We start from the raw sequence: 72,089 nt of genomic DNA, 5'->3' as shown, positions 1-72,089 counted from the left end.
TCCAATGAATATTTATATATTGGGGCAATAGGCAGAGGGATGTATCAATAATACTTTATTTAGTAGCCTGACACTCAAGGCCCTTGAGCAAAGGAGGTATCTGTAGGTCCAAGAATATTGGAGCGAACAGTGTCACCACACACTCCAATAAGATTGCTTATTTTTCATCATGCAGAAAACGTGAATGAATTGAGCATGACAAGATCCTTTTCAGCCAGATCAAATGGAGAGAGTGAAAATATCCAAAGATAATCTGTATAAAAGGCCAGGTTTATAAAATAGTCCACATTTAAATGAGGAAAGCACCTTTAGAATGGTTCTCAGTGCTATAATGCCATTTTTTACTTATTTTGCAAATGCATCTCAATTTTAAACATTTTATTACTTGGTGTACACTTTTGTATAAAGGCAAATTTATAATTCCATAATTTGAATTGAATTATCTAATTCAAAGCAGTCAATATTCTTTTAACAGGTGGGAATATCCAGAATCTTGAAATTGTCTCAAATGTATAGATATCTGTTTAGGAACTAATCTATGGGTTTCTCTGTATGATACCATTTTTTTGTTTGTAGCTCATAAACATTCAGTACATTATTCAAAATATTTTATATGTGGAAAATCTTTTCCAGAAGAATACATAAACTACACATGATTATGGACTTGAAAAATTAGGATACAGAAAGGTATCACTCACTATCACATATGCAGAAAGCAAAAGGATAATAATTACATAAAACCTGACATTTACTAGGGCTTGATTCAATTTTTAGAACATATATTAAATATAATTAATCTTCATTTAAATGTTATTCAGAATTTCTTAAATAAAATGAAAACTTTCCTTGGGAACTCAAAATATCTGTGAAACATTCTGCCTAGTGCTGTGTTAATTTCTCTGTTCCGCAAGCTATACAATGATGGGGTTTATGAATGGGGGAACCATGGTGTAGAACATGGCTATGAGAAGATTACTAAAAGATGCTCCATTTGCAATGGGACCAAAGGCTGCCATCATCAAGGAAATTACAAATAAAATGAGAGTTGCTAACTGTGGGGTACATGTGGATAAGGCTTTGTTACGGGCTTCTACAGAATTCGTCTTAAGCACCGTTGAAAATATATCAATATATGACTTAAACAAAAAGGCAGAACATACTAACACAATACAAATGCTTATAGTTAAGGCCATAAACTCAGGAAACTGAACATTTGAAGATGAGAGTCTCAAAATTTGAGGTATATCACAGAAATATTGGTGGGTCATATTATATTTTGTGAATGGAAGCCTGAACATGATACCTGTATGGATAGAAGAATAAACCAAACCACTTCCCCATGAGCCACCAGCTGTCTGTGTGCACATATGTGGGGTGATGATGAGCCCATAGTGCAGAGGGTGGCAAATGGCAACATAGCGATAATATGACATCACCACCAGGAAGGCTAGTTCTGTGGATACCAAGAAGATAAACAGGAAAATCTGAGAGGCACAGGCTAGGAGAGAAATTGATTTATTGCCTGTCAGAGAATTCACAATCATGTTGGGAAGAGCAACTGAAGTGCAGCAAAGATATATAAGGGACACATTGCCAATAAAGAAATATATTGGTGAGTGTAGATGCGGGTTGATTACAATGGCAGTAAGAGTTAAAACATTACCACTCAGGGCCCCTAGATACAATGTTAAGAATATCAGACCTTGCAGGACTTTGAGCTCTCGGGAGGTTGAGATATCCATAAGGAGAAATTCTGTGAATATTGTGAGATTTTCCATGTCTTCTAAAATATTATATTAACCCAGTAATTAAAGTATAGTATGATAAAATAAACTAAAATTTAAATAGAGACAATACACATTATTCACAGACAAAATGTCCTGTTTGTATCAATATAGGACTAAAAAATCATCAGAAATTCATCATAAAGGAATTGGATAAAATATTTTGAAAGTAATGAATGGTTATGTATCCATTTTCATTTTCTTTCCTGATGTTAATTTTAGTATTAACATTAATAATGTTCATTTTAGTATTTACTGGTTCAGAAAATCTGTTTATTAAATGATTTAAAATTAAATCAATACCTATGAACAGTTCAGGTATTGAATAACTTTTACTACATTTCATTAAAATTATTTTAACACACTGCCTGGACATGTCATGTGATATAGCCTCATATTCTTCCTTAGTGAATGATCATCCCAGACATGTTCTAAAAGAGATCCTCTGCACTCATTCATTTTTTTTTGCATAATATACAGCTGTTTTTTTATGCTTTTTTATGTAATGGCTTACTAAGATGTTTCCTCATATTTCTTGTTCTTTGGCTGTCTGTCTTAGAATTTGATCCTCTAACAAATTTTATGAATATTCTGAGGCACTTCTTAGAATGATTAATCCAAAGGAGACGAGATAGATGCTGAATGACAATGCAAAATGCTCAAATATATGTATTATAGGTATTCCAGAAGGAGAAGAGAAGGGAAAGGGGTCAGAAGGCATGTTGCAGGAAATAATGGCTGAAAACTTCCCAAATCTACTGAAAGACACAGATGTACATATCCAAGAAGCACAGCGCACTCCACTGGTCATAAACCCCAACAGGCCCACCCCAAGACATATACTTGTCAAATTATCCAATGCTCAACACAAAGAGAAAATCCTAAAAGCAGCAAGAGAAAAGAAAACCATCACATACAAGGGAAGCTCCATAAGATTAAGTGCTGATTCTCATCTGAAACCATGGAGGCAAGGAGGCAGTGGTATGATATAGTCAAGGTATTAAAGGAAAAAAAATTCCAACCAAGAATACTCTATCCAGCTAAACTAACATTCAAACATGATGGAGAGTTCAAAATATTCACAGATGAACAGAAACTGAAAGAGTATACCAACAAGAAACCTCCCCTTCAAGAAGGTCTAAAGGGAGTTCTGCAGGAATAAAGGAAAAAACAGGACAGGCAGAGTTGGAGGAGAGTATAAGAGCAACAAAAAAAGACAAACTAGAAGGGAAAAAAAATACAAACAAAATATGACAAACACAAATCCAATCAAAATATGGCTAACACAAATAATTCCTTGAAAGTAATAACACTGAATGTCAATGGATTAAACTCACCTATCAAAAGATTCAGACTGGGACATTGGATAAGGAAATATGACCCATCTGTATGCTGTCTACAAGAGACACATCTTAGACCCAGAGATGCATGGAGATTGAAAGTGAATGGCTGGAAAACAATCATACAAGCAAACAATAACCAAAAAAAGGCAAGAGTAGCTATATTAATATCAGACAAAATAGACTTTAAATGTGAAACAATTGTGAGAAACAAAGAAGGATACTACATTTTAGTGAAAGGGAAAATCTGTCAAGAAGATCGAACAATCATAAATATTTATGCTCCTAACAAGGGTGCCTCTAAGTACGTGAGACAAACACTGGAAAAACTAAGTGAAACAATAGATGCATCTACAATCATAGTGGGGGATTTTAATACACCACTATCTACCTTGGACAGAACATCTCAAAAGAGAATCACTAAAGAAACAAAACATTTGAACAGTATATTAGAGGAGCTGGATCTAATAGACATATATAGATCATTACACCCAAACACAGCAGGATATACATTCTTCTCAATTGCACATGGATCATTCTCCAAGATAGACCATATGCTAGGCCACAAAGAAAGGCTGAATGAATTCAGAAAGATTGAAATCATACAAAACAATATCTCTGACCACAGTGGAGTCAAGCTGGAAATTTGCAAGGGACAGAGGCCCAGGTTCCACACCACGATTTGGAAATTAAACAGCACACTCTTAGAAAAACAGTGGGCCAAAGAGGAAATCTCAAAAGAAATCAATGACTACCTTGAAACAAATGATAATGATAACACAACATACCAAAATTTATGGGATACAGCAAAAGCAGTACTGAAAGGGAAATTTATAGCCATAAATTCATATATCAAAAAAGAAGAAAGACCAAAAATTGAAGAATTAACTGCACATTTGAAGGAATTAGAAAAACAACAACAAAGTGACCCAACAGGAAGAAAAAGGAAGGAAATAACAAAGATAAGAGCAGAACTAAATGAAATAGAAAATAAGAAAGCACTTGAAAAGATAAACAAGACCAAGAGCTGCTTTTTTGAGAAGATCAACAAAATTGACAAACCTTTAGCGAGACTAACAAAGAAAAAAAGAGAGAAGATGCAAATACACAAAATAAGAAATGAGAAAGGTGATATCACCACTGACCCCACAGAAATAAAGACTATCATAAGAGGATACTTTGAAAAAATATATTCCAACAAAAATGACGATTTAGAGGAAATGGACAAATTCTTAGAAACACATAAGCAACCCATATTGACCAAAGAAGAAATTGATGATCTTAACAAATCAATCACAAGCAGAGAGACAGAATCAGTCATTAAAAATCTCCCAACTAAGAAGAGCCCAGGGCCAGACGGCTTCACAGGTGAATTCTACAAAACATTCCAGAAAGAACTAACACGAATCCTGTTGAAACTATTCCAAAAAATCGAAACAGAAGGAACATTGCTGAACTCCTTCTATGATGCCAACATTACCCTAGTACCAAAGCCAAAGACACCACAAAATAGGAAAATTACAGACCAATTTCTCTAATGAACCTAGATGCAAAAATACTTAACAAAAGACTTGCTAATCATATTCAACAACACATTAAACGAATTATACACCACAACCAAGTGGGATTTATTCCAGGTATGCAAGGATGGTTCAACATAAGAAAATCAATCAACGTAATACACCATATAAACAGATTGAAGGAAAAAAATCACATGATTATATCTCGTCACTCTTTTATTTCAGTTTAATATAAGGCATAAATGTGGACTCCTTCCTTCCTCCTCTGTCCCACAATCTATAAAATATTTTATTTGTTTCAGATGATAATTTATTTCATTTTCTGTTGCCTTATGTACTAGAGTTCCCTTGCTATCTCTCTACTTTACCATTTCACTGGCACGTGGTCTCTAATAAAAGGATCCCACCTGATATTATTCATCCTCAAATAACCCTTCTTACAATTGACATGAATTCTAATATTTGATGAATGACTCATTCCTGTCCATATATTTTGACTCTATGCTTACCTAGATTTTTCTGGAACCTCCTTAATCAAATTAGCTATTGTTATTGTATCTATCTTATTTGTGCTTAACTTGGAACATTCCAAATCATAAATAAGTTCTTTTTCTGTTTTAATTATGCTTTCAACTCTAAAACACTATCTTCAAGGATATAATTGCAGAATTATTTAAATTTTTTGGTTTGGAAACAGAATAGAGGGTTAAAACTATAAAAATGCTAGAATTTACATTCTTATTAATATTTATTTATAATTATATGTAATTGAAAAACTAGTACACAATTTGGATAACATTATATATGTATAGTAATAGTAATACTAATTTTCATTTACTTTCATTGATCATATGCATGAATTTGTAGTAGTTTGCAAAATATTTTATGAAAATTTTTATATCTTTCATTTATGAATTTTTTCTATCAAATTTATTTCATGAAGAAAAACATTTTAAATGAAGTATTTTATTAAATAGCATATCAAACTCTATGATAGTTCTAACCTAAGGGTAGGTTATTGGACCTATCCAAAATTCCAGTTGATTTTCTTCTATCAAAATCATGCATGGCTTTTAATCATTAGAGAGCTCATTCCTCTCACAGATTGCATCTTTCTCCTCAGTCTGTACAAATTCTCATTCCCCTACCTAAATTTCCATATATCTGCCACTTCACAGTCCACTGTGCACTGGCTAAATTTCCATACATCTGCTACTTCACAGTGCACAGTGCACTGTGATGATTAAATGCATACTCTTAGGTGTATGAGAAAGTTCACACTTTTCTCCCTGCTCTTTATTACAAGAATATTTAGAAATTATTTACTTCACAGTATTATAATGTGGAAAAACCAAAATGAATGGTAAAAGTATTCCTCATGAAATTTTAAAGGCATAAAATATTTTAGTATATTTAAAACCTAGTTAGAGCATTATCTAGTCCTAATATCCAGGCAATAAATATAAGAAACTGTTTCCAGTAAAAACTTCACTGGATATCTCAACAAATCCATCTGATATTTAAAGAAAAATTATTGCTTACATGGATTTATTCCTATGAAATGCATTGGTAACTTATCGCTGCCCTTAAAGGTCTTAACTATCCTTTATTAACCAGTTGAGTTTCATTCTTAGTTCTTGTGCTAGTTTAATTTCTTGATAATTTCTGTAATATTATATTTTCCATATTTTGAGTTATTCTATATATCACATACATTTCATCAGGTACCATTTTTAAAACCTATTGTAAAAACAGAAAAATGACATTCAGACTAATTTAGAGCAGAAATAAAGTATGCTAAACAGATAGAGACATATAACTGCTATGTATCTAAAGTTGTCATTAGGCATTTAAAGAAATATGTGAATTAAAAATATATATATATATACCTGATAAATGATGAATTACATTTATCATCTATAACTTGAATATTTCCCTTGCACCTTATAGACACTTTACAAAATCTGTGATCCTACCACTTTTTAATGATTAAAATCCACAGAGTTACTTATCAGAGAAGTCTACATTTAACTTTAGTGATATGAACAATTCTACTTTTAGTTTCTTTGTACAACATGTTTCTACATTATGAAGTAGACCTATGGGTCATCCGTCTCAGGAGACCTGAAGGAATGGTGACATCACCTTCCAGAGAGGCCAGTTCTGCCTCACCTCCTGATTGGTAAGAATTCCTTGGTTATACATTTGAGATTAAACTCATAATAGTGTTTATTATCAATAAACTTAGCATAAATTTTTTTGTTAAAGTTAACAAAAGACATGTATTCGGAAGCCTTTCACAAGTCACTGGTGATTCAATATATTTTCAATTTTAAGTCATATCATAAATACAATTTGTTGATATTATAATGTATCCACAATGAAAACTCTAGGAAAATATCTTTTATAGAACTTTTAACTAACATTATGTCATGAAACAAAACCACATACTGTTTAAAATTATCAACAACAACAAAAAATTTTCCAGTAGCTGGTAAATTAAAGAAAAATAGGATATATATTAGAATGAATTTTAAAAGAAAGCAAGTAAAATGATTGTGGCACATTTTTATCAAAATTGCATTGAAGAGATCCTCATACATGGTATATCACAATAATGAAGGGATACATCTCAGATTATCAGTTACTAGGAACAAAAGTAGATTTAAGGAACATAGATTATTGAGAATTTTCTGAAAATTCTTTTTAATAGATGTCAATCAGAAGTGTATTGATATGGGGGAGGTTAAGCAACTTCCAGGAAAGTTTCTGATATGTATGCTCAAAAATAGAAGTGTCCATATCCACTGCCAGTAATTAATACAGTTACAAAATCTTCAGGGAAGTATAGTGACTAGACAAATGAAAAAAAAATCAACTGGAATGGATTTTGCCTGCAAATCTTTGCAAATAGTGTTCATCTGGAAAATATTTGTTTGAAGAGTAATGCGTATCTTCAAATATGACATATTTCATTTACTATACCAAAAATACACATTTATCAATATCACCATTAAACCTCTCAAAAAGAATATCAAGTGTCAGTAAGCAAAGACATTAATTTGGGCATCACAACTTTTTCTGAAATTTTAATTTTCACTTGAAACTAATTTTTTCATTGCAGAGTGATTTTGGTAGTTCTTTGCATTATATTCATTTTTTAAATTAAGTAGTTGTAATTTTATGGAAAATCATGCAGGAAATACAGAGTTCTTATATACACCACCACACACTGTTATCTACTACTAACATATTCTAATAATGTGTTTTTTTATTACAACTGATGCAACCATATTGTTATAATTATACTGTGAACTATAGTCCTTAGCTGACCTAAGGATTCAAAGATTGAATTGCACACTTCTAAGGATCTTTTAAAAATTTTTATATTGGTAGAATATATATATGACCTAAAATTTTTCATTGAAATTCAAGTGTGCAATTCAGTGGTATTAATTATATTCAAAATATTGTGCTACCATCACTACTAACTATTACCAATTTTTTCCAGTACCAAAAACAGAAGCTATCCCTATACCAAGTAAGCATTATATCCTTATTCCCTACCTATGTACTGGACATTGGTAACATATATTCTAGTTTCTGAATTTATGAGTTTGCATATTCACATTACTTCATTTTAATGAGCTCGTACAATATCTGTACTTTTGTACCTGGCTTATTTCAGAAAACATATTGTCTTCAGAGTTAACCCATATAGGAGCACATCTCAGAATTTCATTTTTATATACTCAATGTTTACACCACATTTTGTTTACTCATTCATCAGTTAATGAACATATAGATAGTTTCCATGTTTTGTCAAATTGTCTATAATGTTGCTATTAAATTTTTTTGACAAATAGATGTTCAGATCCCTACTTTCAATTCATCTATGTTAATATCTAGAAGTAAGATTTAGGTTATGTAGTAAATCTTTGGTTAACTTTTTGATGAAATGCCCAACTCTTTTCCACAGTTTTACTTTCTTACCATAATGAACTAATGCCCCTATTTTTCCATACCAACTCCAAAATTTATTTTCATTTGTTTAATAAGAACAATTCTAGTAAGTGTGAAATGAGAGGTATTGATTTTCCTTTACTTGTACCAAATGCTTAATGATGTTGAGCTTATTTTCAGGTGTTTATTCTTCATTTGTATATTTCTTTGGATAAATGCCTATTCATATATTTTACCTAATTTTTAAATTGGATTGCTTGTCTTTTTGTTGTTGAGTTGTAGATTATTTGATATATTCTGGAAATTAAGCCTCAAAAAGATATGTTATTTCCAAACATTTTCTTCGTTTATTCTGCTATCCTTCAAATTTCATAAGGACATATATTGACACACAATTTTAAAACATATATTGATAAAATCACAATTAATATATTTTCTTCCTATGGCTTCTGCTTTTGGGGTATATCCTTAGAAACTACTGCCTTAACCTGAGGTTCTGAAGGTATTTCCTTAGGTTTCCTGCCAGGAGGGTCGAAGGATTATTTCTTATATTTAGGACATTGATGTACTTTGAGTGCAATATTTTTTTATGGTGTGAGAGAGGGGTCTCTATTATTTTGCAGACAACAACCCACTTCTCCTAAATCAATTTGTTGAAGAGATTTTCTTTCCCAATTAAGTGGACTTGGCTGTCAAAGATAATTGCCCATAGTTGTGAGGGTTTATAACTGCACTCTAAATTCTATTTCATTGTTATATATGTCTGCCCTTGAGCAAGTATCATACAGTTTTAATTTCCATAGCTTTGGAATAAGTTTTAACATGGGAAAATATGAGTCCTTCAAATTTAATTTTTTCAAGTTTTTTTTTTGTCTATTTAGGGCTTTTTGCCATTCCATAAAAATTTCAGGCTACAGTTTACCATTTCTGCCAAGAAGGTTGTTAAATTTGAATGTTACTACATAGAAATTATAAATTTGTTTGGGTAAAACTGAAATCTGAAAAATATTTAGTCTTCCATGAATGTGGACTATCCTACCATTTACTAATGTCTCTATTTCTTCTAGCATTTTTGATCCTTGAATAGATACATTCCTATGCACTTCATACTTTTAGTTGTTATTGTAAATGAAATGTTTTTCTTAATTTCAACTTCAGATTATTTGCACTTGAAAATAGAAACACCATTGAATTTTTGGATGTTAAACTTTTACTTTGCAACTTTTTTGAACTTACTTAATAGCTCTAATAGTACTGCTGAGGATTTTTCAGTGTAGTCTACATATCAGATCTTATCATAAGCAAATGTGCAATATTTGTTTTTGCTTTCCAGGTTTTATGTATTTTATTTCTTTCACTTGCCTAATCAGTCTGGGTAGAAATTCTAGATATTGAATTACAGTAGTGAAAACTTTCAGTACTTCAAGATTGAGTTATTTGTAGCTTTATATTTTCTAAATATGTCCTTTATCTTGTTGAGATAGCTTTCTTGTAGTCCATTTTTTCTGTGTTTTTTCATCAAGGACAGGTGCTGGATTTTCTCAAATGTCTTTTCAGTATCAATTGAGATGTTCATGATTTAAAAGTATTATTATTTTTACTAATATGGTGAATTATATTAATTGATTTTCTTATGTTGAACTCTGTCCTTGCACACTTGGGATATATCCAATTTGATAATGGTGTAGAATTTTTCTGATGTGTAATTGTATTCAGTTTACTTGCATTTTATTGAGAGTATTAGAGTCTGTCTTAATACGGTGTGGTAGTTTGTGTACCACCAGAAAATATGTTCTTAAAACTTGTCCATTCTGTGGACATGAACCTATTGTGGGTGGAACCTTTTCATTAGGTCATTTCACTAAAGGATCATTAGAATAGCCTACCTCAAATAAGGAATGGCCCAGGATAGTTCATAATCCTTTTACTGCACTCCTATATAATCAAGTTGATTATGTAGGAAAAGACAGAGAGAAAGCCACAGAATTAGAAAAAAAGCCATGGAAGCCAGAAGCTGAAAGCATGATACCTGGAAGGGAAGGGAGAGATCATATGCCTTGCCATGTAACAGAAGAATACAGGATTGTCAGTTCTAATATAAAATTATTGTGACTCTAGCAACGGAAGAACCTTTACCATTGCTGTTGAGACAGTGGCCATAGAAGTTCCTGAGGGCACGGAGAGGGAAGAAAAGGTGTGATATGGGACATTTTTGGGGCTTAGAATTGTCCTAAATGATATTCAGGGACAGATAAGGGACATTATATATCCTACCATTACCCACTGAATGGACTGAGAGAGTGTGTGAACTATAATCCGTGCTTTATAGCAGTGTTTCAAAATGTATTCATCAAATGCAATCAAAGTGCCACACTGATGAAAGAGGTTGTAGATGTGGGAGGAGTTGGGGGTGGGGAGTGGGGGTATATGGAAACCTCTTATATTTTTTAATGTAAAATTTTGTGCAATCTATGTATCTTTAAAAAAGGATAATAAAAAAGTGAAAAAAGAAGAAAACATTGACTGATGATGTGTGCATTTCGACATTTTCAAGAAATCAGAACTCTCAGCTTTAAATCTAATAAATCCCCATTTTAAAAGGCAACTCATTTTTGTTATATTGGTATTGCAGCCTAACAGACTAAAAAATATGGGATATTTGTATTTCATTTACTTTAACTGTGATATGTTTACATTCATTTAGTACTAGGGTTAAGATTACCTCAAAGAATGAAATAAGAATTGCTACTTCACTTTATTTTTTGGAAGTTTTGAATAGTATTTGTATTAAATCTTTTTGGAATATTTGTTAAATTGATCAATGAAGCCACCTGGTCCTGCTTTACTTTTTAGGGAGGTATGTGATTATTGATTCAATCTCTTTATTTATTTGCCCATGGATATCTTTTCCTTCTGAGTCAGTTTAAGCAGTTTGTGTGTTTCTAGAATTTTGGTTATCTAATTTGTTTCCTTTCACAAAGGTTATCTAATTTGTTGGCATAGTTTTTCATCCTATCACCTTATAAACCTTATTTTGAACATACTTTAATTTCTGATTTTAATTATTTGCATACTCTTTTTTCCTTTGACAGTTTAGCTAAAATTTTGAGGATTTTGATCAAAGAATCAAATTTTGCTTTTGTTAGTACTATTTTTTGCACTACATTATTATTATTATTATATTATTATTATTATTGGTTCTACATTCTCTTTTTTTTAAATGTTACATTCAAAATATATAAGAGGTTCCCATATACCCCAACCGCCCTCACCCAACTCCTCCCACATCAACAAACACTTTCATGATTGTCGCACATTCATTGCATGTGGTGAATACATTTTGGAGCACTGCTGCTCCACATGGATTATAGTTTACATTGTATTTTACACTCTCTCCCAGTACATTCAGTGGGCTATGGCAGGTTATAAAGTGTCTAGCATCTTTCCCTGCAATATCATTTAGGACAATTCCAAGTCCCAAAATTGCCCCCACATCACATCTCTTCTTTCCTGTCCCTCAGCAACTACTGTGGCCACTTTCTCCATATCAATGCTACAATTTCTTCCATTACTAGTCACAGTATTTCCACAGTAGAATATCAGTAAGTCCACTCTAATTCATATTTTCTCCCTCCATCTTGTGGACCCTGGGATGGTGATGTCCATTCCACCTCTATATCAAGAGGGGGCTTAGATTCCACATGGATGATGGATGCAATTCCCCTGCTTGCAGTTGTAGGTACTCTCAGTTCCCTGGTGAGGTGGTTGACCATCTTAACCTCCCTATTAGCAGACCTGGGTAAGTCCAACGAACCAGACGGTTGGAGTTGCAACTCTGCTAAGATTCAGGGCCCAGCTGGCACATGGACAGTCCAGAGATTCAAGTCTCCTGAATATACACCAACCCTAGAGTCCACCACAGGTTGTGTAAAAGTGACAGAAGAGGCATGTATAGAAAGATGACATCTGAGCCCAACTTCATCATACTCAGGAACACAAATTCCAAAGTAGGGTCTGCTGACATGGCACTGAATTCCAGAGTCATCTGACATTACCATAGAACCTGTGGGTCTCTGTAGTCCTCAGGAGATCCAGTACCTGGGGTTGTATCTATGGTGGCTGTCTCTGGAGTTCTGCTGAGGTGTGCATAAGCATGACCGCTCTGATGACCTCCCAACTCTTTTTTGAACACTCTGAGTCATAAAAACTCATTTGTTTTTGCCATTTCCCCCTCTTATTCAAGGTCAAAAAGCAGTTTTTAACATATGATTCTACATGCAGGGTGAGATATTCTACTGGTCTGAGTTGACCCTTTTATTCAAAGTCTTTTTCTATTTACATCACCAACTGGTGTTTGATAGTAATCCCTTGGTGCAAGGGAGGCTCCTCTCCAGGGATCATGTCCCATGTTGGGGGGAAGGTAATGCGTTTACATGCTGAATTTTGCTTAGAGAGTGGCCACATTTGAACAATATGGAGGTTCTCAGGAGGTAACTCTTAGGCACCCTGCAGCTCTAGGCATAGTTCATATTTTAGGAAGACAGGCTCATAATCATTATCATCAGTATCAATGGCTCATTGTTGGACTATTCTTTTTTGTTGGTCTTTGCCATTGCACTTGGGGGATTGTTGCTTTTCCATTGGGGAATGTGATAGAGCTCCCCTGGCTAGGGAATCAGCACTCCCTCAGTTGTCATTTGTAACTGTAACTACTATGAAAATACCCAACATATATCCAAACATTTTTATGTACCCTCTATACATACCCTGGATAACTCCCTCCCAATCATGTGCCCCTATCAATAATACCCACACCAGTGTGCCTCCTCTGCCATAGTTGAATCTCTCTGTGGTTCAATACTTCTTCAAAAATGAAGCCTAATATATTGCCAAATTCAATTAATAGCAAAATAGCAAAATGATATGTTTAAAGATTAGAGATAAGTGGCAGACTTGGCCCAGTGGTTAGGGCATCTGTCTACTACATGGAAAGTCCGCAGTTCGAACCGTGGGCCTCCTTGACCCATGTGGATCTGGCCTATGCATAGTGCTGAAGCACACAAGGAGTGCCCTGCCACACAGGGGTTTCCCCTGTGTAGGGGAGCCCTACATGCAAGGAGTGCACCACATAAGGAGAGCTGCCCAGCATGAAAGTGCAGCCTGCCCAGGAATGGTGCTGCACACATGGAGGACTGACACAACAAGATGAATCAACTGAAAAAGAAACACAGATTCCCTTGCCGCTGACAACAACAGAAGGGGACAAAGAAGATGCAGCAAATAGGCACAGAGTACAGACAACTGGGGTAGGGGGCAGGGGAGAGAAATAAACAAATAGATCTTTAAAAATAAATAAATAAATAAAGATTAGAGATAGAACACATACTAATTTAGAAAAACTAAAATATAGTAAAAATAAATTGGGATATTAAAAAATGAAAAACAATATAAAGCTTTGTTATTTTTGTTTTTTTCTCTATTTTTAAAAAATGTTACATTAAATATGAGGTTCCCATATACCCCCATCCCCTTGCCCCACTCCTCCCACATCAACAACCTCTTTCATCATCATGGGACATTCATTGCATTTTGTGAATACATTGAACACATTTTGGAACCCTACTGCACCATCTGGACAGTGGTTTACATTGTAGTTTACACTCTCCCCCAGTCCACCCAGTGGGCCATGGTCTTATTTTTGACAATTTCCCTTTCATCACTGCAATAGGTGTTGCCCCATATGTACAGTGGCAAGGAAATTTCTTTCATTGCTTCCTTAGTGTCTACATCCTTTCATTTTTTTTTCTAATTTTTAATTTTGTCTTCACAAAAGTTTTAGATCACAGTATTTCACATATACAATATAGGGGACTCCCATATCAAACACTTTACCCCTTCCTCAGCAATGGTCTTTTTAAGAATCAAAGTTCAGTGTCAGCAATTTCTCTAGTAGTAGCTGACCTAAGGAGAACTTTTCAGGGATAATTGAGTTTCTTTCACAAATTTATTTCTCTCAATCCTGGTGAAAAGTGTGTCTTCTGGGCATTCCTTTATTGAGTGAACATGTCTTACATGATAAGTCCACTCTAACCATCCAATTTCTCTAAGCATTTGGATTCTCTCGTGTTCTGTAACAGGACAGTTCTTGCATTTCTACATCAGGCAATGTCACCCACCTTTGGTTCATGTTTCAGCCAAGTGCCAGAACAAACTGTTAGATCTCTTTCTAACTAACTGATTTAAAATATTTTATACAGAATATGTTAAGTGGGTCATATCAATAAATTCAGCTTTATAGAACTTTATGTTCTTTACACTATTAACCCAAACTCTTAATATCTTTTTCTCATAGCTTTTCTCCTTGTTTAATGTAAACTAGAAAAATCATGCAGCTCTTTTAAACTGTAGACACTTCTTCCCAGGTTACAGTTCATACATCACCATTTGAGGATGATTGTGACTTCAGTTTAGTCATAGGTCTAAATGAAAAAAAGGGGTGATCAGGTAATTCATGAGAAGAATTGCACTTCACAAACCAAAATTTGCATTTTCATCTGGTGAAACAGGATTTCTCTCTTCATACAGAGGTTTTAGGGACTTTTTCTGGGGAGGCAGTTACAGGTTTACCAGCCACTGTATGTTTAGTATCTCCATGTGGATGTTGGATGTCTGATTTCTCAGGGTTGACTAGAGATGCATTGGTGAATTCTCCAAGGGATGCATTTATGAACTTATCTGGCAAAGAATACTTAGCAGAATCCATGGTTTCAATATCCCCACTGTTACCATTTCTAGGTATATGTCCCTACTCCAATTTTTGGGATCTCATTCCTTTTTTTTTTTTTTATTGACTTTGTAATAATATTACATTAAAAATATATATGTGAGGTCCCATTCAACCCCATCCCCCCACCCCCCCTCTCCCCCCCCAACAACACTCATTCCCATCATCATGACACATCCATTGGATTTTGTAAGTACATCTTTGGGCACCTCTGCACCTCATATACATTGGTTCACATCATAGCCCATACTCTCCTCCATTCCATCCAGTGGGCCCTGTGAGGATTTACAATGTCCGGTGATTGCCTCTGAAGTACCATCCAGGGCAGCTCCATGTCCCAAAGACGCCTCCACCTCTCATCTCTTCCTGCCTTTCCCCATTCCTTTTGAATCAGCACCCCCTCATTATCAGCAGACACCTAACAATGTTAACAATTCAATTTATATTGTAAATCAGCCACTGGCACAATAAGACTCTGAGTCTGGTTTAATGAATTTCAAGTCTGTGTCTATAAGAAGAGTTTCTCTAAGGGCACACTTAGAAACTTTCTTAAACTCATTTAACTTAAACTCATTAAAACTTAAACATTGCTTAAACTCAGAGTTTGGAGCTTTGAGTTCATCCCTGTTTTTAAAATCTCTGTCTGGCATATTAGGAACAATCTGTAACATCATTATACATTTAACTCTACAAAACTCTATTAAACAATCAAATACAAAGTCATTGAGAACCATTCTTCTTAATAGTATTTGAGTAGCAGTATCTAATGATGGTATTTTCCATATCTCTATTGCTAATTCATGCCATGGTCTATCAGTGGCATCTTGATTATTGGGGGTATTGTCATTAATAATTCTGAATCCAATCAGTTACAAGAGAAATTCCCAAAACCTCATAATCAATTTAAAAATCTCTTACTGAAAATTCAATTTTTCAAGAAACACCTCCAGTAGGAAATTTTTATTAGGCAACTTCTCCAAGGAAATGCAGTGTACAGGATAATTTACAAATATGCATATTTTACAAAAATAGCATGTTTGTGTGTCTGTGATTATAGGAATTTGTAATGTCTGCATTCCATTTGTTCTAACATTTGAAATAATAGAAAATCATTCAGGTTAATAGTGGAGAAAAAAGCCTTAAATGTATGACAATAAAACCCCACAAGTATGTTTGGGACACTCACTATCTTTTCAGATAGAGTTATTGAAATGACTCTATAGGTGGATAATGACTCAGTGGACTAGTCTATTAGAAGACAAGTCTTCTTTCCTCCATGTTGGTATCAGGGAGGTTTTCCAAATCAAATTATGACCAGCAATTATCCTAAAGAAATTGAAAAGGAAATGTAATTTTAAAAAGGTGTCCCTGTGTGGTTATTTATGATTCTTTCTCATTTGGAATTTATGATTCTTAACCTCAGGTCAATTCTATCAGTTCACAAATTCCACATGGAATGTTGAGCCAGAAAATAACTCTAAATATCACTAGTCATAGGAAGCCCATAATCATACAGAGTACAGTTGCTTCTGACATAATATGAGACTGTTTGTGTTCACTAGGTTTAATAATATACCTACATAAATATAAATATATATGCACATCTGCACAAAACAATGATACAATTTTAATGGAAATAAAAAATATCAAAAGTTCATTTCAATAAATTCATATAAATATGGAGAAAAGTGTACAATGAGAAAAGAATAATGAGACAATAATAAATTTCTCAGACTACAAATTTGATAATGATATAAATGAAATGAAGCACAGGAACTTATTGTGCAGATAATGTAAAGAAATAAATATAAAAAGAGATAACTATTTGAAAAATAGAAGCCAGAAACTTGCCAATGAGTACAGAACAAGAAATGGCCACTTTCACCAGATTTAAAAGCCAAAATGAATTCACCAAATGCAATGAATGTGCCACATTGATGAAAGAGGTTGTTGAGTGGGAGGAATGGGGTGGGATGTGTGTAGAGTATATGGGAACCTCTCATGTTTTTTAATGTAATATTTTTTGTCATCTATATATCTTCCAAAAATACAATAAAAAATGATGGGGGTGAGGGGGTGGGAGTGGGGTATATGGGAACCTCTTATGTTTTTTAATGTAACACTTTATGTAATCTATTTACTTTAAAAAGATAAAGCATAAAATGAAATTTTAAAAAATTTTAAAAAATAAAGAACAAATAAAATCACATCACTGTCCTACCAATAAAACTTCAGTCCCTCCCAAATAAAGCAGCATATGAGGCAAGAAAATGAAATCATAATATACAGTAATTTGAAAAGAAGAAACAGTATTTGTATTAACTACAGATTTAATGTGAAAGTGAAGGATAAATAAAAATCTACACAACTTTTATTGAATTATTATTTTTAAATGGTTAAGAAGACAATTGGAGCGGATCAGCAGAATATCCATGTCTACATAAAATACCATGACTTTAAAATGCTGTTTGACCTAAAGTAAGGGGGAAATGGAAAGGAGAAATGAGTTTATATGGCTACGAGTTTCTAAAAAAGAGTCTGGAGGCTGGCAGAAGGTTTGCCCTCACGCACAACTGAGCAGAGTCAGAGAGACAGATAAAGCAGATACAACCCCCAGATATTGGTTCCTTTGAGGGCTAAAGAGACCCATGGGAGTTATGGTCATGGCCGATGGGGTTAACTACCAGGGCAGATGGCCCCTCTTTGGAAATGGTGTTTATGTGTGATGAATCTGGACTCAGATGGGATCTCCCTTCATAAGACTTTCATGCTAATGTGCTGGAGGTGCAGTCAATGTTGGGGTTTAAGATATATTTAGGGGATTTGAATCTCTGGACTGACAATGTGATAGCCAGATCCTGAGCCTCAACAGACTCCAGCACCTACAATCTGATTTATTGGACTTACCACACTCAGCTAAGATGGAGGTGAAGAAGGACAACCACCACACCATGGAGCCTAGAGTGATTACAACTGAAAATGGGAGGATTGCATCCAGCATCCAGGTGGAATCTGACCCTCCTCTTGACATAAAGGTGCAATGGACACAACCAATCCAGTGTCCACATAGAAGAGGTGGCATTGGATTGGGAAAAGTGGACATAATGGACAAAGGGTATGGGGAAAGGCAGGAAGAGATGAGAGGTGGAGGCGTCTTCGGGACATGGAGCTGCCCTGGATGGTGCTTCAGAGGTAATCACCGGACATTGCAAATCCTCACAGGGCCTACATGATGGAATAGAGGAGAGTATGGGCCATGATGTGGACCATTGTCTATGAGGTGCAGAGGTGCCCAAAGATGTACTTACCAAATCCAATGGATGTGTCATGATGATGGGAACGAGTGTTGTTGGGGGGGGGGGAGAGGGGGGGTGGGGGGGTGGGGTTGAATGGGACCTCACATATATATTTTTAATGTAATATTATTACAAAGTCAATAAAAAATTAAAAAATTAAAAAAAAAATAAAGAAAATTTATACAGCTTAAAAAAAAAAAAAAAAGAAGACAATTGGATGCAAAATGTCAATAATGTAATATTAAATATCTATAGACTAGTAAAGAAAATATAACATGGAATTTAAATGAGACAATTTAAAATAGCATGAAATATTTATAGCAGATATGTAGCAAAGATTTCAGGTATTAAGGAAAAATTTAAAATTTTTCATAGAGAGATATTAAAAAAATAAACTGAAGGAGTGATTGATCAAAATTTATAGATTTGCAGATGATATTATAAATATTTCACTTATTAATATAAAATGACATGAGAATAAAAATCCAAGCAAATATTTTTCTTTAGAATTTGACAATTTGATCCTAAAATTCATAGGAATCTCAAATATAAAATGTATTTAAAAGTAAGAAGTAATATATGTATATTTATATATTTTTTTTATATACACAATTACAGATTCGGCACTATTCTATGTGGAGATGGTACATACATTTTTAGTAAAAGGATCCAGGAATTTGAGTAAAAGTATTTGAAAAATAAGATTATATTCATTTTTATTAACATACACAAACCAAATGCAAGTGGATTAAAAATAAAATATTGTAAACAATATCTTAATATTTGGAAAAACGTCTTCAGAACTATAAAGAAAGAAATAATTATGTTAGAAGAAGGAGGAGAAGGATGAGAAAAATATACAAATTACAAAAAAGGGTAACAAGTTTGTGCATTCAATTTCAATAAGATAATTTTTTGTCTCTATTCACAATGCAAGAGTACAGGAATGCAAATTACAAAGAAAGAGGAAATTAACTCATAATGCTTAAAAAAGGAATTTCAGAAAAGGAGAAACATACACATCTCATTTATTCATGATGGTGTGTTCTGAACCATTAGTAGTAGTGAAGGAAAATAAACAGTATGACTAAAATGAGGTAATGCCACAAACTTAGTAGATTGTAAAAAATAAATCTGGAAGCATGAATCTTCAGTGATGATGTAGAGCAAAGGAAATACTTTCATACATCTGGTGTGTGAATAACTTTGTACAGTTGCTTTGGAAAACTGATTTTGTGTCAGTCAGCTATGGCTCCATTTTAATGTAGTAGCAAGAAATTCTTGTCTGTGCTGAGAGCAACAAACTTTATTTTCAACTTGTGACACATGTCCCTTGTGTGTTGGCTATGACTTTGTTCCACATCTTCCATATTATATGCCCCATCTATTGTAAATTCCTTAGTTTCATAAGCTACATAAATTCTCTTGATATAATGAAAGGATATTGTAGTGATGTAAACATATGTTAACTCTGAAGTCCCCACTCTACTTTTGTTTTCATTTATTGACAAAAGCATACCCTGTGGCTGTACTGGTCATAACAAATTGGGATACCATTTTGAATTGTTCTTTAAACAAGTCTCTAATTATTAATTTGACAAAGCACATATTATGAACATGCATTTAGAAACAAATTATCTGCAGAGTGGAAAAAATCATGAATATATAAAGGAACACAGAAAACTTCTAGGATTTGTGGTATTTAAATTAAGAATATTTTATAAGTATGTGTTTAAATGTGTTTTGGAATATAATGTATTCCTCCTTTCCAGTTAGCAATGTATATCCATACTGCTGTCCTCAATACAGATGACATTTAGAGTATTAAAATTTATTCCAGTCATCTCATATAAATTAATATTTATCATTTTGTTGAGGCTACTGTCATAAAATTGAATTATATTTATAATTTATAAACATAATGCCATTTTGGAGGAGAAGACATGTATATCTCTCAGAGTACCAACAAGAAGTACAAGCATAAGCTGCAGGACATTCTGAAGGGATGCTAGCAGATTACTAACAAGAGATTCAGGATTGACAGGACACTTCACCAATAGTGTGCTAGTGGAATCTTCTGGGCATTTTTGAGGGCTGTTAGTAGATGCCATGGGGACAGATATCCAGCTATGTCAATGAGTCTGGAGGGTAGTTTGGCAAAAGCTGAGAGACATTTTTAGAGAATGCTAGTGGATGGTGAGTCAGATTAATTACCCAACAGAGGGGTTCAAGAATGACTGAAAGAGTAGGTTCCTAGTCACTGTGCAAAGCTCTATAACAATGGGACCACTTAAGGTGAAGATCAGGAATTCATGAGCCCAGTAACTCTTAGCAGGTCCCTGACTCAGGAAGTTCTTGAAACTTCAGGAAAAAATGCAGAGCTCTTCAGGGACCTTTCTGTCATAACTCCAAGTGAATTTTAGAGACCAGGTTTGCCTCTAGGAAACAGGGATAATCATGAAGAAGTTAGTAAGGTACAGTATTACCTTGAAAAGGACAACATATATTTTCTCATCCCTTTAGATTTCTCTGACCCCAGATATTACTAAGATAAAACTGAAGAGACTAGAGAGGTTCAGGTGTGGTTAGTACCCAGGTTGTCCAACAGAGAAAGGACTCATGCTGTGTTTACTTGTGCATTGGCCATAGCAGAGGTGGCTGCAGCAACAGAGGAAGATGATAATTATCATCAGGTTATCTCCACCTGGAGCAATGGGCTCTATGGCAGAGCAATATTTTGACCCCTTTCCTGTGTGCATCTAGGGCTACCATGCCTCCCACTCTTCAAGACTGAAGTGACTGAAGTTCACAGAGAAAGAAAGACAGATAGAGTGGCCTAAGGTGACAAATCCCCTTCCTCCACCAAGTTGCTTCCCAGCATAGGAAGGATGTCTGCTCTGCGTGGCTGAAGATTTAGGTGCACTCTGTCTTCCCTCCAGGTAAGCCTGAGCTCTACCCAAAGTAAGGTGTTTTGTCCTGCACTACTCTTGTAGTTTTAGTTGGAAAAGCTGTTCTTCCAGTTTCTCTATGCCCTCTGCTCCCAAATGCCCAAAACAATCCTCCCCACCCCCACCCCCCCGGGGTATGCACCTTGCTGTCTGTGACTGACACTAGTGCTGTTCTCTCTGCTTTCTTTATGAAATTTCTGTTAAGTTGGAAGCCCCCTTGTCTAATTATCTGGACCTCAGCAATAAGACCCAATTGTGTCCTGTGGGAGTGAAAGTAGTATGCGAAGGTTAGAGTTCAATAGAGAAGTGGAGGTGGGGTGGGAAATATTATTAGGCATTTTAGATACTGTTCACAGTTATTGGTGATCCCTACTACTACGGGCAGCATGAAATAAGGAAAAATGATGTTATCAGTTTGTATCAGAGTCCAAAGCCACTGAAGCTAAAAATAAAAATGGTGGGTCCTTTTTTAACCTCTATAAGCCTCCATTGAATGGCTGTCTTAAATCAACATATTTCCTTAGCTGAAGACCTTGCATGTATTTTCACAATTAAAACATTGAAGTTTCACTTTTTACTTCCACCTTTGCTTTGACTCTCTTAATTAGCTACCTTTGATGCCTAGCAACCTCAAATGTGCAAATACACCTCAGTTTTTAAAAATCATACAAAACAGTTATTCTTTTAATTTATCTTTTCAGACAATACCCATTTTTCAAGAAAAATATTTCACTTGCTACATAGTACTTTCATTATCTTAATGCTAGTTAATAAATTAGTACTACTCAATAGTTCATGAATACATCACATTGTTCCCAAACATATCTCCTTGAAGAATCGTATTCCATTTTTTAAAGAATAAAATCCATTTTAAAACTTCACATCCTAAACTGAGCCATTTCCATATACTTTCTCTGAAGCATTGCAAGGAAGAAAATACATTTTTAAATTGTAAACATAATTTTCCCAAATAGAAGTTATGTTATATTCATTTTAATTTTTATGGTGTAAGTACAAAAATAAACAAAGAAACATTGCAACAGACTATCGAGTACAACCACACACAAGCTAAAATGCAATTGCTTAATATATGACAAAGGTAATGTTTGCTAATACAATAACAATGCTATATACTTTTCTTCAACTGGTGCTTGTACCATTAGAAAAAAGGATTTTAACAATACATAAATGATGTAAATGAAAGGGATAAATTATTAAAGTCAAAACTATTATTATTTTAAAGAATAAAAGGGAGATCATCTGCTGTATATCAGTGTAATTAAAAAGGTCTTATACAAGAGAAACAGATGCTGAAAAAGTTAATCATATTATTATTGAAAATTGCTCTTTCTAAGAGGATATAGAAGAGTACAAAATTCAATGTAGGGGAATAGATGTAGTTTACTGGTTGAGTGCCTGCTTCCCATGTATGGTTTCCTGAGTTCAATTGCTGGTACCTCCAAAAGAAAAGGAAAAAAATTCTGTATAACAAATTGAATAATCTGGCACTCATGATATGGACAGGAATTTAACAGAGGAGGATTTCAATATTAACATTAAAATACATTAAAATTTAAAATCAAACAAGTATATATATACACACAGCACACAAGAAATATTTTAAATATCTGAAAATAAATTGCATTCATAAGTAATTTAAGCAAACAGAAAACTAACATTTTACTGATATAAGTATTAATTTGTACAATCAGTTTGAAAATTAGTATTACAGGGTGCCTAGGAGCTACCTCCTGAGGCCTTCCTTTTTACTCAAATGTGGCCTTTCTATAAGTCAAAGTCACCATGTAAATGCATTACCTTCCCCTCAGCATGGGACATAACTCCCAGGGATGAGCCACTCTGGCACTGAGGGATTACTACCAAGTACCAACAGGCAAAACAACTGGTAAAATACCTTGACCAAATGGAGGAAAGGGTAAATCTTGGAAACTGAGGCACAGTGGTCTCACAAGGAGAGACGTGCTGTTTCCATGGCTATGCTTGCAACCTAAGCAATGCAGTAATTAAAAGTTTCTGGCAAACAGGATGAAGCTGTAAAAGGCTGAAAGAAAAGATGAGCACATACCTTTTGTAGTACATAGAACACTTAGACTTTGTACCTTGATATAAGATTTTTTTTGAGTTCCTTAGTAATGTTACTAGTTAACTGCATGTTGCTGTTTGTTGTCACATAGACTGGGTATATAGAGAGCCCTTTATAAACAATAAAGTTGTCTGATGAGTCTCTACTCACAGACTCCCTGATCCCAGTGCTGTCATTCTTTCTTTCTTTTTCTCTCTTTCTTTCTCTTTATTTCACTCTCCTTTTTCTCTTTCTTTCATTCCCGATATCCTTTGGGTCCAAATCTCCAACAACTGGTACCCAATGTGGAGTCCGAAGAAATGAGTCTTCCAAATCAGTATTGGGAACCATGGAAAAGACCTCATCTAGGGTCAAGTGAGATGTCCAAAGCAGAGTGACTCGAGTCTTCAAGATTAAGTAAGTAACATTTCCGCAAAGTCATTCGGGTAATGGGTAATCAAATGGGATATATGGAAGCATATTCGCAAGTGTTAAAAACTTTACTGAAAGTTAATGGGGTGCCCATAAAAAGCTATGAATTACTAGAATTGTTTGCTTTTATACAAAAACATTGTTGCTGGCTTCAGCCTCAGGGGCATGTTTTAAATTTGAAACAGTGGCGACGCGAAATGAAAGCCTTATGAAAATCATATCAAAAAGGGAATTCAATCCATTATCAATATGGGCCTTAGACCACCAGATAGTGGCAACTTTAGATCCTTTACAGTCTGAAGGAGAGAACGATGAAATTACTACATTTTTTAAGCCCGTAAGTAAATTTGAAATGAAAGAAAGTAAATTGGAACAAGAACAGGAGCTTGAGGCAAATAGGGAACCATCACATTTTTCCCCCTCATCCTGATATTAACCCTTTCATCAACAAAAGCTCAGTGAAGTGTCCTAATGAAATGTCTTCTCTGTATCCAGTACAACCCTCTCTAAATTAGAAATGTTTTCAGATGTTCCCGATGCTTTGCCTTATGTTAAACAATTATCTGCTTTCCCAGTAACATTACATGCGATACCACCAGATACAAATAATCCGCAAGGGGGTGTCGAGTTTCATCCTGAGCCAATACCTTTTAAACTATTGAAAGATTTAAAATAGGCAAAAAATACTAAATAAAGTCCTTGTTAGTGAAATCAGGCTTGTAAGAAAACTCTCCGTTAAAGTGTTAACTAAGATAAGGAAACTATTCTGGAAGCAACTCTGGAAACCCCCTGTTGTCTACATGACAATGTAGCTGTGGTCTAGTGGGGGTTAATAGAGTTAAGCCACTGGAAAAAGAGAAAAACATGGCAACATTAGTGTTCTGTTTTGTTTCCATGCTAATTCTAATTGGGCCTATTTAACCAAGATAATAAAATTAGTACAAAATTTTTATCAAGGTGTTAAAAGGAATTTTCAGTTTTAAATCAATAGCTTACTCCTGAACTTCAAGTCTCAGTATAGTCTTACAGAGTAGTAATCCAAAGATGTGTGTTAACCATCTGTCTAAACTGCTAAATAAGAGCTTAGCTACATTTAGGCTGCTCAAGTTATCTTAACTGATTGCTGATAACTAATAAAAATGTTTCCAAGAACAAGCTTGCATGTTACAAGCAACATGAGTTCCAGAAGAAATCTTAGAAAGTAAAGTCTAACAGCCAATCCAAGGTCCACAGAGAAAAGGTGGCTTTGGAGTGGGAAAAGTGGACATGGTGGCTGAGGGGTGTGGGGAGTGGCAGGAGGAGATGAGATGTGGGGGCGCCTTTGGGACTTGGGGTTGCCCTGGATGGTGCTTCAGGGGCAATCACCGGACGTTGTGAGTCCTCCCAGGGCCCACTGGATGGAGTGGGGGAGAGTGTGGGACTTGATGTGGACCATTGACCATGGGGTGCAGAGATGTCCAGAGATGTACTTACCAGGAGCAATGGATGTGTCATGATGATGGGAGTGAGTGTTGCTGGGGGGCGGAGTGGTGGGGTGGGGGTGGTGGGGTTGAATGGGACCTCATATTTTTTTTAATGTAATATTATTACAAAATCAATTAAAAAAATAAAAAAGTAAAGTCTAAGATATGATACAATGAGAACTTAAAAACAGCTATACCAAGAAAATAAAAATTATAAGTCAATTGTAAACTGTGTGTTTCTGTTAATGTGTTGTAATTGTTTTGTGTTTGTTTGTTCAATGTCAGTGTATATATTGATGCCTCCAGATGCTAATATAAATTAATAAATAAATGTTGGCCTATCTCCTCAAACAGCTGTCCTGGAGGCTTGGATAGCGGACTCCCGCCGGATCGCTTCCCCCCATCTTTCCCCCCCCCGCCCCTAGCCTCTCCACCTGCCCTCTGCCTAGCAACCACCTATCGGAAGGCAGTACCCACCTGCACCAATCCCCGTCCCTATAGACCTAATACCTGCCCCCATCCCTAGTAACTGCTTATGGCAGCCAACCACAAGTCCGCCCATGCTTCTGCCAATCCCCTGCCACACGTCTCCCCCCGCCCTCCTCATTCTCTATATAACCCACTGTACTTCCTTAATAAAACGGACTTGCGCACAGACCTGGTCTCCGCGGCTTCTTCCTTCTTCCCTGCCATGCGTCCTCCACACCTGAGAGCCCCCAAGGCCGTCTGCTGCGACCTCGAACCCCGCTGAAGTGCGGCTCTCCTGACCCCTCCAGCCGCCCCCGTCAGGAAGAGATCCCCCCGCAGAGATAGCCGCAAAATCTCTGCACACAATGCTTAGTTCCCTAAAGTAAAGCACATGTGCCATTCTCTTTCAAATGGGTTTAAAGAGTTAGCTGCTATACCCCCATTTATGCTTTCATATATAGTATATGCTAGTTTTAGAGATAGACATGTTAGAACAAAAACTGAAGGAAAGGAGATAGCTGCAAAATCTCTGCAAACAATGCTTAGTTCCCAGAAGTAAAATATATGTACCATATTCTTTCATTTAGGTTTAAAGAGTTAGCTGCTATACCCCCGTTTATCCTTTCCTATATAGTATATGCTAGTTTTAGAGATAGACATGTTAGCACAAAAACTGAAGGAAAGGAGATAGCTGCAAAACCTCTGCAAACAATGCTCAGTTCCCAGAATTAAATCATATGTTCCATGTTCTTTCATTTAGGTTTAAAGAGTTAGCTGCTATATCCCCGGTTATGATTTCCTATATAGTAAATGCTAGTTTTAGACATAGGAATGTTAGCACAAAAACTGAAGGAAAGGAGATAGCTGCAAAATCTCTGCACACAATGCTTAGTTCCCATAAGTAAATATTATGTGCCATGTTCTTTCATTTAGGTGTAAAGAGTTAGCTGCTATACCCTCGGTTATGCTTTCCTATACAGTAAATGCTAGTTTTAGAGATAGTAATGTTAGCACAAAAACTGAAGGAAAGGAGATAGCTGCAAAATCTCTGCACACAATGCTTAGTTCTGAGAAGTAAATCATATGTACCATGCTTTTTCAGGTAGGTTTAAAGAGTTAGCTGCTATACCCCCGGTTATGATTTCCTAAGGTGTAAATGCTAGTTTTAGAGATAGGAATGTTAGCACAAAAACTGAAGGAAAGGAGATAGCTGTAAAATCTCTGCACACAATGCTTAGTTCTCAGAAGTAAATCATATGTACCATGCTTTTTCAGGTAGGTTTAAAGAGTTAGCTGCTATACCCCTGGTTATGATTTCCTATATAGTAAATGCTAGTTGTAGAGATAGGAATGTTAGTACAAAAACTGAAGGAAAGGAGATAGCTGCAAAATCTCTGCACACAATGCTTAGTTCTCAGAAGTAAATCATATGTACCATTCTGTTTCATTTAGGTTTAAAGAGTTCGCTACTATACTCTCGGTTATGCTTTCCTATATAGTAAATGCTAGTTTTAGAGATAGGAATGTTAGCACAAAAACTGAAGGAAAGGAGAGAGCTGCAAAATCTCTGCACACAATGCTTAGTTCTGAGAAGTAAATCATATGTACCATGCTTTTTCAGGTAGGTTTAAAGAGTTAGCTGCTATACCCCTGGTTATGATTTCCTATATAGTAAATGCTGGTTTTTGAGATAGGAATGTTAGCCCAAAACCTGAAGGAAAGGAGATAGCTGCAAAATCTCTGCACACAATGCTTAGTTCTCAGAAGTAAATCATATGTACCATGCTTTTTCAGGTAGGTTTAAAGCGTTAGCTGCTATACCCCTGGGGATGCTTTCCTATATTGTAAATGCTAGTTTTAGAGATAGGAATGTTAGCACAAAAACTGAAGGAAAGGAGATAGCTGCAAAATCTCTGCAAACAATGCTTAGTTCTCAGAAGTAAATCATATGTACCATGCTTTTTCAGGTAGGTTTAAAGAGTTAGCTGCCATACCCCCGGTTATGCTTTCCTATGCGGGGGGATCTCTTCCTGATGGGGGCGGCTGGTGGGGTCAGGAGAGCCACACTTCAGCCGGGTTCGAGGTCGCAGCAGATGGCCTCGGGGGCTCTCCGGTGTGGAGGACGCACGGCGGGGAAGAAGGAAGAAGCCGCGGAGACCAGGCCTGTGCGCAAGTCTGTTTTATTAAGGAAGTACAGTGGGTTATATCGATAATGAGGAGGGCAGGGGGAGACGTGTGGCAGGGGATTGGCAGAAGCATGGGCGGACTTGTGGTTGGCTGCCATAAGCAGTTACCAGGGATGGGGGCGGGTATTAGGTCTATAGGGACGGGGATTGGTGCAGGTGGGTACTGCCTTCCGATAGGTGGTTGCTAGGCAGAGGGCAGGTGGAGAGGCTAGGGGCGGGGGGGGGGGGGGAAGAAGGGGGGAAGCGATCCGGCGGGAGTCCGCTATCCAAGCCTCCAGGACAGCTGTTTGAGGAGATAGGCCAACATTTGCCCCTTCTAAATTTTTGAATTGAAGGAGTGCGATGGGGTAGCAAGGGAGGGGGTGTGGTGCTGGACCTGATTGGTTGTGGGCTGTTTCCTCACCTTACATGGTTTGGCGTGTGCCGAGTGTAGTGCGGCTTTGCTCGCAGCGCGGGAGGGGGAGCATGAGCGCGGGTGGCCCAAACGGCTGTCGGCAAGCAGGTGCAGGTTACCTGGGCGAGACTGAGGACAGTACGCCCGTTCCATGACTGAGGGCAGTGCACCCGTTCCAGCCACCCTACACCTGGGTGGTGGGCTGCGCACTTCCCCCACCAGGCGCGGCTGTGCTTGCCAGCCAAACTTGAGCCTGTCTCGCCTCATCTCCCCTTCTATTTTTGTATATGGCCAATGTCGCTGCCACTATTAACTTTTGCCGATCCTGGGTGGTTTGGAGGGACCGCAGAATGTGGTGCAAACCATAGAAGATGAGGAAGAGGAGGATACAAAGGAGTCCTATAGACCCATATGCTATGAGGGAAGAAGGGGAAAACAAGTTAGCAATTTTTGATAAGACATCATTGAGCAGTTTAGCTGATTATGTGGGAACGCTCATGGTCTGTAAACTTTACAGCTGTTTGAGGAGATAGGCCAACATTTGCCTCTCCTAATTTTTTGAATTGAATGAGCGCGATGGGGTAGCAAGGGAGGGGGAGTGGTGCTGGACCTGATTGGTTGTGGGCTGTTTCCTCGCCTTACATGGTTTAGCGTGTGCCGAGTGTAGTGCGGCTTTGCTCGCAGCGCGGGAGGGGGAGCATGAGTGCGGGTGGCCCAAACGGCTGTCGGCAAGCAGGTGCAGGTTGCCTGGGCAAGACTGAGGACAGTACACCCGTTCTATGACTGAGGGCAGTGCGCCCGTTCCAGCCGCCCTACACCCGGGTGGTGGGCTGCGCACTTCCCCCACCGGGCGCGGCTATGCTTGCCAGCCAAACTTGAGCCTGTCTCGCCTCAAATAAAAATTTCTGAAAGTTCTATTCAAATGGCCAAAAATTAAATAAGTGCTTATATTAATACATAATGTTAATAAGATCTCTACAATGATAAAAATTGTAAGCTTGATTAACAAATGTTAATAAGATCTCTACAATGATAAAAATTGTAAGCCTTGATTAACAAAATTAGTATAAGTGTTTTCATAAAAAATAGTTTTCACCCAGATTGAAATGAAAAGTTTATTTTTCTTCAATGGATAAAATGAAGGATGTAAAACTTAAATGAATATTAAAAATGTTTAAAATTTTGTGGGACTGCTGACTGAAATCTAATAAGTTTTTTATAAAAGGTGTGTTTTGTCCTAAAATAGGGTGGCTAATTTTCATAAACTGCTGGGACTTAAATGCATGTGGCAAGTTGTAGAAGGTATTGTGGTAACTTTAAGTAAGGGAATGTGTTCTCTGAAGGAAAAATTTGTCCTAAAATTATAAATAATTGTAAGAAGTTTAATGAAGCATTGTTTAAATAAAGGTATTTAAATAGCTAATTCCAAAAAGTCATTATTAAACAAAACCTGATAAGGACCAGGAAGGAATGAGGGTCCAACAGTGAGCCCTTGATACTAATGACTATGTTTGTGAGCCTATACACCAGAAATAAGAACAAGGCCTAGAGCAGCACTGTGCCTAAGAGTTCCCTCCTGACAGCCTCTGTGTTACTCAAATGAGGCCAGTCTCAAAGCCAAACTCAGCATGTAAATGCAATGCCTTCCCCCCAGCATGGGACATGACACCTGGGGATGAGCCTCCCTGGCACCAAGGGATCACTACCAAGTACCAGCTGATGATGTAACTAGAAAATGACCTTGAATTAAAGGTTCAATGCACACCAGCAGAATATCCCTGTCTACATATAATAACAGGACTTTAAAATGCTGTTTGACCTAAAGTAAGGGGGAAATGGAAAAGACAAATTAGTTCATATGGCTATGAGTCTCTAAAAAAGAGTCTGGAGGTTGTCAGAAGGATTGCCCTTATGCACACCTGAGCAGAGTCTCAGAGACAGATAAAGTAGATACAACCCATGTATTGGTCCTTTTGAGGGCTAAAGAGACCCACAGGTTCTATGGTCATGGCAGATGGGGTTCACTGCCATGCCAGTTAGCCCTTCTTTGGAGCTGGTGTTTCTGCATGATGGAGCTGGACTCAGATGGGATCTCTTTTCACAAGCCTTTCATGCTACTTTACTGGAATTGCAGTTGGTGTTGGGGCTTAAGATATATCTAGGGGATTTGAATCTCTGGACTGACAATATGATAGCTAGGCCCTGAGCCTCAACAGACTTCAGCTCCTACACTCTGATTTATTGGACTTACCCCACTCAGCTAACATGTAGTTGAAGAATGTCAACCACCACACCATGGAGCCTAGAGTGCCTACAACTGAAAACAGGAGGATGGCATCCAATATCCATGTGGAATCTAAACCCCCTCTTGACATAGATGTGGAATGGACACAACCAAGCCAAGGTCCACAGGAAGGAGGAATACAGTAAGGATCAGAGTGGACTTAATGATATCCTATTCATGAACTATTGTGGTTAATAATCGAGAAAATGTGACACTGGTGTGGAAAAAGTGGCCATGGTGGATGCTGCGTGCAGGGAATGGGAGGAAGAGATGAGATGTGGGGGCATTCTCGGGACTTGGAGTTGTCCTGGGTGGTGCTCCAGGGACAATTGCCGGACATTGTATGTCCTCCCATGGCCCCCTGGATTGAACGTGGGAGAGTGTGGGCTATGGTGTGGAACACGGGACATGGGGTACAGCGATGCCCAGAGATGTACTCACCAGATGCAATGGATGTGTCATGATGATGGGGGAGGGTGTTATTGTGGGGGGAGTGGTGGGATGGGGGTGGTGGGGGTGAATGGAGGCCTCATATTTTTTTAATGTAATATCTTTTAAAAAATGAAATTGAGTAGAATTTGAAAAAAATAAAAATAAACAAAACCTGAATTGATAATACTAATAAGAAAAGGTAATTTTATGACAGGAAAACTTGGTGGCCAGCCTCCCCTGCCAATTTGCTTCTAGGAGATCCTTTCTGGTATTGCATGCTATTAAGTATATAAAGTGAAGAAAAGTTCATTATTTTAACAAGCTTGTTTACTGTTAATGGCAATTATATGTTGTAAGAAGTTTGCCTGGTAACTTAGTATGTGGGATATATGGAATGTGGTTTATTGTTGAGGAAAGAGGAGATCATTTTGTTCTAAGATAAAATGATTTATTATTGGGAAAGAGTAGAATGTAGGACAAAACCTAGGTGAATAGTGAAGATGTAAAAGGTTCGTGAAAAAGAAATTTTTATGATTAAAGTTAAATAAAATTTGATGGGTCTATAAAGTTTTAAAAGCTTTAGTATCAAGTAGTATGTATCAAAATTAAAAATTTTCTTCTTTCTCAAAGTCTCTCAAGTCATTAGTCTGTTTTGGTAAAAGTTTCCTGAATAATCAGTATACAAAGAAAGTCTGTTTTATCAAAATAGCTTCTTGTGCTTTAACCTCATCATTTCCTCAGTTTTTGGAGAAGGGGTCTTATCTCTTTTAAAATATCATAATGTTGAAACCTATTTTCTAAAAATCAAATCCTGAAAAGTACTTTTTATTTCAAACTAATTACAAGAGATTTGTTCTTTTACCATGAAAGAAAATGTAAAGTAATAGTTGAGTTCATCTAACATAAGTAGAAGGTGTTTAAAAGTGTTACAAAGTTAACAGAATTTTTAAACCTCTGTTAATTAAAGTTGTATGAGTAAAAGGTTCTAGTGAATACTTAAGAGTGTGTAAATTTACCAATATTTCAGCATAATATTAAACAGAAGTACAATGTGATTAATTATGGTTTTAATTATTATAAAAAGTTATGTGTCACAGAAACAATCTCTTATCATAAATTAAAATAATAACACTGTAGTATGCAGCAGTCCCAAATATTGCTAGTTTGTTGCAAGAAGTTAATGTCCAGCTGTGTCGCTATCATTTTGTTTTAAAACATGCTAAGACTTTCTTTAGTTTATTCTTAGGTCAAGCTAGCCTGCATTCTCCTATCTATGGAAAACCCAACAATGGACTTTTGCAGTGCTTCCACAAGGCTGTGTGCATAGCCCAACCATCTGTCCTGGCATGGTGATAATAATCTAGCTGCATAGAAAAAAATTGGTGGCTGAAACTACTGATGATGTTATGTTAGGCAGTAATCCTCTTTTTGGAATGAAAAGAAACGGCAGAGACAATAGTATGTTATCTTAAGAGCCTGAACTAGGCAAACAATTGGGACAGGCTGCAAAGTCTCTGCTGCTCTATCAAATTCCTAAATGTAGTTTGGCTGGGTGGGATAAAACTATGCCCTCTGTTGTCACTGATGGAATGCAATGTTTTCTCATGTTAGTAGAGTTTGTAATATTGTTGGAGTACTGAAAATCTTTCTTCCCTCATTTAGCTCAAATATTAAAACTATTTTTGTATTAATTGGGAAAAGCCTCTCATTGAAATAGGAAAACCTCCAGCAAGCTGCTTTAAATAATAATAAAAGGAAGGTAAATTGTGGACATTAACTTAGCCCATGAATTGGATGTAGCAAGCACCAATATTGACTTTGAGTGGAGTTTGTGGCAAAGGCAAAATTCTAAACAAGTATGCCTTGGGTTTTAATCACAATTCTGGAAGGAGACCAAAAGTACAATATAAAAAAACAATTGTGTACAGCATAGAAGGTCCTGCTAAAAGTGAAAGACTTAACCCAATAGTGTTTGGTCACTCTAAAGACTGCCATCCCTATCCAGGGGTAGATTGCAAATACTAAAAGCAAAACAAAAATGACGGGCTGTTGTAAATCACCCTCAGATCTATGAAAAACATCTGGGATACCTGCTAGTAGTAACAAGTGACTGTCGTATCCCTGCCCACTCCTCTAACATCCCTTTTAGAACTGTTGATGCAGATGTCTTTGTGAAGATCCAGGGCCCAACCACTGAAATCTGAGGAGAGGAAGAGTGGCTCCACCAGAAAGAAAACATTGTGAGTACCAGACCTTGTGGTGCCTAGCCCAGCAGTTCCAGCTGCCTGTTACTTGCCAACAGCTCATGAATTTCACTCATGAGTTTCCATCGTGCCCACTTCATGACTGTAACATCAGATCCCTCCTGCTCTTGAGAGGAATAAGCCCTCAGATGCACGATTCAAGCCCCCTGGGGAGTAATACAACAAAAAACCACCCGAGTTGTATTCATTACTTTGCAAAAACAAAAAGGGGGAGAAATGTGGAAATATGGCTGGAGGTTAAAATACTTCACTGAGACCTGTGGCAATTGCTGCCACGTATCACATTAACTTTACAAATTCTGGAACAGTGAACTTGCAGCTTGTGTCTGCCTATGGGCTTTGGGCCTGTGTGCTCTTTCCTTATGCTATTGTGGCAGGAACTGTTAACACTACAAAGGAAAATGGATACTGGCTTCTTGGGCTAATGACACTCATAGTCATAATCTACAAAAGAATTTGTGAAAAGTATTTCTTGGAATTGCCCCTCCATATGAATGGCTGGGAAATATAAATAATACAGGACAGTATTTAACCCTTAATCAAACATATCATCTTAAAGCCTGTGTTGGAGATCCATATTTTTTCATAACTGGTAAGATAGCTATTAAGAAAGACTCACTGTTTTATGAAAATGGTGCCTTGTATACATATCAGGACAGGAAGTGTGTTGCAGGATGGAGAAATAATAGCAATGTCCAGAAGAAGAAAAGGCACCTGGATACCTGTGAGAATGATGTGAATTTGGCCATCATCTCCTGAAAGTCAGTTATTGCTAAATATGGCATAATAATTCTTGAAACAGACTAGATGCTTTATTGGACTTCTATATTATAAGCATTTGGGGACTGATTGGGATCATTACAGCTGCTGCTTCTGCTATGGTAGCTTTACATGAAAGTACAAACACAACATATGCACATGATATAAAAATGCTAGTGATTTGTGGCATAGCCAGGAACACATTCATGAACAGTTAAATAATTGGGTCAATGCTTTAGAATTGGCTGTTTTGCATAGTGGAAATCAATTGTATAGTTTAAACTTGTTAAGAGAGAACATAACAGCAATGGGTCTATAAAAAAGCAGAGACCTTCAATAATAGCTTAGAGTATCTAGCCCTAATAAATATATAAAGAACATTACACAAAAATACTGCAGTATATACATTCTTTTAGAGCACATGTGGATCATTCTCCAGGTTAGACCATATACTAGTTCACAGAATAAATTTCAACAAATTCAGAAAGATTAAATTATACAAAGTAACTTCGCTGAACACAATGGAATGAAGTTGGAAATCAGTAAGAGCTAGAAAACCAAAATAGGAGCAAAGTTATGAAAATGAAACAATGCACTCTTAGGTAATTAGTAGGTCAAAGAGGAAATTGCAAGAAATCAGTAACTACTTCGAAACAAATGAAAATGAGAACACAACCTGTCAAAATCTCTGGATTATAGCAAAAGAAGTGCTGAAAGGGAAAGTAATAGCCATGAATGCTTACATTAAAAAGCAAGAAAGAGGTAAAATCAAAGAACTACACACTGAGAGGAACTAGGAAAAGAACAAAAATTGACTCCATATCAAGAAGAGACAGAAAGAGAGAGAGAGAGAGAGAGAGAAAGGGAAAAAAAAAAGATTACAGCAGATAAATGTAAATTGAGAATAAAAAAAGAACACTAGAAAAATTAAGAAAGCTAGAAGCTGGTTATTTGGGATTAATAAAATTGACACCCTCTTAGCAAGACTAACAAAGCAAAAAAGAAAGAAGGTACAAATAAATAAATTTTAAAAAGGAGGGAGGTTATCTCCACTGATCCCACAGAAATAAAGGGTGTCATAAAATGTTACTTTGAAAAAATGTACACCCAAAAGATGAACAATTTAAATGAAAGAGACAAATTTCCAGAAACACACAAGGAACCTACATTGACAAAAGAAGAAATTAACTGACCAATCACAAGGAATAAGATTGAACAATTCATCAAAAAATCCCAACTAAGAAGAGTTCAGAACAAGATGGCTTCACAAGTGAATTCTATCAGTCATTCTGGAAAAAAAAAAAATTACTTACTCCAATCCTGTTTTAACTCTTTCAAATTAGAAATAATGGGGACATTACTTCTTTCTATGATTCCCATCTCAACGTAATAGCAAAACCACATAAAGATGCCACAAGAAAGGAAAACAACAGACCAATTCCCTCTAATGAACCTGGATGCTAAAATCCTAAACAAAATCCCTGCTACTCATATTCAAAAACACATCAAATGAATCATACACTATCATCAAGTTAGTTTCATCACTGCTATGCAAGGTTAGTTCAAAATCAGAAAATCAATACAATGCATCACATTAACAGATCAAAAGAAACAATTCACACCATCATCTCCATCAATGCAGAAAAGCATTTCAAAAGATACAGAATCCTTTCTTGTTAAAAAAAAACACTTCAAAAAATAAAAATAGAAGGAAACTTCCTCAAAATGAAGTGTATATATGAAAAACCCACATCTAGCATCATATTAAATGATACAATTCTAAAGGTCTTCACTTTAAGATCTGGAATAAGATAGTGATGCCCACTTGTTACTGCTGTGATTTAACATTGTATTAGAAGATCTGGCTTGACCACTTAGGCAAGAAAAAGATATAAAGACACCTAAGTTGGAAAGGAGGAAATAAAAATGTCTCTGTTTGCAATGCCGTGATCTATAAATAGAGTCCTGAGAAACCTACAACAAAGCATCTAGAGCTGATAAATGAGTTCAGTAAAATGAGGGGATATAAGACAAACATGCAAAAATCAGTAATATTTCTTCATACCAATAATGAGCAATATGAGCATGAATTCAAGAAAAAATCCATTTACATAAGCAACTAAAAGAAACAAATATCTAGTAATAAACTTAACTAAAGATATAAAATATTTGTACACAGAAAACTTCACAACATTGTTAAAGGAAATTGAAGAAGACCTAAACAAATGGAAGAATCTTCCTTTTCCATGGATTGGAAGATTAAACAACATTAAGCCGTCCATCCTTCCCAAACTGATTTACATATTTAGCACTAATAAAAAATACAACAACATTTTTTTACTGAACTGGAAATCTATTTAAGAAATTTATTTGGAAGGGCAAGGGGCTTTAATAGACAAACACATTGAAAAAGAAAAAAGGAATCGGAGGAATCACAATACTTTTCTTTAAATCATATTAAAGAGCTACAGTGGTCAAATCTGCATTGTATCAGCACTGGATAGACATACTGAACAATGGAACCAAATTCAAAGTTCTGATATAGAAATCCATAAAAGTCAACTAATATTCAACAAATTTCCAAACCTACTCAATGGGACAGAATGGTGACTTCAAAAAAGGTGCTTACAGAACTGGATAACTACGTTCAAATATATAGAGAGCATGATGGTCTTACAGCCTATACAAAAGTTAACTCAAGATGGATCAAAGACCCAAATATAAGAGCCAAGAACAAAAAGCTCCTAGAAGATAATGTAGGGAAGCATCTATGAGACTTTGTAGTAGGAAATGGTTTCACTAACTTTGCACCAAAGTGTGAGAAATGAAAGAAAAAATAGATAAATGGGACTTCTTCAAATTTAATAATTTTTCACTTCAAAGGATTTTGTCAAGAAAGTGAAATGTTTCCCTAAACATTGTTCTTCTGTTCTATTTGAACTTTTGCATAAGGCATAAGTACTAGCATTGGTAAGTCTAAATCCAAGGGGCTTAAATCTTTGAGCTGTCCATGTGACTCCTGGACTTGGATTCTCATTAGAGTTGTAACACCTACTCTCCAGTTCTTTGCTCTCACCCAGTACAACTAACAAAGAGGTGATGATGGACAACTACCTTACCAAGAACTGAGAAAGTCTACAACTGCAACTAAGAGTGTCCCATCCATCAGCCCTAGGGGATCTCAGCCTTCTCAATTAGAGGTGGAGTGGACATCACCATTCTGAATCCTCAGTATTGGGGAATGAAATATAGATTAAGTAAATTTACTGGTATTCTACAATAACTTGTGATTCAAGCAATGGAAGAAATTATATCATGGATGTGGACGCAGTGACCACTGGAGATTTTGAAGTCAGGGAAAGGGAAAAACAGATGTAATATGGGGGCATTTTCAGGCCTTGGGAATTGTCCTGAATGACACTACAATGACACATGCAGGCCAGTATATATCTTGCCATAACCTAAAGAATTGGGTGGGAAAGAGTGTAAACTACAATGTAAACATTAATCCATGCTTAGTGGCAATGTTCCAAAATGTGGTCCCCAATTGCAATGAATGTTCATCACTAATGAAAAATGTTGTTAATACTGGAAAATGTGGAAGATGTGGGGGGAAGGGCATATGGGAATCCCCTATATGTTTTATGAGACATTTGTGCACTGTAAGTATATTTTAAAATAAAAAAAAAACCAGCCTATTCAATGGGAGAAAATATATGGTAATTGTTTATCTAATGAGGATCTAATATCCAGAATGAAAGGAAATATTCATTGTTGGTGGAATTTAAAATTGTGCAGCCATTGTGGAAGACAGTTTGTGATTTCCTCAGTAAGCTAACTGTAGAACTGCCAATGATTCATTAATCCCATTACTGGGTAATGGGATTCAGAAAAACTGAAAGCATGGACATGAACAGATATATGCTCACCAGTTTCATAGAAGCATTATACACCATTGTCAAAAGGTGTAAAAATAAACTACATATCCATCAACTGCTGAATGGATAAACAATTGTGGTATATACATACAATGGAATATTACCCGTAAGAAGGAATGCAGTATTTTTTTTCTTGTGGCACAGTCATTGCATTTGGAGAATACATTTTCAAGTACTGCTGCATCATATGGATTGTAGTTTACATTGTAGTTTACACTCTCCCCCAGTATATTCAGTGGGTTAAGGCAGGATATATAATGTCCAGTGTCTGTTCCTGCAATATCATTTAGGACAATTCCAAGTCCCCAAAATGCCCCCACATCACATCTCTTCTTCCCTCCCACTGCCCTCAGAAACTACCAATGGCCACTGCCTCCACATCAGTACCATTTCTTCCACTGCTACAGCCACAACAATTCTAAAATAGAATGCCTGTAAGTACACTCTAATCCATATTTTATTCCTCCATCCTGTGGAACCTGGGATGGTGAAGTCCACTCCACCTCTAAATTGAGAGGGGGCTTAGATCCCACATGGCTAATAGATGTTATTCTTCTGCTTGCAGTTGTAGGAACTCTCGGTTCCCTGATGTGGTGGTTGATCATCTTCATCTCCTTGTTAGCATACCTGGGTAAGTCCAATGAACCAGAGAGTAGGAGTTGCAACTCTGCTGAGGCTCAGGGCCCAGATAGTACATGGCCAGTCCAGAGATTCAAAGCTCCTGATTATACACCAACCCCAGCACCAACCACAGGTTGAGTAAAAGTGACAGAAGAGCCATGTGTAGAAAAATCACATCTGAGTCCAATTCCATCACACTCAATAGCACAAATTGCAAAGTAGGGCCCATTGACAAGGCACTGAACTCCAGAGCTATCTGCCATGACCATAGAACTTGTCTGTCTCCATAGCCCTCAGAAGCACCAGTACCTGTCGTTGTATCTACTTCAGCTGTCTCTGGGATCCTGCTGAGATATGCATAAGTGCTACCCCTCTGATGACCCCCCCCAACTCATTTTGAAGTCTCTTAGCCATACAAAGTCATTTATCTTTACAAATTTTCCCTTTTATTCAAGGTTTTTTCTAGTTGCACCACCAGCTGGTAATTGGTATTAATCCCTCAGCACCAGGGAGGCTTATCCCCAGGAGTCATGTCCCACACTGGGGGAAATGTAATGCATTTAAAAGTTGAGCTTGACTTAGAGAGTGGCCACATTTGAGCAAAATGGAGGCTCTCAGGAGGTGACTATTAAGCACCCAGCAGCTATAGACCTAGTTTAAATGAAAGAGGATTACTGTCTCACACTTTATAAAAAATCAAATCAAGATGGATCCAAGACCTAAATATGAGAGCCAAGACCATAAAGAGCTCAGAAAACAATGTAGGGAAGAATCTACAGGATTTTGTAATAGGAAATGGCTTCATGTACTTCATGCCCAAATCATGAGCAGCAAAAGAACCAATAGATAAATGAGACCTCCTCCAAATTAAAGCCTTTTGCACCTTAAAGGAATGCAGTATGAACACATGGAGTGGCATAGATAAATTTTGAAGAACTTAACATTGAGTTTAGTAAGCCAGTCACTGAAGCACAAATATTACATGAACTCACTGATATGGCAAACAATTTCAGGAGATTAACAGAGTTAGAGTTGGAAACTATGTTATCAGGTGGCAAAAAGGGAATAGAGGGTGATAAGCTGATGTTCAATATGGACAATATCTATTATAAGTTGGAAGAGTATTGGGCAGTTGATTGGGATGATAGTTGTGCAGTGATGAGTTTGTGTACAATGGTGCTGGAATTTGAGGGGGTGTAGGGTGAGGGGGTTGGTTGGACTATCCATGGAGCTTGGAGGAGGGCTGGAGGAAGCAACAGGTGAACCCTGGAGATTATTTGTGTTTGTGGTTAAAACTAAAATGCTGGGAATGTTTCTTTGGAAAATATGTATGGGGAGGTTTACTGGTGCAGGGTGTGGGGGATATGCAAGATTGTGCACACCTGGGGCATGATTCTATAAAATATGAAAGTTAACCTGGTCAGAGTGTATGTCAGTCACTATAAGGAAATATCAAACTCCCATCTATACAAGTTCTGCTATGTTCTCAATGAGAGGAGCAATAATCTCTCAAGAACGTAGACAGTGACTAATAGAAAAACAGACCGTTATGTCAAGCCATCCATATTATTGCATGTAACTATGGAATGTCATTATTTTAAAATTGAAACTTAATGATTAACATAGGTATGAAGGGAGGGGTGGTGAAGAATAGAATAGATGGAATATAAGGCAATTTTATGGCATTGGAATTGTTCTGAATAATCTTGCAATGCCTGATACAGGCTGGTTGAAATTTTGTGAAAATCTATAGAAGAGTACATTGCATAGTTTATACCATTTACCATGGTTTATAGAAAATTCTCAATATTTGTACATCAATTGTAAAAATGTATACACATTTAAAATGTTATTAATAAGGGAGAGTATTGGGTATAGAGGAATCCCCTATATTTGCTATATGACTCTTCCATAACCTAAAGATTCTTTTAAGATAAAAATATAAGACACTGGGGGAACATACAGAAGAAATTGTCAAAATTTTCAGTGTGAATAAAAGGTAAGGGAGAAATTCTTCAGGACCAGGCTGTTTCTGGATTTTGCAGGGCAGGAGGTGTCTGGACATCGATTTTGTGGGAAGGTAACAGAGAAAATTCGTGTTAAAGATAAAATTGAGGCTCTCTTACATGGAATTAGGGGCTGCATGTGGGACGCTCCCCCCTGGGGTGGGCAGAATTGTGGCACCAGCATTGCGGCAGTGATTCCTGGAGGCTCTGCAGTACTGGGGAATTCATAAGCCCTGAGTGAGCTATTAAGAGGCTAACAGGGCAGGAGGTCTTCGCAAACCGATTTGGTTAGACAGACAGGAGTTATTTGTGAGGTGGGGAATTTTTGATTTCTGCCACGAATAATAGCACTTCCGGCTACAGCCCCACCTTCAAGGCTGGCTGCTGATGTGCAGTGACCTTAAATTGCTCGCAGTAAAGAGACGTCACCAGGAGGCTATTTTGGGGGATTGCAGGGTGGGAGGCAGCTGGAAGCTGATTAGGGGAATCTTTTGTGAGGCATGGGATTTTTGGTTTTGGACACTGAAACAGCACTTCTGGCTAGAGCCCCGGTCCCTAGGTCTGGCTGCAGATCTGCAGCATCCTTAAATTGGCTGCAATATAGAGGCGCCCCCAACTGGCTGTTTCAGGGGCTTGCAGGGTAGAAGGTGTCCTGAAGTCGAATTGGTGATACAGCCACAGAAGAGACCCTAGTGAAAGGGGGAATTGCGGGTTTCAGACACATAGGTCAGAGTTTGCGGATGTGACCTCTCCCATAGGGCTGGCACCCAGCAGTGGGGATCCCTGAAGGCTGTGTTGCACTGTGGTGCTCCCAGGCTCCCTGTTAATCAGATTTGAGGTTGCCAGGTCTGTGTCCCCTAAACCCTGGTGGCCCACAACCCAGAGACTCACACCTCTTGAGTCTGCAATATCACAGACTTTCCATCCCTGAATCCACCACACCCTGAGGCCCATCTGAGGCCCTTGATTTTCCTAGCCTCCAAGGTTTGCGGGTTTTTTAAATTTTAATTTTTAATTTTTAATTTTTTATTTTTTATTGTCCTGGTAGTTAATATTGCATTATTTCATAGTCTTTTCTCCCATTGTATCCCCCACAGTCTTTTTTTTTTCATTTATTTAGGGTTTTTTTGTTGTTGCTGTTGTTGGTGTTCTATATCTTCTTTTCTTTTCCTTACTTGTCCCCTCCAATTTCTTTACCCACCCCCACTATTTCTTTCTTTCTTTCTTTCTTTCTTTCTTTCTTTCTTTCTTTCTTTCTTTCTTTCTTTCTTTCTTTCTTTCTTCTCTCTCTCTTTTCTCTTGTCCCTCATTTTCTTCTTATTTTATTTTATCTTAATCATACAATAGGTGCTACAGGGAATACCTCACATTTGCTGGACTTCCTCATCCTCTGTTGCCTCATTTCTGTGTGAATTGATTTTGGCTACCTACACTATTCCCTTTCCCCCACATCTTGGTATCCTCCATCATCTACTGTCTCTCCTATATTGCACCTCCCTTTCTTTGATACACAAAGTGTCTAACTCTTAATTTCTAATACCTTTGTTTTATTTTTTGTCTGTTATCCACTCTTGAAACTATTGCCTTTCTTTTCTCTTTCCCTGTCTCACAAAAACACTAGCTTTTTAATTCATACCATATTCCCCCCATATTCAGTCGACTACCCCATTATAGGTACTCTACTCACTGCTATAAATCTACACAACTTACATGAACCTAATATCCATCCTCCCAGATCTCATATTGTTGCTCTGTTAACATTTATTACCAATACTACTTTACACATTTTCCTTTCTTACACAATTGCCTTTCCCTGGCCCTAATACTTTCCTTCAAAGTGAACTCAGCCAGCAATAAGAAATTGGAATAAGAAGAACAAAGTGACAAAGAGAAGATAAAACACTTATGCAAGAACAACAGCTAATTAATCCCCAAGACTAGACAAAGAAGCTAAGGAACTGATTAAACCTGTCAAGATAAATGATGACCAGACAGCAACAAGTATCTACAAACCAAACCCATAATCAGGAAAACATGACTGATTCCAATGAACAAACTAAAAACCAGGAAGGGGAGCAGAACTTCACACAAATAATTAAAGATCTCAGAGTGTATATCACAGACAAATTTAATGAAGTAAAGGAAGAGGTTAACAATATGAAGACAACATATAATAACAGGAGTTTAAAATGCTGTTTGACCTAATGTAAGGGGGAAACGGAAAGGAGAAATGAGTTTATATGGCTATGAGTCTCTAAAAAAGAGTCTGGAGGTTGTCAGAAGGATTGCCCTTATGCACACCTCAGCAGAGTCTCAGAGACAGATAAAGTAGATACAACCCCAGGTATTGGTTTTTTGGAGGGCTAAAGAGACCCACAGGTTCTATGATCATGGCAGATGGGGTTCACTGCCATGTCAGTTGGCCCTTCTTTGGAGCTGGTGTTTCTGCATAATGGAACTAGACTCAGATGGGATCTCTTTTCACAAGCCTTTCATGCTACTTTACTGGAATTGTAGTTGGTGCTGGGGCTTAAGATATATCTAGGGTATTTGAATCTCTGGACTGACAATATGATAGCCAGGCCCTGAACCTCAACAGACTTTAACTCCTACACTCTGACTTATTGGACTTACCCCACTCAGCTAACATGGAGTTGAAGAATGTCAACCACCACACCATGGAGCCTAGAGTGCCTACAACTGAAAGCAGGAGGATTGCATCTAGTATCCATGTGGAATCTAAACCCCCTCTTGACATAGAAGTGCAGTGGACGCAACCAATCCAATGTCCACAGAGAAAATGTGGGACTGGTATGGGAAAAGTGGCCATGATGGCTGCTGGGTGTGGGAAATGGGAGGAAGAGATGAGATGTGGAGGCATTTTAGGGACTTGGAGTTGTCCTGGGTGGTGCTTCATGGACAATTATGGGACATTGTAGATCCTCCCAGGGCCCACTGGATGGAACATGGGAGAATATGGGCTATGATGTGGACCATTGACCATGAGGTGCAGTGAAGCCCAGAGATGTACTTACCAATTGCAATGGATGTGTCATGATGATGGGAGAGAGTGTTGCTGTGGGGGGGTGGGGGGTTGGAGGTGGGGGTGGTGGGGTTGAATGGGACTTCATATTTTTTAAAAAATGAATTAAAAAAATAAAAAAGTAAATCATAAAAAAAAAACACTTGGAGGGGAAATTGCAGACATACACAAAAAGATAACAGATATGATGGGAATGAACACCACAGTTTAAGAAATCAAAAATGCACTCGCAGCAAATAGCAGCAGATTAGAAGAGGCAGAGCAGAGATTAGCGATGTGGATGACAGTACATGGGAAATCAAACAGATAGTAGAATTGATCGATAAAAAGATAGAAAAAATCCAGCTAGGACAAGTGACCTGAATGACAATGCATAACACCAAACATACGTATTATAGGAATCCCAGAAGGAGAAGAGAAGGGAAAGGGGTCAGAAGGAGTGTTGCAGGAAATAATGACTGAAAACTTCCCAAATCTATGGAGAGAGATGGATGTACATATCCAGGAAACACAACACACCCCAAACATCATAAAAACCAACAGACCCACCCCAAGACATATACTTGTCAAATTATCCAATGCTCAAGACAAAGAGAAAATTCTAAAAGCAGCAAGAGAAAAGAAAACTGTCACATACAAGGGAAGCTCCATAAGATTAAGTGCTGATTTCTCATCTGAAACCATGGAGGCAAGAAGGCAGTGGTATGATATAGTCAAGGTACTAAAGGAAAAAAATTTCCAACCAAGAATACTCTATCCAGTTAAGCTAGCATTGAAAAATGATGGAGAGCTCAAAATATTCACAGATAGACATAAATTGAAAGAGTATGCGAACAAGAAACCTCCCCTTCAAGAATTTCTAAAGGGAGTTCTGCAAGAAGAAAGGAAAAAACAGGACAGGCAGAGTTGCAGGAGAGTGTAAGAGCAACAAAAAAGACAAAAACAGAAGGGGAAAAAAAACCCAAACAAAGGAATTATGACAAACACAAATCCAGTAAAAATATGGCTAACATAAATAATTCCTTGAAAGTAATAACACTGAATGTCAACGGATTAAAATCACCTATCAAAAGATTCAGACTGGGACATTGGATAAGGAAATATGACCCATCTATATGCTGTCTACAAGAGACACATCTTAGACCCAGAGATTCATGGAGGCAGAAAGTGAATGGTTGGAAAACAATCTTACAAGCAAACAATAACCAAAAAAAGGCAGGAGTAGCTCTATTAATATCAGACAAAATAGACTTCAAAAGTGAAACAATTGTGAGAGACAAAGAAGGATACTACATATTAGTGAAAGGGATGACAATCTGGCAAGAAGAATAAACAATCATAAATATTTATTCTCCTTACAAGGGCACCTCTAAATACGTGAGACAAACACTAGAAAATCTAAGTGAAAGAATAGATGCCTCTACAATTATACTGGGGGATTTTAATACAACACTATCAACACTGGACAGAACATCTCAAAAGAGAATCACTAAAGAAACAATATATTTGAACAGTATACTAGAGGAGCTGGATCTAATAGACATATACAGATCATTACACCTGAATACAGCAGGATATACATTTTTCTCAAGTGCACATGGATCATTCTTCAAGATAGACCATATGTTAGGCCACAAAGAAAGGCTTAATGAATTCAGAAAGATTGAAATCATACAAAATAATACCTCTGACCAAAGTGTAGTGAAGCTGGAAATCTGCAAGGGCCAGAGGCCCAGATATCACACCAAGATATGGAAATTAAACAGCACACTCTTAGAAAAACAGTGGGTCAAAGAGGAAATCTCAAAAGAAATCAATGACTACATTGAAACAAATGATAATGATAACACAACATACCAAATTTTATGGGATGCAGAAAAAGCAGTACTGAGAGGGAAATTTATAGCCATAAATTCATACATCAGAAAAGAAGAGCAAAAATTGAAGAACTAACTGCACATTTGGAGGAATTAGAAAAAGAACAACAAAGTAATCCCACAGAAAGAAGAAGGAAGGAAATAACAAAGATAAGAGCAGAACTAAATGAAATAGAAAATAAGAAAGCACTTGAAAAGATAAACAAGAACAAGAGCTGATTTTTTGAGAATATCAATACAAGTGACAAACCTTTACCGAGACTAACAAAGAAAGAGAGAAGATGCAAATACACAAAGTAAGACATGAGGAAGGAGATATCACCACTGACCCCATGGAAATAAAGATTATCATAAGAGGATACTTGGAAAAACTATGTTCCAACAAAATTGACAATTCAGAGGAAATGGACAAATTCCTAGAAACACATAAGCAGCCTATATTGATGAAAGAAGAAATTGATGATCTCAACAAACCAATCACAAGTAAAAAGATAGAAATAGTCATTAAAAACCTCCCAACTAAGAAGAGCCCAGGGCCAGACCGCTTCACAGGTGAATTCTACAAAACATTCCGGAAAGAGCTAACACCAATCCTGCTGAAACTCTTCCAAAAATTTGAAACAGAAGGAGCATTGCCTAACTCCTTCTATGATGCCAACATTACCCTAGTACCAAAGCCAAACAAAGACACCACAAGAAAGGAAAACTACAGACCAATTTCTCTAATGAACCTAGACGCAAAAATACTTAACAAAAGACTTGCTAATTGTATTCAACAACACATTAAACAAATTATACACCACGACCAAGTGGCATTCATTCCAGGTATGCAAGGATGGTTCAACATAAGAAAATCAATCATTGTAATACACCATATAAACAGATTGAAGGAAAAAAATCACAGGATTATATCTATAGATGCAGAAAAAGCATTTGACAAAATACAGCACCCTTTCTTGATAAAAACACTCCAATAGATGGGAATACAGGGAAATTTTTTAATATGACAAAGAGTATATATGAAAAACCTACAGCCAACACCGTTGACAATGGAGAAATCCTAAAACCCTTCCCTCTAAAGTCAGGAACAAGACAAGGATGCCCACTGTCTCCTCTTCTATTTAACATTGTCTTAGAAGTACTTGCTCAAGCACTGAGGCAAGAACCAGCTATAAAAGGCATTCAAATTGGAAAGGAAGAAGTCAAAATTTCATTATTTGCAGCTGTCATGATCCTATACATAGAAAACCCTGAGAGGTCTACAACAAAGCTTCTAGAAGTCATAAATGAGTTTAGTAAAGTCACAGGTTATAAGATCAATGCACAAAAGTCAGTAGCATTTCTGTACACCAATAATGAGCAAGATCAGGAGGAAATCAAGAAACAAATAGCATTCACAATAGTAAATAAAAAAATCAAATAGGAATAAATTTAACTAAAGATGTAAAAATCTTTTACACTGAGAACAATACAAGACTGTTCAAGGAAATCAAAGAAGACCTAAATAAATGGAAGAATATTCCCTGTTCATGGATAAGAAGACTGAATATTATTAAGATATCTATCCTACCAAAACCGATCTACACATTCAATGCAATCCCAATAAAAATCAACACAGCATTCTTTAAGGAACTAGAAAAACTAACTATGAAATTTATTTGGAAAGGAAAGAGGCCCCGAATAGCCAAGGACATATTGAAAAAGAAAAACGAAATAGGAGGCATCACACTACCTGACTTCAAAATATACTACAAAGCTATAGTAGTGAAAACAGCATGGTATTGGCATAAGGAGAGACACACAGATCAATGGAACTGAATTGAAACTTCTGATATAGAACCTCGTATATATAGCCATATAGTATTCGATAAAGCCACCAAACCCTCTCAACTGGGAGAGAATAGCCTATTCAACAAATGGTGCCTGGAGAACTGGATAGCCATATGTAGAAGAATGAAAGAGGATTACCATCTCATACCTTATACAAAGATCAACTCAAGATGGATCAAAGACCTAAATATAAGAGCCAAGACCATAAAGACCTTGGAAAGCAGTGTAGGGAAACATCTAAAACATCTACAAGACCTTATAATGGGAAATGGCTTCATGAACATCACACCAAAAGCACGAGCAGCAAAGAACAAATAGATAAATGGGACTTCCTCAAAATTAAAGCCTTCTGCACCTCAAAGAATTTTGTTAGGAAAGTAAAAAGGGAACCTACACAATAGGAGAAAATATTTGGCAACCATATATCCAATAAGAGACTTACAGCTTGCATATATAAAGAACTCCTATATCTTGAAAATAAAAAGATAAGCAACCCATTTAAAAAATGGGAAAAAGATTTAAACAGACACTTCTCCAAAGAAGAAATACAAATGGCTAAAAAGCACATGAAAAAATGCTCCAAATCTTTAGCTATCAGAGAAATGCAAATCAAAACTACAATGAGATACCATCTTACTCCCAGAAGATTGGCAGCTATGAAAAAACAGAAGAATACAAATGCTGGAGAGGATGTGAAGAAAGGGGAACACTCATCCACTGCTGGTGGGAATGCAGAAGGATCCAACCATTCTGGAGGAAAGTTTGCTGGTTTCTCAAAAAACTAACCATAGATTTGCTGTATGACCCAGCAGTTCCACCGCTGGGTATATACCCAGCAGAACTGAAGGCAGAGACACAAACCCATATATGCACACCAATGTTCATAGCAGCATTGTTCACTATCGCCAAAAGTTGGAATTGACCCAAATGCCCATCAACAGATGAGTGGATCAATAAAATGTGGTATATACATTCAATGGAATACTACTCGGCTTTAAGAACAAATACACTACAAATATACATGATAACATGGATGAACCTTGAGAACCTTATTTTGAGTGAAGCAACCCAGGCATTGAAGGACAAATACTACATGACCTCAATGTATGAAATAAGTAAGCTGCCTCAGAGAGCTAGAGACTGGAAGATAGGCTTACAGGAAATTGGGGGGTAGAGGAAGAATGTAAGCTGACATCTACATGGGTGAAATCTATGATAAGCTGGAGGTAAGTATGTGTACAAGGAAGAGATAAAATGGGGGCATAGGGTTACCTTTGGGTGGGGCTTTGGGCGTTTGAGGGGGGCTAGGGATGGGCAGATGGGTAATATTGCCCAAGAAATTGGGGGTGTGTGGGGCAACACACAAACATAGGAGATTGTCAGGTGTTGGTTGAGAGTATAATGCTGAGAAAACCTTTTCAAAATATAATTAGGAAAGTTACCTGCTTAAGATACTCAAAGGGGATAATCTGATGCAGGACAGACTCCTAGGGAGTATCTGAATGCTCATTTTGCCAGAGTGGGTTATACCATTGGGTAGAGACCCATATAATGAGAGTGAAGGTAGACCCACAACCTGGGGAGGACTAATGCCATAAATAGAGGGAACTGTATCTGTCAAGAGAAATGCTGGCTCCCAGAGTATTAGGGCAGTTGAGCAAGTGAAACCCTCAATCCTGTTGCAAGTATCTCTGAACATGGCTCCTCAAGAAATGAAGATTGACAGTCACTGTGGGCCCCAAGGGGAGGAATAAATAGATATTGAATAGATGGAACAAAAGTAAATGTGAGGGCAAAAGAAGTATTTCACAAGAGTACACAAGGATGGATATAAACATGTAATATTACACCAAAAACATATAGGGGATGACAGACTAATAGTGTAAACCATAATGTAAAATATAGGATAACTAAAAATTTTAGAAAACTGTATAAAGTATGAACCACAATGTAAACACAAATATTACATTGTTTGAAAGCTGTTGTCTCAATATCTGTACATCAGTTTCAGTAAATATGATATAAATAAGTTAAAACATTATCACTGTGGTAGGGAAAAGGTTTTATAATGGATATGTGGGAGTACTGCATATAGTATAGATGAATTACTGTGATCTAGGGCTCTTGCAAAGAATTTCTTCTTTGAAAACATGTCTATTTAAAGCTCTTGCTCATTTTATAAATGGATTGTTTGTCCTTTTATTTTTGAGATGTAGGATTGCTTTTTATATTCTTATTAGTCCATTATTAGATAAATGGTTACCAAATATGTTCTCCCACTATGTACACTGCCTTATAACTTTATTTACTAACTTCTTTGAAGATCACAAAATTTTAATTTAGAGGCAGTCCCATTTGTCTCTTATTACATTAATTGTTCACATTTTGGGTGTAAAGTCTATGCAACCATTTCCTAAAATAAGATTTCATGCATGCTTCCCTACATTATCTTCTAGGTATTTTATGGTCTTTCTCTTATATTTAGATTTTTGATCCATCTTTAGTTAATTTTTCATAGGGTGGGAGATGGTGATCCTCCATCATTTTGGGGGGAGTGGATATGCAGTTTTCTATGTACTATTTTGTTGAAGAGGCCATTTTGTTTGAGATACATGTGCTTGGTGGACTTGTCGAAAAACAGTTTACATTATATGCTAAGGTCAATATCATGAATCTCAATTTGCTTCTTTGGTCACTACCTCTATATTTGTGCCAATCCCATGCAGTTTATTAAATACTTTTAAAAATTAAAGATACTTAAATTACATAAATGTTATATAAAAAAATGTACAGGATTACCATATGCCCCAATCCCTACCCCTCCCACACTTTCCCACCTTAAAAACATCATTCTTTAGTTTGGTAAAAGAAATAAAAATAGGCAGCAGACTTGGCCCAGTGGTTAGGGCATCTATCTACCACATGGGAGGTCTGCAGTTCAAACCCCGGGCCTCCTTGACCCATGTGGAGCTGGCCCATGCGCAGTGCTGATGCACACAAGGAGTGCACTGCCACACAGGGGTGTCCCCCACATTGGGGAGCCCCACGCACAAGGAGTGCACCCTGTGAGGAGAGCCACCCAATGCAAAAGAAAGTGCAGCCTGCCCAGGAGTGGTGCCGCACATGCGGAGAACTGACACAACATGATGACACAACGAAAAGAAGCACAGATTCCCATGCTGCTGACAACAACAGAAGCAGACAAAGAAGATGCAGCAAATAGACACAGAGAACAGACAACCTTCGTGGAGGGAGGGGAAGGGGAGATAAATAAATAAATAAATAAATCTTTTAAAAAAAGAAATAAAAATAAAATTTAAAATTTTGACATTATGATTTTCCTCACAGTAAGGTCTGTTGTTTTGAAAGCAAACTGTCATTTTCTTCAACCTATTCCCCCAATGTATTATTTTTTTCATTTTATCTTCAAAGAAGCTTTAGGTTACAGAAGTCACATATAGAATATAGGGGTTTCCCATATATCCAACATCCTCCCTATTTTCCCTTTCCCCTAATAATAACATTTTAAATGTGGATGGTATAAAATTGAAGCATTACTACTAATCATTGTCAATGATTTACATTATGGTATACATTTTAGAATATACGCTTTTATAAATTTTAATGAAATTTAGCATGTTCTTTATCCATCATTGCAAGATCATGTAGAAAAATTCCAATGTCTCCCAGAAGCCCCGTGTTCCATCTATTCTATTCCTCACTCCCCCTCCTCTCTAGATTCATGGCAATCACTCCTTGAAAAATAAGATTCATAGTTACTTGCAATATTGAGAGCTTGACATACTGGCCTGTCCTCCCATATAAGGCACTGCTTATGCTCTCAAAAGACTACTGCCCCTCTATCTGAGAACATAGCAGGAATCCCCAGGATGGGTGTCCAACATTTTCCCATTCATTTTGTGTGTCTCCACCCACTGATACAGTGCACTGTATGATCACTCACACACTCACTAGAAGCCTTCCCTGGAGCATCCTGAACTCCATGCCCCCACAATAAAAAACTTCAACTAGTAACTCTTCCCTGGCATATTTGCTGAAATAACATTCCCAACATTGCAGCTTCAGCCATATTCATGCAAATTCCCTGAGTCAATCTACTTCTTCCCCCAACCATCCCCCAGTTCCATGGATAGTCCAACACTGTCTCCCAAACTAAACCCCTCACAAACCAGCACCACCCATCCCAATAACATCACTGCACCACTGTCATGCCCATCTATTACACCACTACACCCATTCAAAAATGAAAAATCCAAAATCAAGATTTTGTCCATATGGGCATTGACTCACAAACTTCAACTCCCTTTCTGTTTCCTATAAACCTATCTTCTAGACACTAGCACTGTAATTCTGCTGAATTTACTTAAATCATGTCAGTGGGGTCATGTAATATTTGTCCTTCAGTGCCTAGATTGCTTCACTCAACATAAGGTTTTCAAGCTTATTTCATATTACCCGATGTGGTAATGATGCAATTCTTCTTACAATTGAGTAATATTGTATGTGCATGACAGAGATTGCTTATCCATTCATCTGTTGATGGACATTTGGGTAGTTTCCAACATTTAGCATTAGGGAATAATGCTTCTATGAACTTTGGTGTACATATATCCATTCATATCCCTCTTTCATTTCTTCTGGCCAGTAGTGGGATTGCTGTATCATATGGCAATCATATGGCTTCCAAAAAACTGCCAGACTGTCCTTCACAATTGCATCATTCTGCATTCCAAATAGCAGTGGATAAGGTTTCCTATTCCTCCACATCTTCTCCCACACTTGTAGTCTTCATTGCTTGTGATTGGTCTGTTGAGTTCATCAATTTCTGCTTTCTTCAATTAAGGCTGCTTGTGTGTTTCCAGGAATTTATCCATTTCCTCTAAATTATCCATCTTGTTGGCATACAATTTCTCAAAGCATCTTCCTATGACAGTCTTTATTTCTGTGGGGTCAGTGGTGACATCCTATTCCTTCTTTCCATTTTATTTATTTTCTTCTGTCTGTTTTTCTTTGTTAGTCTGCTAAGGGTTTGTCAGTTACATTAATCTTCTCAATAAACCATCTTTTCATTTTGCTTCTTGTTTCTAGTGCTTCCATATTTTCAATTTCATTTAGGTCTGCTCTAATCTTTGTTATTTTCCTTCTTTCTAATACCTTTGGGGTTAATATGCTGTCCTTTTTCTTTTTTCTCCAGATGTGTAGTTAGTTCTTTGATTTTAGATTTTTTTTTTCTTTTTCAATATAGGCATTTATGACAATGAATTTTCCTCTCAGTATAGTTTTTCTGCATCCACTAAGTTTTGATTTGTGGTGTTCTCAGTTTCATTTGTTTCAAGGTTGTTACTGATTTATTTTGCTATTTCCTCCTTAACCCATAGATTATAAGTTTTTGTTGTTTAACTTCCATATCTTTGTGCCTAAACTGCTTCACTGCCCCTCATCGATTTGCAGTTTCATTCTATTATTGTACAGAAATTACTTTTTACATTGTCAATCTTTCTGAATTCATTGAGTCTTGTTCTGTGGCCTAGCATGTGGTGTATCCTAGAGAATATCCAGGGGCACTCTATAAGAATACATATCTCACTGTATTTGGGTGTAATGTTCTGCATGTGTCTATCAGGTATAGACCCTGTAATGTATTTTTCAAGGTCTTTTTCTTTATTGATTCTCTTTAAAGATCTTCCAATAGTGATAATGTTGTACTAAAGTCTTTTACTATAATTGTAGAGGCATTTATTTCCCCACTTAGTTTCTCAAGTGTTTGCCTCTTGCATTTTGAGTTGCCCTGATTTGTTGCATAAGTGTTCATGATTTCTCTTTCTTCTTGGTAAATTAACCCTTTTACTAATATATAGTGCCCTTCTTTGTCTTTTATAACAGTTTTGCACCTAAAGTCCATTTTCTCAGATATTAGTATTCCAATACCCACCCTTTTATTGGTTATTGTTTGCAAGTAAAATAGTTTTCCAATAATTCTCTTTTAGCCTCCATGCATTTCTGTGTTTAACGTGAGTTTTTTGCAGACAGCAAATATATGGGTCATAATTCCTTACCCAATCTGTCAATCTATGTCTCTTTATTGGAGTGTTTTATCCATTGACTTTAGTGTCATTAGTATAAAGGAATTATTTATATTATTCATGCTATCTTTAGTCTTATGAATGTTATATTTTGTTTTTATTTCTTTTTATGTTTATAGTTACTCTTACTCTCCTCTCCAACTCTTTCTCATGTCTTTTCAACCTGCAGAACTCCCTTTGAATATATTATAGGTAAGGTTTCTTATTGTCAAATTTTCTTAATTTCTGTTTAGATGTGACAATTTTAAACTTTCTCTCATTTTTGAATGCAAACTTAGCTGGATTCAGTATTCTTGGCTAGAAGTTTTTTTTTTCTTTTCTTTTACCACCTTAACTATGTTATACCACTGCCTTCTTATCTAGTGGTTTCAGATGAGAAATAAGGACATTTATCTTTCATGTTTACCTTGTATGTGATGTATCTCTTTACTCCAGCTCCTTTCAGTGTTCTCTCTTTGTCTTCAGCATTGGACAATTTGACAAATATATGTTTTGGGGTAGGCCTATTAGGAATTATATTGTCTAGGGTGTGCTGCACTTCCTGGTCTTTTACATCCATGTGCCTCAATAGAGTTGGTAAATTTTCAGCCCTTATTTCTTCCTACACTTCTATTCTCTTTCCCTTCCTTTCTCTTTCTGGGATGCCTATAATGCATATGTTTGTGTGTTTCATGTTGTGATTTAGGACTCTAAGTGCTTTCTGGACTTTTTCTATTTTTATCTATCTGTTGTACTCTCTAATTTCAGATGTAAGGTCTTTCACATTGCTAATTCTTTCAAGTGTCTGTTCAAACCTGTTATGTTTCCAGTATATTCTTTATTTCTTGCTTTGTGCCATTCATAACCATCATATCCATTATCTTTTTATGTTTATTTAAAATTTCTTAGTATGTTCTCCCAGTGTCTTCTTAACATCCTTAATCACTTTCTTCACTTCATTAATTTGATTCATGGTCTTTGTTTGGACATCTCTAATTAGTTTTTCCATGTACTGCATCACCTCCTGCATTTTGGTTTCTTCATTAAACTAACATTACTTCCAGTTTCTTAGTATGGATTGTGATTTTTTGTTGGTGTCAAGGCATCTGTTTGTCTTGATGGGTTTATTCAGCTGAATAGCTTCTCTTACTAATCTATGGTTTTAATTTGTTGTTGTTTTTGTGTGAGGTAAAGTTTCACATTGATACTTCATTCCTCTTATTCTATTTCCTTGCTGTTGTCTATACTCTCTTGAACAAAAAAAGAATTAGAATCTTAGAAAAGGATAGAGATAAGAAGGGAAAAAGAATAATAATAGTAATAATTTAAAAGGTAGAAGGGGAACAATACAAGACAGATTGTCTTTGGCTTCTTTATCTTTCAAGTACCCTCATAGAAGACTCAGAGCACTTTCCCATTCTATATATATCCAAATGAACTCCTTTAGATAAGTCCCTGTATTCTCCAATTTCCTGAAAATCCACCTGCAATTTTAACCACTGTTGCTTTGGAGTATGATTGAAAGTCATGTAGCATGAGTCCTCCAATTTCATTTTTCTTTTTCAATATGTTTTTGGCCATTCTGGCCTACATGCCTTTCCAAATAAATTTCATTATAAGCTTTACTATTCAACAAAAAAATGCTGCTTTTCTTTTTATTGGGATGACTTTGTCATCTCTGTAAATGAGTTTGGGTAGGACAGTCATCCTACTGATGTTTAGTTTTCCAATTCATGAACAGGAGGTCTTTTTTCCATTTATTTAGGTCTACTTAGATTTCCATGAACTATGTTGTTTCTATTTACAAGATTTTTCATCTTTAGTTTTTATTCATAGATATTTGATTCTTTTAGTTGTTATTGTAAATAGAATTTATTTTCTTGATTTCCTCCTCAGATTGCTCATTATTGGTGTTCAGCAAAGTTACTGCTTTTTTCACATATTGATTTTTTACCCTGCCAATTTACTGAATTCATTTATTAGCTCTAGATTCTTTGCTATGGAATATTTTTGAGTTTTTTTATGTATAGGACCTTGTCATCTGCAAATAGTAAAATTTTTGCTTTTTCCTATTTGTAATCCTTTGATTTGCTTTTCTTGCCTAAGTCCTTGAGCAAGTACTTCTAATACAATAGAAAGTAAGAGTGGTGATAGTGGGCATCCTTGTTTTGTTCCAGATCCTAGAGTGAAACTTTTGCACTGCACAATAAATTATATATATATATATATATATATATATATAAAATATATATATGCCAAATCATTTTAAGGAAGTATCCTTCTCTTCCTTTGTGATTTTAACTAAAAGAAGAATGCTGTATTTTGTCAAATGCTTTTTCTGCATCAATAGAGATGATCTCCCATTTATTTTTTCTTTTGATGTTTTAGTTTGTTTCATTACATTGATTTTCTTACACTGACCTTTCCTTGCAAACCAAGGATGAAAGCAACTTGATCATAGTGTGTAATTTATTTGTTGTGTTATTGGTTATGATTAGCAAGTATTTTGTTGGGAATTTTAGCATACAGATTCATTTGAAACACTCATCTTTAGTATTCTTTTCTTTTGCCATTTATATGTGCCTTTGGTATTAGTGTTATGTCATCATCACAGAATGAGTTAGGCAATATTCCCTCCACTTTTATTTTTTGGAAGAGTCTAAGAAGGATTGATGTTAGTTATTTCTGGAAGGATTGGTATAATTCACCAATGAAGCCATTTGGTCCTTGGCTTTTCTTAGTTTTCAGATCTTAGTTGCCTTATTCAATTTCTTTACTTGCAATTTTTCCTGCTGAGTTCATCAATTTCTTCTTTCATCAATGTTGTCTGCTTTAGTGTTTCTTGGATTTTTTCCATTTCATAGAAGTTATCCATCTCTTTGGCATTCTGGTTTTCAAAGTATCCTCTTATACATTTATTTCTGCAGAATCAGTGATGATACATCTCTTTTTGTATATTTCCATTTTCTCTCTTGCTTGTTAATATAGCTAAGGTTTTGTCAATTTTAGTATTCTTCTCAAAGAAACAGCTTTCAGTTTTGTCAAAATTTTCTGTAAATTTTTTTTAATTCTAAATTTTATTTAGGTCCACTCAAATGTTTCCTTCCTTACTTTGCTTGCTTTGGGTTTAGCTTGTTATTTAATTTTGGCTCCTCTAAGTGTGCAGTTAGTTCTATTTCAGGTCTTTATTTTTTAAATAGGCAGTTAGGGTTAAAGACTGTCCTCTTAGGTATTCTTTGGCTGTGTACATAGGTTTTGATATGTTGTGTTCTCATTTTCATTTGTTTAAAGTTAATTACTTCTTTTGTTTGCAATTACCTCTTTGATCCACTGATTTTCTAAGAGTATGTTATTTGACTTCCATATCTTTCTTTTTGTGCCTATTCTCTTTCCCTACCACATTTTAATTTCCACATTCATCCATTGTGGTCACAGAAATTACTTCATATAATTTCAATGTTTCTGAATTAATTGTAAGTTGTTCTGTGCCTACCATGTAGTCTATCCTGGAAAATTATCCACGTGTTCTCATGAAGAATGTATATTCTGCTGTATTTAGGTATAGCATGATGTTTTATATGTCTATTAAGTCTAGACCTTACAAATTTTTCAAGGTCTCTGTTTCTTTACTGTTTTTCTGTCAAGATGTTCTGTTTAATGGTGATATTCATGTATTAAAGTACCTTACTTTGATTTTAGAGGCATCTATTTTTTCACTTAGTTATTCCAATATTTGCCTCATATATTTTGGGGCACCTTGGTTAGGTGAATAAATATTTAATTGTTCTCACTTTTATTATATATAACACCTTTTATTAATATATAGTGTTCTTTTTCTCTTACGATAATTTTCCACTTAAAGTCTATTTTCTTTTATAATAATCTGACTACTCCTACCTGATTTTGCTTATTGTTTGTAGGTAAAGCAACCATTCACTTGCAAACTTCATCTCTGGGTTTAAGGTGAGTTTCTTGTCCAAAGCCTATAGATGTATCATAATTCTTCATCATTCTGCCAATCTGTGTCTTATTGGAGAGTTTAATCCATTATTATTCATTGTTATTGAGTTGTTTCGTGATATTTGTTTGGACATCCTTGATTAGTTGGTCCATAGTCTCCATCTCCTATTTTTCAGTTTGTTCTTTAGACTGGGTCATGTCTTCCTATTTCTTAGCACAGCTTGTTATTATTTGGTTGTGTCTAGGCATCTGCTTGTCTTCATGAGTTTATTCAGATGGTTATCTTCTTTTACTACTCCATGGTTTAATTTTTTCCTTTTTCAGACTTTGTTCCAGATATTCTATAACCTTGTACTTGTCTGTGTCTCCCTGAAAAAAATTTAAAAACATAGAAAAGGAAAGATAAAAGAGAATAGTAATAATAATAATAATAATAGTAATAGAAAAGGAACCATAAAAGATTGAGGAAAAATAAATAAAAAGAGTGAAAATCAAAAAAAAAAAGGTATAAACATAAATGGTATACTGAAAAAAAAACCAGAAAAATAGATATGAGAAGGAAAGGTAGAAAAATAAAAGAGCTGAAAAAAGAGAAGTAAAATAAATTCAGAAGACCAAGTAAGAGAAGGTGGGGAAAAAAAAGAAAAACAATGGAAGAGGGAAAAAAGAATGAAAGAAAATAAATATAAAATCTAAGGAGAAAGGAAGAAAGATAAAAAATGAAACAAAGAAAATAAATAATCATATTAATAATAAATCCAGGAGAAAAACACTTCCTTCTTAGGCCACTAAGAGCAATCTCAGAGTGCCATTGCTCATCAATCACCCTACATTCAAACTCAACAGGAAGGGTACCCAATTTTAGAGAATTAAATAAAGAATAAAAAATTTAAAAACGTAAAATTAAAATATAATAAAAACGTAAAATAACAGATCAAACTACCTAAACTAAACAAATAAGAATGTAACTAAATAACTAATGTCAATCTATAAATTCCTTTTCACACATACCAGATGGATACTTGATATCCCTAAGTCTCCCCTGGGACTCTTATCTTAAGCAGTGCTGGGTATTGAACTAGGGATATAGTAAATATGAGGCAGACATTTATTCACTGATCTACACCCTCTCCAGTCCAAAGGTTAGGTAGGTTTTGAAAGTTTCTCTGCCTCTCCTCTCCCTCTAAACCTTTAGGTGAGTTGGACTTCTAAAAGTTTTCTGGCTATCTCTCTAGCACTATTTGGCACCTGTTAGCCTATCCTCTCACTGTCATAGTTCCTCCATCTCCCAGGGCAGGTGTGCATGGCAGCCTGCCTGATACAATCACCACCTCCTTTCTCTGTGGGATTGCTTCAGCACTGACTGGGGTCTTTATATTATATTATATTTCCCCCCTCTATTCTGCTGTCCCTTTCTCCCCTCCCCTTTATACTTCTCTCTTTCTCTGAGTTGGCTGAGTGTCTGTTCCACACCTTTTTACCCCTCAGCTCCCCTATGGATGGTTCCAGCTGAGAATCAAATTGGGCTAAACTGGCCAAACTCCCTGAAGATAAACCACTCTCTGCCTTCCTCCAGAGCTCTCCTCCTTCAAGGGAGGAGGACATATTTCCCATCTAAGTTGATTGTAGTGAGCCAGGGATTTTACTGAGTCTATTTAGCTTGAGGGTGGAGGACATGTGCCATTCCCAGGTGCAGTGGTAAGTAACTCATGGTTTTAATTTGACTTCTTTTTTTCTCTGTGTCTTCTCCATCATGAATGAAGTACAGAAATCCCTTGATCTGCAGATCCTGAAAGCCATTCCCTTGGATAGCTTTTGCTCTTCCATCCTTCACTGTTTATGTGAGAAATTAGAGACCTATCTAGGTATTCTGATGACATCTTCCCTTCGATCACTATATTCCTTTAAAGTGTTCAGTCATTGTGCTTTACATATTTCTAAATTTCCTGAAAATTCAAATATGTAGTAAATATGTAAAAAGTATGTATTTTATTTATGTAATACATACATATTATTGTTTTTACCAATATTGCTGTGGCAGTTGATATTATTGATGAATTTCAAAAAGAAATATAGATTATATTTGTAAACTTGTCTGTTCCTTTGGGTGTGATATCATTTGATGGTATTAAATTTAGAGTTTTCACTTTTAATGGATTAAATTAAGGTACAATCTTTGATTCTACTGCATCAAAAGGATATTGAGTCCCTTCCCTTGGTGTTTGAAAATACACAGAGGAAATGACAAGGCAGAGGAGATAGCTGAGTTTTGATGCTGGAGCATCAAGGAGAAAGTAAAGTCATTCACCTGATAGTTTACATTTGGCCTTTTGGAGAAAGCAGTGCAGCTGAGCATGGAAAGAAATGAGCCCTGGAAAGAGAGACCAGCCTTATGCCAGCCTATGGCTGAAATTAAAGGAAGCTGGGACTTAGAGACTGAAGAGGAAGAGGAAGGCTGAACATTTACAGACACTGGCAGCCATCTTGCTTCAACATATGGCTACAGACTTTGGTGGGGGAAGTAACATGCCTTTATGGCCTTGTGACTGTAAGCTTCTACCCCAAATAAATACCCTTTATAAAACTGACAGATTTCTGGTACTTTACATCAGCAACCCTTGGCTGACTAATTGCATTGTATTATTATAAATATATATATATATATATATGTGTGTATATATATATAATATGTATATTCATCCATACATCTTTCAATTCATCCAATTATCTTTATTTTATATTTTAAAATATTTGATTTTCAGGTAAATTGCAAACATCAGCACGGTTCAACCATAAACGATTGTTGATGCACTTACTTACCTGCAATTATTTTGGTGTTTCTTTGGTTTTAAACATAACTTACAAACAGTTAAATATAGTATATAGTATTCAAATATTTTGACAATCATAAGCACTACTATAGCCCCACCCTTAACAAAATAGAGCACATTTTCATCACCTGAGATATATCTCTTTGACCTTCCTTTTGAATTCTTAAATCACACTCTATCAAAAGACAAGTTCTGTTTCTGTTGTTATTGTTGTTTAATTCATTCATGTATTTTCTGTCTATAAACCAATTCCTTGATGGTGATTTTTTTCAACCCACTCTGGAAAATGATGGGAGTGGAAGACAGTTTGGTAGTTCCTCACAAAATTTAGAATTACCATATTAGCAAGCAATCCCACTTCTGGGGATATACCCCAAAGAATTGAAAGCAGGTTCTTGAATAAATACTTCCATGCTCTTGTTCAAAGCAGCATTATCCACAATTGCCAAAAGAGGGAAGAAACGTGTCTATCTGTTGAAGAAAGTGTATACAAGATTTGGTATATGTATTCAAAGGAATATTATTCAGATAAATAATGAATAAAGTAATGAAGCATTCAACAAATGGATAAAACTTGAAGATACCAAGTTGGGTGAAATACAGACACAAGAAGCACAGGAGGGAAACGGACTTTGGCCCAGTGGTTAGGGCATCCGTCTACCATATGGGAGGTCCGCGGTTCAAACCCCAGGCCTCCTTGACCTGTGTGGAGCTGGCCATGTGCAGCGCTGATGCGCGCAAGGAGTGCCGTGCCACGCAAGGGTGTCCCCCGCGTGGGGGAGCCCCACGCGCAAGGAGTGCGCCCATGAGGAGAGCCGCCCAGCGTGAAAAGAAAGAGCAGCCTGCCCAGGAATGGCGCTGCCCACACTTCCCGTGCCACTGACGACAACAGAAGCGGACAAAGAAACAAGACGCAGCAAATAGACACCAAGAACAGACAACCAGGGGAGGGGGGGAAATTAAATAAAAATAAAATAAATCTTAAAAAAAAAAAAGAGAGAAGCACAGGAGGACACATACTGTGTGATTTTTCCTGATATGAAGTAATTAGAACAAGCATCTCATAGTGTCAGAATATAGAATATGGTTTACGTGGTGATGAAATCGTGATTGAGTATAAAGTAAGGCTTAAATTGTAGAGTTCCTATTTCAAAGGATGGAAAATTTCTTGTAGTGGAGTTAGGGGATGATACCCTAACCCTATGTATATAAGTAACTCAAATTCAGTGCCCAGAGGAGAAGGGGTTACCCTGAGGCCTGGACTCAATTTGAGGGTGCCACACCTCTCTGTCAATGATGCCTAAGCTCTGCCCAAACCTAGATGTTCCAGTACTGGTCCATCCAGGGAACCTTGGATGGAAAAATAATTAATCTTTTTGGCATTAAACTCCATTTGTTCCTGATCCCAAAGCAAAAGTGTCTGCACCATGTTGGCCAGAGTGAATGGCACTACTGCTGTTCCTCTGCCCCTCCTGGATGGGTCAATGGGACTGCAGAATTTTACCTGAACAATTTACCACTCTTCTGAGGTCCCTCTGTTGTGAAGGGGGTGGGCAATGTTCTATGGTACAGATAGAATTTAATGGGTAAGTGGATAAAGAAGTTACATTTTTAGACTTTTAGACACTGGTGTACAGATGACTAATATCCCTGCACTGTTGCTACCAACATGATAGGCAAACAGATAATCTTATAAGATTTTGCAAGGCAGCAGAAAGCCTGTCTCCTTTCAGAGCCTCTGTATTCCATTTTCCTCAAATTTTTACTTTGTTTTCTTCACAGATTACTGGTATAATGAATTAAGTAATCCTTCAATTTACTTACTTGTGTTTTGCAGTAGCTATTCTGCTATTTTGTGTTTCTATATTGCCAATGTTTTTGGCAATTGTGTGGTTAAAATTATATCTCAATTTTCATATCAGACTCATTAACTTCAGGGCACAACAGCACAGAATATAACAGCTCATGCATGAAGATACAAAACATTTTCTTCACCAATATTGTCTTGCCAATCTGAAGACAGTTGGATTATCTTCTCTCAGACGCTCCCTTCCAACAAGCTATCAATGTTGTGAAATCAACTATCACACCCAACAATCTATATATGTGTACTGCTATGTGGTTAGATGAAAAAAGTTAGCAGCTAAGCTGTGGTTCATCTTTCTACCTTGAGAACACAGATAGGAGAAATAGTTAAATCAGACCTTTGTTGTACTTTTTCTAATGAGATGTCCTGCTGATATTGTTCATGTGAAGGAGATTTGGTCTATGAAATGTGTTTAGGAGGATATAATTTGCTTTCTTAAGTTTTCTTTGTTGTAAAAGCTTAAAATTAACAAGTTCATAGAACTGATTTTCTGAAATATGTCAAAGCATACTATGAAATTTTTCTAGTAGAAAATGAGGTATTTTCTGTCCCATATGGGTCATTTCCTTAGCCAAATAACTGCTTTTGTACAAGGTAATGCCTGTCAGTTATGTTTTGGAGAACTCCTTTTTAAAATCAGAGGAATTTTATATACTAAAGTAGTAAGCAATGCCTACAGGAATTGCAACCATAGTCATAGGCTTAATTTTTTGTTTCCACCTTGAGTCACTTGTGTCCTCAGAGCTACTAATAAAATTCATACTGGTTAAGATTTCTGATTCTTATGAGTCCAAATTGGTTCTTAGTGGGGAAGTTTAGCAAGTTAGAAGCACAATAACCACATTTATAAACCATGGATTCAAGGCACTAAGTGACACTTTAGTGACAATTAACTTCTGTCCCAGACTAGGTGGATGAAGGAAAATACTGTTGTTTGGTGGAGATGCCTAAATGTTCACCCTCAGTAAACAATAATAATACTTCTAACTTGGGTTCCACATGATTTTTTAGTGTGTGGAAATAAAAAACCTATTACTGATACTTGGTGCACAACATGTTAGAAAGAGCATCATTTAAATGCTGTTGAGTAAATGTTGAAATGGAACTCCTATAATTTCGCATTTCCTTCATTTTCTGCTGAAGTTCATCATCAAGCAAGATAATGTTTGTGAAGAACTCATGAAGGTAATGAAACAAAAGTTGCATGATTAAACATTTTTATCATTTCAGTGGACTGCTTAGAGAAAAAGTGGTCAAACATCAAGGTTATATCATTACTTTGGTTCTGGAAGGTTAATTTGAAATTTACCTTGAAGAGGTACAATCCATTAAAAGATTTAAATTAGTAAAGAAGCAACTTAAATTGAATTAGGAAACTGGACAAAACTAAGTAAAGAAACAATGAGCAGAAAGAAGAGGGAATGTGTCTTGTTTGCTTAATAAATGACCAATCATAGGGCCAGAAAAAGCCATGGCCAAACCACGAATTGTTGATAACAATTAAATCTATAACTCCTAATTGTTTTTTGTAACTAAAATTGTGGTGAGGAACTGAATTAACTTTAGGGATAGTTGTTTTGTAAATCCACACAGTTAAGTAAACATCCATTGTTATAGGATAAAGCTGAAATTTAAAAATTACTATCCTAAAATCCATTTAATTAATTACTGTGTTCTCTGAATTCCATTTTCATTGCCATTATAAATTTGTTGGATTTTTTTCTAAAATAGGTGACATATCTTTACCAAATTTGTTGTATTTTTTTCTTTGTATGAAATTCAGATATCTCATTTTTTTAAACTTATGTAGCCTATTATCTATATATTCTTTGCAACATTTATATAATTGAAGTATCTTTTTAAAAAATAAAAAAGGAAAACCAGAAGAAAAGACACAAACAAAAAAATTTATTTAGCCTCATGGTGAACTACAAATCTAGGATATTCTGAGCTGTTTGAAATTTCTTGTAACTCTGGAAATAAATGAGTTTATTTCTTCAATGACCCTTTCCTTCTGAGGAAAAATGTGGTAGTTAAATTTGATTCTATTCCCAGGGTATTTACTTAAGTCAAGGAGGATCACGTTAAAATAGGAAGGAATCTTAGCCAATCATCCATAATTCTTAGTCTGGAACAAGATTGTAGGTAAGATCATGTACTGCAGCTGAGTGAATCTGGATAAGATCAAACATTCTTTGCTCTGAACACATTTTGTGACCTACTCTCCTTTGCGATCGTAGTCAGATGTCTTCACTTCTGTAAGTGTTAATTTTATCATTTTAAAGTGGGGATGATAGGTTTGCATAGAAGAGAAGTAAAACATATCCATCCACTCTGAGTTAAGAACATTTTCTTCAGACCTTGAGGAACATGTGGAAAAGCCTAATTACCATAAGGGTGTGTTGTAATGCTGCAGTCCAGGAGCATACAAGTCTGGATAAGATGAGCTCACAGTCATAAAGGAAATTTGGTGGGAAGTTGGCACAGTCCAGTACATTCTACTTCACCACCTGTTTGGAAACAGAGATAGGGAAAATTATACCATACTTATGCATCCAGAATTTTATTCCAAATGTTATTAATTTTTCATTATTTAACAACACAGTAACACTTTCCAGGCATTCTCTTTATCTTGTTTAAGTTATTTTATACTACCTCTTTCCTTTTATTTCCCATTGTGACCACTTATTCCATGCCATCTTTTAAAAATTCATTGCTCCATTTTTAGAATAATATCTGAGTCACAACTCATTTATCTGCCACAAAGATATCTTTCTTTTAAAAAACCAATTAATTTTGAGGAAATGGAGGCTTGCTTATGTTATACCCCTGAGCATACAAAAGCTGCCTTGCTCTCAAGGTAGACATGTGAAAGTTAAAACTCTGAGCACATCACTGATATGCCTCAATTCTCCCATCCCACTTAGGATGACCACTGTTACAAACATTTGTTAAAGTGTTCTACCTTTACAGCTCTCAGGCTACTGAGGTTATACTTAGTTGTCAGTGTGTATCCTTGTTGAAATATCATTCCTTTCCATTTTTACCAAAAAAATAATACCCAATTTTCAAAGAATAAGCATTTCCTTTGCCACATATTTCTATCAAACTACACTGATGCCCTCAGTATGCCTGAAGCACTTATTGCCTATTCTAATCTTTTGCAGTCATGTTACATGGTTTTTATAATTTTAAACAATATTTTAAAGAATGTAAATAAAATATTATTTTCTTTGAATAACTAACATGCCAATGTAGGACATATATTGGGGGGAAAGGACTGAGACATTAAATAAAATTTTGTATTGGGCATATAATTGCTGATAATTTGTTTTGATTTGCTGAATTCTTCAAAAAGAGTTCAGACATAGAAGAGAAGAAAAACAAAATAATTTGGGGGAACACTGATTTTAAAGATAAAATTCAAAAATTTGCTGTTAAAGCAGAAAAAAACTCTATGAATGATTTGATGGAAAACTAGATATTTTAAGGCAGTGTTTTCCAAATTCAAAATGTCTCAGATTTTCCTAGAGACATAAGTAAAATACTTGGGACTAAGCATCACTCAAGAAATTCTCTTTCTCTCTGGGTTGGGAATGGAGAAATTTCATTTCTAAAACCCCCCCAAGTGATGCTGATGATTTTGCTCATGGTACCACATTTAAGAACCACTGTTCTAGGCAATTGGCAGCAGAGTTGAGACAATCCTAAGAAAGAAAAAACATACATTTGTTACAAAATCTCAAGGAGAGTTCTTAGAGCACGAGCAAATTTCACTTGAATAACACACAGTCATTTACAAACATTATTTTGGTTTTCTGTTTGCTATTCTTCTAACTTCATGATGTAAATTCAGTCAGTTTATGAGGGCAATTTAATTGGAAGGTAGAAGGAATCACATACCCTTTCAGAATGTATGAAGTATATGTATATGGTGGGAGAATTGGAATGATGCCCAAATGAAGGTATTTTATAGGAAAATGCTTTTATGAGTTTAAAAACTTTGCCTGGTCTTGCTCCAAATATTGACCCTGAAGAGCTAAATTCTCCTTATTTTTTAAAGCCCTTTCTTGTCACTCACTACATTACATTTTAGTTGTTTTATGATTATATCTAATGATTAATAGTTGAATAAAATTTTTCAGTATTTCTTCAGTAGGGCCTACAAAGTTATAAATAACCAACACCAATATTTTTCTGAATTTAGATGTGATGAAATGGATGTTGGCATTCTAACTGCAGAAGCCAGAGAAAAAATGAGAAAACAAATCCTCATATACAAAGTTTATATCACAAACAAGAAAAATAAATTTAGCTTAAAAAATATATTTCAGATAACTGCTGCAGATTCACTGAGAATTTTACTATACTGTAGTATAGTAAAATCTGAAATACTGGCAAAATCATCATTCTACTTGATATAGCTTCATAATGGGATCCTGCATATGCTACCACCACTTAAGACTATGACAATTAAATGGGTTTTACTAAATAGCATCAACATGCTTTTCCAATGGACAGTAGTGCACTACAACTTTAAGTAGGATGGATCCACTTTTTCTCCAAGATAAGAGGGAGGGGATAAAATAAGTGTAAAGAAAACAGATTGGTGGAGAACTATAGGGAAAATGGACTGTTCTAAAGACATGTTGATAACAGGATGTAGAGAGTGGTGAAGGCTAAGATCAGTGAGAGGTACATTGGGGGAATATAAATAAAACTAAACAGGAAAGAATCCAAGAGTTTATTACCTTAGGTGTATAAATATTAGATTTGGCTAGAAACCTCTCCTAACTCTCTAATGGCAACAGCAACAATCCTGAAGAATTCACTGAGAATGTTGTATATTCTAAGCCAAATGAAATGCTTGTGAAAATTTTTTTGCACGGTTCAAATAGTTTAGTACTGTTTTGAAGTGATTACCAAAATTGAGGTCTTTTTTCCAAACAAAATATAACACAGCAAAAGGAAAAAGATGATCTCATATATTTCTGTTCTGTATGCCCCTACTAAATTTATCTAAGTTGTCAAAGAAGAAAAAACAAAAACAAAAAACAAAAAAACAATAAAAAGACTTTGGGGGATACACTGGGAGAAAAGACTAGGAGATAATGCAATGTTAGCAATCAGGACATTAAAAAAATAAAGAAAATAAAAATGAGAATAAAAAGAAAAAAGAAAAAACGCAAACGTTGAGGGCTAGGACCTTCAAGGACCTCAGATGGACCTCAGGGCGTGATGGATTCAGGGATGCAAAGTCTGAGATATTGAGGACTCAAGAGGTGTGAGTCTCTGGGGTGTGGGCCACCAGGGTTTAGGGGACTCAGACCTGGCAACCTCAAATCTGGTTAACAGGGAGCCTGGGAGCACCACAGTGCAACACAGCCTTCAGGGATCCCCGCAGCTGGGTGCCAGCCCTATGGGTGAGGTCACATCTGCAAACTCTATCTTTTGTGTCTGAACCCCGCAATTCACTCACTCACTGGGGTCTATTCTGTGGATGTATCACCAATTCGGCTTCAGGACACCTTCCACTCTGTAAGCCCCCAGAACGGCCACCTGGGGGTGCCTCTACACTGCAGCCAATTTAATGACGCAGCTCAGTAGCCAGGCCCGGGGGTGGGGCTCCAGCCAGAAAGGCTGATAACAGAGTCTTAACCAAAATTCCCATGCTTCACAAAATATTCCCCTAATCGGCTTCCAGACGTCTCCCACCCTGCCAGACCCTGTAACAGCCTCCTGATGACATCTCTTTATTGCTAGCAATTTAAGTCTGCTGCAGATTGGCAGCAGGGCTTGGGGGGGTGGGGCTCTAGGTGGAAGCGCTATTATTTGTGTCCACAATCAAAAATTCCCCGCTTCACAATAAAACTCCTGTTTGTCTCCCCAAATTGGTCTGCAAAGGCCTCCTGTCCTGTTAACCCCCCAATAGCCCACTCAGGGCTTATGAATTCCCCAGTACTGCAGAGCCTCCAGAGATTGCCACAGCAACACCAGTGCCATGGCTCCACTCACCCCAGGAGGGAGTGTCCCGTGCACAGCTCCCACCTCCATGTAATAGAGTCTCAATTATATCTTATAGATGAATTTTCTCTGTTACCTTCCCACCAAATTGATGTGAAGACACCTCCTGCCCTGCAAAAATCCTGAAACAGCCTGGTCCTGAAGAACCTCCAACACTGCCCAGTTGCTTCTTTGCAGGAGAGATTATCAGGTAAGCTCACTCAGCCACCGTCTTGCCCCACCCCCTGCTTCCTGTTATTGTAGATGATGATATAGTTTTGATAGAAAATAGCTGATTGTTAGTTTCTATATAAATATGATGTGGAAACTTGGGTTGTGGCTCTGTTTCAGAAGCTGTAAGTCCCCTGGTCCCATCTTTATTTCCTTTCTTATGTCTTTATGTCACTTTATTTCTTCAGTTCTGTGTTATCTTCCCTTTGTGAAGACCTATTGCTGAGCTGGTCTCAGCACAATGCACTCTTGAAAAAACAGTGGGTTAAAAAAGAAATTGCAAGAAAAAGTAAAAATCTCAAGATGAATGAAAAAGTGAACACTGCATTGTTAAAAACAGCAAACAGTGCTGTCAGTGAAATTTATAGCCTCAATGCATGCATAAAAGAAGAAAGAGGTAAAAATTACTCTTAGGAAATATATAAGACCAGTTGAAGACCAACAGCACACCTCTTGGAACTAGAAAAAGAACAGTAAACTATTCTCAAAGCAAACAAGAGGAAAGAAATCATGAGGATTAGAGCAGAAAAAATAAAATTGAGAACAAAAGAAAATTATAGAATAAAAAAAGTTGGTACTTCAAGAAGATCAACAAAATTGACAAACCCTTAGCTAGACTGACAAAAACATATAGAAGATGCAAATAAATAAAACCAGAAATGAGAAATGAACATTAATACTGACCCTAGAAACACATGACCACCCTACACTGATGTTAGAAAAAATAAAAGACTTGACAAACCAATCACAAGTAAAGAGATTGAAAGAGTCATGAAAATTTCCTAAGTGTGGTGGCATGTTGGGTAATGGGAGAAGTGTGGGGATGGTTGCTCCTGTAACATGCATCTAAGGCACATGAATATGTTCAAATATTCATGGGGCATTGGCATTTTGGATGGAATTCCATGCAGAAAAAGAGAATATTGACTTTCCATCCTGGCAAATTATGCTACATTCTCTAATAGAGCTGCAAGTATCCTCTGAGTACAAAGGCAATGTGAAGGAAACAGACCCTCATGCAAGGCCCTTGAAAGTGATGATTGTACTTATGAATGTTTCCTTATGAAATTGAAACTTAGACTTACATTATATATTTCCTAAGAATAATTATCTCATGAAAATTTCCTTATTGCTCAAATGTGGCCTCTCTCTAAGCCAAACTCACCATATAAACTCATTACCTTCCCCCCAGATTGGGATATTACTCCCAGGAATGAGCCTTCCTGGCATGGAGGGATTATTACCAAGCAACAACTAGCAATGCATCTAAAAAAAAGACCTTGACCAAAAGGGGGAAATATTAAAGAAAAATATATTTTTATGGTTAAAAGATTTGAAAGTGAGTTGGGATGTCACTTCAGAAGCTAAACTTATATACATCTCTGCAGAATCTCATTGACTGCCACAGTAAACACTGCCTCAAACAACAGGGCTCCTGAGGACTCTACAGACATACAGACACTATAAGCAGTGCAGACAAGCTCAGGAATTTGGCATCCTGTCTGTAGGCTAAACTTTGAAATTTATGCTCCCCAGTGTAACAGAGTTAGACTCATTTATAGTTTCCCTACTCATACTAATGGTTTTTCTGTCTCATTTATTTGAAAGTATAATTAGCATTATACTTGTTAAATATATCTTAAAGACTTAAATCTTTGATCTATTCATTTACAGCCACTACTTTCCACTTGATTGGACTAGCCTAGTACAACTAACAAAAGATGATGATTGACAACAAACAGCCCGAGGAACAGAAAGTGTCTGCAACTGCAAGCAAAATAGTTCCATCCAGCTGTCCCATTGAATCTAAGCTCCCTCTCACTGGGAAACAGAATGGGCATCATTGTCCCAAAAATTCTCAAAATTAGGGAATGAACAATGGGCTAAAGTAGACTTATTATTCTATTATTAGGTTATTATTATTTCAGCAATGGAATAACTTTTATCATTGATATAAAGGCAATAGACATCGGAGGTTCTGATGGGAGGGAGAAGGAAGAAGATGTGTAATATGGGGGCATTTTCAGGATATTGGAATTGTCCTGCATGACATTGTGATGTACTATAAGAAAATTAAGAATTGTGAATTCATAAGCTTTGTAATAAATAGAGTCTGTTGTTTTAGCCTAAAACTGTGAATGATTTAACTTGTCCATTGTCCTTTGGAATGTTGTAATGCTGCTATGAGGCAACCCTCTCACCTAGTAACAAAATAAATAAATAAATAAATAAATAAAATGAAGGATTCAAAGGAACAAGTTACCAGTTTTGGCAATTGCATGTATCCCCTGTAAAAGTAAAAGTTGAAAACCTTCATGTTCCTATTCAGTGTACCATGAATAGAATAGAACAAAGACCCTTCAAGAAACCACATCTCCTGTGGAGGGCTGGCTACCATCCTCCTGCTGGATGGATTTAGTTACTTTTGATGAGGTCATTCCTCAAGAGTTGCAAGACTCATTGGATTTCTGAGACTTAGAATCTTTTAAAAAGGATGGTCTCCAAACTGCCAGTCAGTGACTTACCTATTAGGGGGCATTCTGCCTTGGGCCTTTTTTCCAATCAGGATACTGATTAGCTGCAAAGAGGTTCTGCAGCCATGTGAGAGATGAGATGTTGAGTTTTCCCCTGATTTTTGAGTGGTTGTATATACTTTCATCCTTTCCTATGTCTTTAATTGATTACTTTTTGTCATTTCTCAAATGTTATAATCATTTGAAATAACCAGAATCTCATTTGATTTAATAAAATTGCCTCTATAGCATTTAGAGTTTCTCCCTCTTCCTTAGCAGAACATATTGCAATGATGGATACAAGCCATTATATAGTTTTCATAAACTACACAAGTGTGTGGAACACAGCTTAAATATAATTTAAACTATAGCCCAAGGCTAATAGAAATACTTAAATGTTTTTTCATCAGTTGCGACAAATGTAGCATACTAAAAATAGAAGTTAATGTGGGAAAGAGTGGGAAGGAAAGTTTGTGGAGCATAGGCAAATATTCTATTTTTTTGTTGTTAAAATTTATTTAATCTAACCATCCTTTAAAAATAAAAAATCATTAATAAATTATTTTCTCAGAAATGAAATGCCTAGGATGAGATGGCTTCACTAGTGAATTGTCCCAAACTCTTTCTTTGAAACCAATATCACCCAAATGCCAGATAAAGATGTTACAAAAAAGAAAATTATGGACCCATTTCTCTAATAATATAAAAGCAAAAATCCTCAGCAAAACACTTGCCAATCAATCCAAACAAACGTTTAAAGAATTGTATGTCATGCTCAAGTGGTTTTTATCCCAGGTATGCAAGTATGTTTCAACCTAAAAAATTCATTGTAATATATCAGACACTGCTTTCCAACAAGTTACCCATGCTGTGAAATCATCAATGA

The sequence above is a fragment of the Dasypus novemcinctus genome, chromosome 28 (genome assembly GCF_030445035.2).
Source record: "Dasypus novemcinctus isolate mDasNov1 chromosome 28, mDasNov1.1.hap2, whole genome shotgun sequence".
Taxonomy (NCBI): domain Eukaryota; kingdom Metazoa; phylum Chordata; class Mammalia; order Cingulata; family Dasypodidae; genus Dasypus; species Dasypus novemcinctus.
Note: the sequence above shows the minus strand (reverse complement) of the source record.